This window comes from Amblyomma mixtum, chromosome 9 (assembly GCF_055824585.1).
Source record: "Amblyomma mixtum isolate Tamu chromosome 9, ASM5582458v1, whole genome shotgun sequence".
NCBI lineage: Eukaryota > Metazoa > Arthropoda > Arachnida > Ixodida > Ixodidae > Amblyomma > Amblyomma mixtum.
The window spans coordinates 55,887,535-55,948,482 of NC_143020.1; the positions used below are offsets into that span (position 1 = coordinate 55,887,535).

General features: G+C 48.6%; 3 protein-coding genes across 3 annotated transcripts; all 3 read left to right on the top strand.

Moving 5' to 3' along the window:
* Nucleotides 1–9,193: 9,193 nt before the first annotated feature.
* LOC149329116 (uncharacterized) lies at nucleotides 9,194–10,679 on the top strand. Its single transcript, XM_089560113.1, has 2 exons — nucleotides 9,194–9,205; nucleotides 10,341–10,679. Exons 1-2 carry the CDS (start codon nucleotides 9,194–9,196, stop codon nucleotides 10,677–10,679), a joined length of 351 nt encoding a protein of 116 aa, XP_089416239.1.
* A 25,018-nt stretch (nucleotides 10,680–35,697) lies between these two features.
* Nucleotides 35,698–37,675, top strand: LOC149329117 (uncharacterized). The gene is made up of 2 exons (XM_089559179.1): nucleotides 35,698–35,898; nucleotides 37,154–37,675. Exons 1-2 carry the CDS (start codon nucleotides 35,698–35,700, stop codon nucleotides 37,673–37,675), a joined length of 723 nt encoding a protein of 240 aa, XP_089415305.1.
* A 14,011-nt stretch (nucleotides 37,676–51,686) lies between these two features.
* LOC149329118 (uncharacterized) lies at nucleotides 51,687–57,066 on the top strand. Its single transcript, XM_089559180.1, has 3 exons — nucleotides 51,687–51,698; nucleotides 53,683–54,032; nucleotides 56,841–57,066. The coding sequence occupies exons 1-3, from the start codon at nucleotides 51,687–51,689 to the stop codon at nucleotides 57,064–57,066; spliced, it is 588 nt and encodes a 195-aa protein (XP_089415306.1).
* The last annotated feature ends 3,882 nt before the right edge of the window (nucleotides 57,067–60,948 follow it).

Below are 60,948 nucleotides of genomic sequence, written 5' to 3' on the forward strand. Positions count from 1 at the left end.
CCTCTCCTCCCGCCATCGACTGCGCCTCTTTGTCATTGGACGATATGCTCAACGAGCAGTCTAAAGACCCTTGGATCACTTCTCTTGTACGCTATCTTTCAGACCGTTCTGCCGTGTCGGTACCGCGCGCAATCCGCCGTCAGGCTGCCCACTTCACTGTTCATGATGGGATTTTGTACCGCCGAATTTATCTCTCTGATGGCCGCAAGTGGCTCCTAGTGATCCCTGGACATTTACGCTCAGAAATATGCGCAGCCTTTCATAGCGACCCGCAAGCTGGTCACGGCGGTGCTTTCAAGACCTACAACCGGCTTCGCCTCCGCTATTACTGGCGCGGCATGTATAACTACGTTCGAAAATTCGTCCGGTCCTGCCCCGATTGCCAGCGCCGCAAGCCTGGTCATCACCATTCGACCGGCGCTATGCAGCCTTTGCCTTGCCCATCCAGGCCATTTGAAAGAGTTGGCATTGACCTGTATGGCCCACTTCCCTACACTGCTGCAGGAAACCGCTGGGTCATCGTCGCTGTAGACCACCTGACCCGGTACGACGAAACAGCTGCCCTCCCAGCTGCTACGGCGCGGGATGTTGCAGCCTTCCTTTTGCACCATTTCATCCTTCGGCACGGAGCCCCGCGTGAACTGTTGAGCGACCGTGGGCGGGTGTTTCTGTCAGACGTCGTTTCATCTCTTCTGCAGCAATGCAACATTACTCGCCGCACCACTACTGCCTATCATCCCCAGACGAACGGCTTGACAGAACGTTTCAATCGAACATTAGGTGACATGTTGTCAATGTACGTGGCGGCAGACCATTCTAACTGGGACGTCATCCTCCCCTTCGTCACATATGCCTACAACACCGCTACGCAGAGCACTACTGGTTTCTCACCATTCTTCCTTCTATACGGCCGTGAACCATCCTCGCCGCTCGACACTATTCTTCCGTGCCATCCTGATTCGTCGGAAACCACAACCGTATCTGAAGCCTCCCGACACGCTGAAGAGTGCCGCCAGCTCGCCCGGTCATTCACGTCCGACGACCAAGGGCGCCAAAAATACCGCTTCGACCACTCCCATGGCACAGACACTTTTCAGCCGCAATCTCTTGTTTGGCTCCGTGTGCCTTCTGCTGCACCAGGTCTCTCTACCAAATTGCTGCCCAACTACCACGGACCCTACCGTGTCCTTGAGCGCACTTCTCCCGTCAATTACGTCGTTGAGCCCGTGACGCCATCATCCGATCTCCGACGACGTGGGCGTGAGACCGTCCACATTTCGCGTTTGAAGCCATACTACGACCCCTGCGTCCTGTTGACCCCCTAAATCGCCAGGATGGCTCTTTTTCCCCCGGGGCCAAATGTAAAGAGGAAGACGCTTAGCAGACGGAGCAACAGAACCGATGCGCGGGGCGAGGCGAGAAGACGACGATCGGCAGCTGAGGCAGCAGAACCGACGCGCGGCGCGTGGTGGGAGCATCAACTGTTCTGCGACCGGACCTGTCAGGCGCCCGTTTCTGCGTTTCGCGGCATCGCCGCGAAACGTTCTCCAATTGACTAGTTAAAGTGGTTCACATTTTAGTGATTGCTCTGCCGCTAAAGCTACTTTTATGCCTCAAAAACGTAGTTTTGAAACTAAAGCTTCACTATGGGAGCTCGTGCTTCGATCGCAGTGCGCTCAGTTTTCACCTCAATATGACCTTGAGCTTTGAAAGAAAAGACGTACCGCTGACCCCCTGGGACAGTGGACGCCTTAGTCGCACTTTTAGCTGTGGAACCAGTGGAGGAGTAGCATGGAAAACAAAGTAAAGGTGCACGGCTGGTGGTGGTGGTATGTAAATAGTTCAGGAGGTTGTAGCGGCGGTTGGAGCTCTCAGTCCGGAACCCAATTTGCGTAGGCTGCTGTCTGGGTTCTTTCGATGAGTTGCTTTTGACTCGTTTCATCCCAGCTGGTCAGAGCTGCCTTCCACCCCTCCTGCGTTGGCTGATAAGTAAGAGTAAGTAAGTTACGTGATAAGTAAGTATCACTGAGTTTCGGCGGCGCGCCACGCCGCCGAAACTAAGTGGCGGAGGAGTGGAGAGGGTTAAAGAGTGAATCCACGTCCAGGGACGAAGATGAAGAAGGAACATCCTGCGGAACGGAGCGACGAAAGACTGACTCTGCAATTCAACTGAGCGAGTTCGACTCGGCCAGCTGAAGCTATCGCGTCACTCCAGGTTTAAGCAGAGCTAAACCACAGCCATTTTTTTTGTCCTAGAAACTCTTTGTCTTTAGTGAGGATGAGTGGTGGTATTGCCTAAAAAAATTATACAGCAGCATTGTGGTCGGCCTTCTGGGTGCCGGTTGTGGCGTCCATGCCGTGCCTAGTCGCGACGTCTTCTGCCCAGGCCACCATCGAAGTTGGAGATTCGGCTCGGCGCTGGACAAAGCAGCCTCCCACTGCCACGGACTGTTTAGTGCCAAGAGGGAGGGGGCAAGTGTGCTGGGCAGGAGAATAGGATATGAGCATAGTCGGCTCTTGGGCTGACACATTAATCGGCAGGCCGGCGAGTGCACTCCGAGCTGGAGGAGGGCAAGACGTGCGGGGTGAGAAAGGTGTGGGCCTGAAGGTGGCTCCACATACGTTGGTGGTGTTGGGAAAGGGATTTGTGCGGAGGGGCAAAGTGAGACGAGAGAGGCGGTAGTGCATAGTAATATTGTTACGTGGCAGCCAGCTGAAGAATGAGGAGTGGTGAACGATGGCTATGAGATTATTTAATGGCCGCTGGCCTAGCGCGGGCGCTCCGTCCCGCGCCACTGCCAGCTTCGTCTTCGTCACACTACCCGAGGCCTCCGAGCGATCGTCCCGATCGGCGACGAACAGACGGCGAAATGGCGAAGGTCTTGAGTGAAGGATCGAACAATATGTAGAAGATGGTGCAGTGCTAGCCGCCACGACGAGAAAGATGAGAGAATGAGTCCGGGTCCACGAAGCATCCGGGCCGTAGGGTGCCAGGAGCTGACGGCCGAGAGGCCCTTGGACGCACCGAACGGCAGGGGCAGGGGGGCGGTGTCCTCATATGTGGGCAGGGTCTTGGGTCGGTCGGGTCTTGGGTCGTTCGGGTCTTGGGTCGCTCGGGTCTTGGGTCGTTGTGTCTTGTGGTCCGGGCAGGGGACGGGGCAGGGGTGAGCGGCGAGGTCGGTTCAGGTCAGGCGGGCTGGGGCACGGCCGTGCGGGGCGGACCAGGTACTCACGGCCGCCGTCCACGGCAGGCGCAGGACGCCGAAGCTCCGTGACCAGGATGGCGATGAAGGGGCCCCAGCACCTCCACCAAATGTTACGTGGCGGCCAGCTGAAGAATGAGGCGTGGTGAACGATGGCTATGAGATGATTTAATGGCCGCTGGCCTAGCGCGGGCGCTCCGTACCGCGCCACTGCCAGCTTCGTCTTCGTCACAATATCATGGTACGTGAGGAGCGCGTCGTGCGCGTCCATTCCCGACGGAGGCGGGCTTGCTCGGAGGGTCAAATCGCGGGCGATATAGTCAGCCGCCTCGTTGCTAAGATCTGCCGCGGGAGCGGGCGCCCAGATGATTTGGATGGGGCGCGAAGGAATGGTGTCTGAATGCAAGATGCCGATGGCCGGGGATGCCACCCGTCCAACCGCGTAGTTGTAGACCGCAGACTTTGAGTCACTGAAAATGCATTCCGCGGAGGTCTGCGTGACGGCAAGGGCAATAGCTGCCTCCTCGGCGTCTACAGAGGTCGCAGTGTAGACTGAAGCAGTAAGAATGGGTCGGAGAGTTGTCAGTGACTGCAAGCGTGTAGGCTGGGTAGCAGCTGTACGAGGCTGCATGCACATAAGCCAGAGCAAGTTTTCGTCTGTACTCACGCAAGTGCGCGAAGGCTCGCGCTGCTCTGCTTGAGGGGTGGGTGGTGTTCAGGATGCGCCTTCTTAGGGAGGGGATGAACGGTTAGGAGGGAGGAGACATTGGAAGGGATGGACAGTGAGGTGGGAAAGGGGATAAGAAAGGAGAGATTTGCGGTGGACAGAAGTGCGCGACCCGGACGGGTCCGGCAGAGACGGAGAAGCTGTGCCGTACGGTGGACAATGTACGGTGTACGCTTATGGACAATAGCCGAGCTTCCGAGGCAGATATGGGAAGGGATAGGGCCGACTTATATGCCAGGTGAATGAGAGTGTTGTCTTTGTCCTCGGTGCGAGAAAGGAAGAGATAAGGAAGTGAATAGATGAAGCGGCTTATAAGAAAGGCTAGGACCGAGCGGCGGAGGTCATGTTCGCGCATGCCGTGGTGGCGGTGGGCAATGCGGCGTATGAGGCGGATGGTCTGGTGTACAGTGTTTGTGAGTCTAGTGATGAGGGTGGTGGGCTTGCCATTAGACTGATGAAACAGTTCTAGGATGCTGAGGGTAGAGGCAAGAAGAATGGGTGTCGTCCTAGTTGACGTTGAGAGGAGAAGGCGACATGCGGGCCACCTCCCGACGCAGAAGGAGCAAAAGCTCCGATTTGGACGGGGGGCAGCTCAACCCGATAGTCCGCGCGTGAGTCACCATCGCGTCCACGCCCGCCTGGAGAGCGTCCTCCATATCGCCAAGACTGCCGGTGGTCACCCAGAGGGCGATGTCGTCTGCATAGAAAGCATGAGATAGAGCTGGAATAGTGCGCACAACACGTGGCAGCGGAAAGAGGGTTGTGTTGAAAAGAAGCGCGGACACGACGGAACCTTGGAGGGTGCCCTTGTCGCCAAGGGAGAAACGAGAAGAAAGTGGGCCGTATGAGATTTCGGCTGTGCGTTGGGCGAGAAAAGCGGTGATGTAAGCATGGACACGGGGTCCGACATGGAGGGAGGAGAGAGCGACCAGAATGGCAGATGATGATGAAAACTTTATTTGGAAGTGGGGAGTTGTACATTTTCGAATGCTTTGAAAGGACCAGCGCCAGGATAGCTCGAGTGCGATAGTGGTCAGAGGGGTGTAGGGCATCCTCAGAAAACTGGAGCATGTCATCTTGGGTGCACATCTGGGGACGAAAGCCGACCCTGGAGCCCAGATACATGTCGTGGTCATCCAGATAAGTCTACAGGCGGGCCAGGATGACGTGCTCTAACAGCTTGCCGAGAAAGGAGGTGAGAGAGATGGGGCGGAGGTGTTCTAGGGCAATAGGTTTGCCGGGTTTCGGGATGAAAGAGGCACGTACATGAGTCCAGAAGGAGGGAAGAGTGCCAGCCTGCCCATGCGTATTGATAAGATTAGTAAGGGCTTCGAGGGAGGGGGTATCTAGGTTTCGGAGTGCTTTGTTAATGATGTGGTCAGCCCCCGGGGCCGCGGTGGTGCGGAGCTTGAGTAGCGCCGCACGAACCTCGCCCAGTGAGATGTCCGCACCAAGATCGGGGTTGGCGGAGCCGGAGTAGGTGGGAAGAGGAATAGGGGATCGGTGCAGAAGTAGCGGTGGGCCGCCAGGAAGTCAGAATGGGAGAGTGGGGAGGAGTGAAGGAGTTGGGAGATATCCTTGCGCTGGGAGGCCTTGGTGTGCATAGGGTCAAGAAGCACCCTGAGAATCGACCACGTGTCACGGAAGCCCAGGTTGCGGGCCATACGATCATGGCCGAAGAAGAGAGGAGCCGAAGAAGAGAGGAGCAGTGTTGCTCCATGTCCTACGCCAGCTGAGTCAAACGAAGGCGCAGGCGGCGATTGTGTTTCTGAGCCTGCCAGCGGCGGTGGACAGCATGATAAGCCTCCCACAGGTGCAGCAAACGGCTCTCTGCCGTAGTTTAGTGTGGTGCTGCAGGGAGTGTGGATGTGGCAGTGCAGACGTCCGCCAACAGGGTCTCAGTCCAGGCCGAGAGATCGGTGATAGGAGCGGAAGAGGAAGTAGAGAGACGAGTGGAGTATAAGTGGTCCCAGTCATCTATCTGGGAAAGACGAGCAGAGGTGCGAGCAAGAAAGGGGAGAGGGAAAGTTGTGCAGAGGATGTAGTGATCGCTGCCGAGGGAGACCCCTGTATTAATCCATGTCGGATTAGTAACATTTTTGGTGAGGGAAGGTCTGGATTGGGGTCTCGGTGGAGACTGGATCCGATACTGGTGGTGCAAGCGAAGTCATTGAGCACAGAAAGGGATTCCTTCTCTAGGAAAGTAAAAAGTGAGTAGCCCTTGCGGGTGTTCTCGGTGTAGCCCCAGCTGTATGGGGTGCATTGAAGTCTCCCAGAATGACCAGAGCGTTGCGGCCAGCGCAGGCGAGCGCTTTGCGGAGGACGAGGAAGAGAGGAGTTGAAGGGGCTTTGGGAGGGCTGTGCACATTGAGAACGAAGAGGCTGGCCTCAGTGCGACGGCGGGGAAGGATTTAAAGGAGGATGTAGGCACATTCCGAAACGTACAGCTGGTGCAGCATGGCAGTAAGGTTGCGGCGCACCAGTGTTGTAACGCTTGTCTGGGTTTCCGAAGGAGGACGGAATGAGGCGTAGTCGCGCTGCTTCACGGGAGCTAGAGGTTCCTGGAGTGCTAGGACACTGGGGAGAGTGTCAGGAGGGATGTTCTGGAGTGGGAGCTGCAGGGTGCTCCGCTTGCCGCGGAACCTCGACAGTTCCACTGCCAGAGATTAAGGTGCGGGGGACGGCTCGGATTTTGGTAGAGGCGGGAAGGCGACGGAGCGGTGGCGGCTGCCAAACCGGGCACCACGGGAGGCAGAGCGCCGGAGGGGGCGGCAAGGCCGGAAGCTCTTGGGAATAGGCCCGGTTGGAGTCGTTGTTGGGGGAGCTTGGGGCTTGGAGGTGGCTGGGGTGACGACGGGCCGTTGTGGTCGAATCGGTGCCTGCACGAGCGCGAGCCCGTGATGTGGGCCCCCTTGCACAAGATCCAGCAGGGGACGGAAGTCGGGGGTTCGACTGCACTTGTGGGCCTGGCCGCAGCGGTGGCAGAGGGCATACTTGGGCTTCGTGCAGACGTCCGCGCGGTGGCGTTTAGCCCAGTAGTTCGTGCAGGTCTCAGCTTTAGGGCGGAACAGGTGGCATCGGTAGATCCCTCAGTTGAAGACGATGATGGTGGGGAGGTGGTAGTGCCGACGAACGTGATGAGGATGGATTTGGAGTGCCCCATCTGACGCCCCATCGACGATGGCGTAGGGGGTGTCGACATGCATGGCATGGAGGTCATGGGCTATTTCTTCCTGTGTTTGGGAGTCCACGGCGTTGTCGGGTGCGGCTATGTTTCTCCGGCAGTGGTCATGCCCATTCATTTCTGTAAGCAACGATCATCTTGCTCTGGTTTTTAGGCCAAACTGGCGCTATGGTATTGTCTTTTTCAGTGTCAAATTCTTGCCATTTCACTGTTCTGTCAATAGGTATACTATCCTGTTTACATAGCCCACAGGGACGCCGTATTAAAACACTCCGGAAATTTCGACCGCCTGGGGTTCCTTAATATGCACTGACATCACGGGCCTCTGAAATTTTGCCTTCATCTGTAAAGCCCTGTACTTCGCAAACTGCAGACGAATTCCATTCTCAGTTATTAATGCGAACTGATGGCTCAATTTTAATGTAACGTCCGCAAGAAAGGCACTATGTGACGTCACGTGCCGACGAGTCACATGATGAAGATAATGATGAGACATCAATAACTACTTAACTCTAATTACATGCATGCATAATGGTAATTAGGGCTAATTGGGGTAATGTAAACTTTCATGTTTACATCAAGTTGACAGCTTACATGTTTTAGTCAAGTTGGAGGCTAGCTTGCGACAAGGGTTCTGACTGACGACATATGCACGTTCAGTTGCATCCTTTAAGGCGCGATTGCAGTGTTTACCGAGATGTCGAGATGTGAGCGCTACTTCGCCCTTTGCTTTCCTCAAAAACCATCCCTTTCCTCAAAACACGTGTATTCGCATTCTTCCACTTCAGAAGACTTAATTGCCGTCAGAATATTCTGGATTGTCTCATGCCTGGCGGGGAGTACGACCCCGTCTGTCCTAATTGGAGTCCGGAGTGGTCACCGCTCAGGCACACGTTCTCTGGGGATGCGAGCCTGCATAAGAAAGAGCCATATATCCCCCCCCCCCAACGACCCAACGAAGCGACCACTGTTCGAATACCGGTCGTGAGCTAGCCTCAAATCTGACTTAGAGACGTATGCACTATTGAACGAGAAGCCCTACGACACCGTCCGCAACGGTGTGCGATGGACGGTCGCGTCACAGTTTTAATCCGAGAAATTAGCTCAATTTTACTCCATAAACCGATATGTGACGTACAAAAGCGCGGTGACCTATTAGATGAACTAACCTCACCCCTGCGATGGTGCAAAATGTGATTCCAGCAAATTAATTATTCACACGGGTGTATGTTCGAATCGGCTCGGTGCCCTTTAAATATTTTTTTCATATCCTCTGGTTGTCTAGTGAATAATCTGGCGCAGCTTTCAACTAGACAAATATAATTTAGATCTTTTTGTCAACGCAGGAGTTGATTACTCAAAGAAATCTTTCAGTAGCCTAGTGCCGTACATGTGAGGTGCTGCGTTTCACCTCCCACAGGATCTGGCCCATTCGACAACGACCATGCTTTTCTTCTACTACTAGGAACTCTGTCCTCTTTATTCTGCTTACTTCAACCGTTTAGCTTTGGCCAAATATTCTTCATGAGCACGGTGGCCTATGCGACGCACATAATATATGGCCATGCATACGTTGTAGCCTCGTCAAAACATGGGTTCGGTTTATTGTTGGCCAAGCGAGGTGCCTGTAAGCGAACGTTTAGAGGAAGGCACTGACGGAGGGGACAACATTTGCAGACACGGGAAATTAATAATTTTGACTTGTGTGCTCCAGCATTGAAGAAGCGATAGTTTTAGACATTTGCGGCTTCGCACGAAACAAGTTTCAGTGACAGCCGAACGCATCAACTGAAATCCGGCGAGCGCTGACCCGAATTTGGTTCTTGTACGTTTTATTGTGACTGCGCTACGCCAGACGTATGTCAAGCGAAGTGTGTCGGCCACCCCAGCGACGCGTGGTCCTTTGATTCTCGAAAAACTGGTAAGCGGCCGCATTCTTTCAATGCCCAACCATACTCCCCACTGTGACCTTTCATTCTCGCTGAAATCGCTCGCTTATAGGGGCGACGGTATATAAAACGCCGTGGCTGGCTTCGGAGGGCCAGTCACACAACTTGACCAACTCGGCAGCAGTTCGCCATGAAGACTTTCGTGAGTATTGCCACTCTGATCTGCGCCTGTCTGGATATCGACGCTGGATTAAGACCACAGCATCCGCTGAGATGTGTCTTCTGCTGCTGTGTGGCTAACGGCCCTGGATTTCGCGTTTAGTGTGCAAGTGTTAAGTTGGCTGGAGATAGGAACAACGATGGATTGGTCGGGTCTCCCGCAGAAAACGCGCCAGCACGTTTACAGACAGCAGTTCCTGGTACAGTGCCGTGGATCAGCCGTTCCGCCCTTAGGAATCTGGTTGAATTGTGCTGCCAGGAGAAAGATCTAAGCATGCTAGGAAGTATCAAGCTATACTTGCTGCAGCAGCTGCAGGTGATGTTCGATGAACTTCTGAGAGCTTAGCGACCCCAGCGTCTAAAACAAGGTGACTTGTAAAACAGCATTTGTTTGTTCGCGATAATGCAGTTGTTTGCGGAGGAATTGAAATGTAAAACCATGCCCCTGAGTGGTGCTAGGTGTTCACTGTCCCAATCTACCGAGTTCACTTTACTGCAACATTGCTGCTGATGTTTTCGTTCAGAACAGGAAAGCGTACAGCGACTTTTTTAGCTAGTATGAGATCTAAAATATAGGTATAACGCTGTCCTGAAGAAGATGAAAAGCGGTGTATTCTTGAAGGCTGATAAATTTGGCGTATTTTGTTAGGCACTGTAGCTAATACTTCATTAGCAGCATTTTGAAGCAATTCGTATTGGTTTGTAACAAACACAAAACTATCAGTCTGGCTACGGGTGGCTGTGTATACCGAGGTACCGCTATTTCGAAGAGCTAAGCTCTGAGCTACTATCATTGCTCAGAAAGCAAAATTTCTCGGCTGCTAGACTGCGATCTCGTTGCAGATTTACCGAAAGGTTATTTTTTTAGGCTTTAAAGTTATCCCTTCCCTTCCCATGTCAACAGATAATGACTGCATTGACGTATGCTGTCTTGATAAGCTCTTCCGAAGCCAATAATGTTATATGCTCACTCCGACGATGGCACACATGATCTAACTGGTAAATTTAGTACCTTTTATACGACGTTTACGGCGCGTTTTATAGTGTGAGCAATTACGTTGGCTTAACGTTAGCAAGCGTGTCCCAGACATGAGATGATTATGTCACCTTGCGTGCAGTTCTGCATCCTGGTCGCCCTGACAGTGTTGGCCGCTGCCAACGCTGGCTACTACGGGTACGGCCACGGCTATGGTCACGGCGGCTACAGCCATGCCATCACGCACCACTACGATAACCAGAGGGCGCATTATGGATACGGCGGCTATGGAGGATATGGTGGCTACGGAGGCTATGGAGGCTACGGTCACGGATACGGCGGCTATGGAGGATACGGAGGCTATGGAGGCTACGGCGGCTACGGGGGCTACGGCGGTTACGGCGGCTACGGTGGATACGGAGGATATGGTGGATATGGTGGTTACGGTGGATATGGCTACGGCCATGGCTTCTATGGCTAGTGCTTTGATGCCTGTCATAGTTTCAGTGTACAGTCGACAGGATCATGCAGAATAAAGAGCTAGTCTTCAGCCTGGTTTTTTCATTCTTTCTTGGTGGTTGTGTTCTCACATCTTAGTAGCTGGCTTTTGCTGTAGTTAAGGTACCACAATTAAAGCAACAGACTGCGGAGTCGTAGTAGGAACGCTACAGGGGCAAAAGTTACAGCGAGGTTCTTCCTTTTGTATGATGAAAATGAAGCCTCCGGATATGACCGAAGTCCAACTGCACAATGTGTGATTGTTAACTAAAGCAGGAGTGTGGAAATCTGAAGAATGCCCAACAAAAATACGGGGACATTTAGACTCCGCCTTAAAGGTATAACACGATAGCAAATCGGCTAATGCCCATATGTGCTGAACTTCGCATCCTCTACATAACATTCATAGATCCCATGGGAATCCTCATACTACTCCTGGCTGTGTGGTGCAGCGGGTAGGCGACGCGCCACTGGCCTGCGATGGCTGGTGCTGCCATTAATGGGACTTGGGCGATTCAGGTTTCTCCTTCCAGCAACATCTCGCGATCAATCATTATTTAACTGCCACCTGCCACGGAGAGCAGTTTCCTCACAGCCCGGTGCGCAGGTTCTGATGACGTCACAGGGTCACGTGACCTAGTTTGCCCACCTGTCTCCTAGGTTGCGTGTGTGGGGATTTTTCGGGGATTTTTCCGCTCACAGTAAACGACGCCGACGACGACGCCAGAGTTTCTGCGGCACGAGCTCCCTAACGCTATCAGTTTAAAAGCGGGCCGGGTGTTTTCACGATGCTTAATATAAGGTGATCGCGTTGGCTCTCCAAGCATCTTCTGCCCACTTCGATTCCTCGCCCTGTTTGAAATATCTTGTGGCTACACATCTGGGTGCGTAGGACACTCAGGAGTTTCGGTCGTTGGCTAACAAAACTAACCTGACGCTCCTCTGTAGTGCTCTCGTGAATGTTTTTTATGGGAACCACCGCTCTTTTTGCGTAACTGCCCGTATAAAAATGGTCTATAGATAGTCTATAGACTTCTCATTGACTCTATTGACTTCCTATAGATATTGCTTTTTGTCTATTCATAGGCTATAGACTGTCTATTGACAAAAGTCTACAAAAAGTGTAAGGCCATAAATCTATAGATTGTCTATAGACTATTTATGGCATTTGTATTTCCTATACACTGTTCTCTAGGATTTGTCTATAGACAGTCTATTGACTTTATAGACAGAAGTCTATAGATACTCTATAGACTGTCTACATATATTTATAAGGGCGCACAAAATGTCCAGACAGAAGCTCGTTTTTTAGTTCTTATTTTGCGTACTATTCGTGGATTTATGAGCACAACATATTGAAGCATTCAGCTTGGGCAGAATTGTGGGCAGTGGTGTCGCAGAGCTAAGATGAACAAAGGAAGGAGGAAAAACTATAAACGACGAACAAAAAATGGAACACTATGCTTTTCCTTTTCGCATGAGCAGTGTAGTACAACATGGCGTGATCTAGAAGCTACTCACTGACCCTGAACAGAGCCCTCCTCAAGACATGGATCGATTTAGGCACTACGGGAAAGGTGCCATACGGGGACAGTAGGGTGGAACAACATTCATTTTTGTTTTCGTTTTTGGTTCAAGGCTTCATCGTACTTTTAGCAACCTATCAGTCCCCGGTAAATTCCAATGAGGTTAGGGAAACGCTCCGGAGCACTATACTAGGCCCGTCTTGTTGTCTGGATCAATAAGCTCTATCGCTGCAGTTAAGCATAATTTTTTTTATGTGCTTCGTCCATATGTTCATAAAAACTGTGCAAAATGAGGCATTTGCTTAAAGATGCACTCAAGAGGATTCTGAAGTTGTCTTTTTGCCACGGGAACTCGATCTACACGTTCCTAGCATTCTTAGAAACTGCGACTTATTGCCCTGTGTGGCAGATTTCCCTAACTAAATTGAATTAACGTCCGGCTCCCGCCTTTATTTTTTGAATTCTCCTCGTACGGTGGGCGGAGTCGACCAATGCGTGAAGTGCCTTTAAGCCAGCTCCGTGGAGGCTTTGCTTTCGCTTTATTTTGTTTTTTAGGCTTCCATGAATAAATAGTTTCATTCGCAGATAATATAGCCTCAAAATAAGCTCGCAGAAATAAAAATACGCGCGGACTATTTGCTACTACGGACTACTATGTATTACTCCGCCGATGGCACAGAGGCAAGCCGCCACGGGACTGGGTGAAAGGCACTCCACGCGTTGGTCGACTCCGCCCACCGTACGAGGGGGAATTTATTTATTTATTTATTTATTTATTTATTTATTTATTTATTTATTTATTTATTTATTTATTTATTTATTAGTTACCTGCATCGCCCCGCACGGCATTACAGCAGGGGGGTACAGACTTCATTATAGGTATAAAACAATTATTGCAGTGCATGGAAAAATGCTTCATTAGATGTAATACATATAATGCTCGATGGCAAACTGTTCCAGTCCCGAACAGTTCTAACAAAAAAAGAATAACGCAAGACGTCACCCTTGCAAGAAAATTCTCTGACCTTCAAGCAGTGGTCCAGTCGCTTTGGTATATGATGAGGTGCCTGGATATATTGTTCGCGGTTTATGCCAGTTTTTGAATAATAAATCTCATGGAAAAATTTCAATCTGATGTACCTTCTACGGTCCTTCAACTCTTGCCAGTTAAGTTTTCGTTTGCTTTCCGTCATACTAACTTGCCGATTGTAATTCCCAAGAACAAATCTAACTGCCCTATTCTGAATTCAAAAAAGGCGGGAGCTGGACGTTAATTCGATTTAATTAGGAAATTTTTTTTTGGACAGTTTCTAAGAAAGCTCGGAACGTGTAGATCGAGTTCCCGCGGCAAAAGGACAAGTTCAGATTCCTCTTCAGTGCACCTTTAAGCATGATCACTCGAGAAGACCCACTCTTCAAGCCGGCTTGCTAGAAGAGGCGGCGTGTATTTAACTGTGGTCCTAGAACTGCAGTGGTATGTACTTCAGAAAGGAATTTTCTAGCGCGCTGTAAGCCGTCAAGATTAATTTGAAAACTTACGGTGCACAAAACTAAATTGCTGGTGCCTTAGCGATGAATAGCGTAATAAAAAGAACTGAGTCAGTTTTGCTTCGTCACGCAGAGCGAAGGGGCAAAAGAGCTAGATTACAGCCCACATGCTGACTAGCTTCCCATTCTTCTAACTGGACCGAATCCAAGTCTCTCTGGAGTGAGGCCAACAACAGTTGCCACATCCTCAAAAGCGGCAACTGAAAGATTAGTGTGGATCTTTCTTTTAGCTGATGGTGATCTGGCTACTATTCTTATTAGTGTATGAACTCCAAACACGCGCTGAAGGGGGGAAAACAAATGGTGCAAAGGGGACACCACAGCAGTGTGTTAACCTGGAAAAAATCACCGAGAACGTCTACTACGTTGGAATCAGTGAGAAAGCGCAAATTTTTGATGCATTGAAGGCGACGATGAGCCGGCGGTGCCGCGCGAATTTAGAACTCTTGATCATACCGTTGTACATGCACAGGACTTAAGTCTCATCTAAAGAAGCCATCAGGCAGTGAACTATTGAGTTGCAACCCACTTAATGTCCGCACTCTTTTCTACCATCCTTCTTCCATCTTCACTCCTCTATTCCCTCCACTCTTCAGTGCAGCAAGTCGGCGAATATTCACGCCGGCTAAAATCTTTGCTTTTCATTCACGAGCTCTCTCTCTCTCGGTGCAGCGGGACGGAGCGCTCGCGCTAGGCCAGCTGCGGGCACGCAAGAGACGATTTTGCTCGGGTCTATTCCTGCAGTGGCAGTCATTACCGATTCTTTATCTTTGTGCTCGTCCCTCGCATCGCATGTTGACTGTCTCACTTTAAGCACTTTTTTATCGCTCCTTCCTTCGCATTTCAGTCTTGTTCACTTGATATGGGTACCCGGTCACAGCAGCGTGACAGTAAATGAGATCGCGGATAACCTCGCAAAGGCTTCCCTAGGCGGCCCTGTGTTGCCCATCATCCCGCCTACAGCGTATATCACAGCATCTAGGTTCCGGCGACGAGCGTTATTAAGCGCGCAAGACAGTGCACTTTTAACATCGGCGGAATATTAGTATCTGAAATATTCATGGAGCAGGAAAATTTGTCAATCTCGGCAGCTAGAAGTATCGCTGACGAGGTTGCACTGCCGTATCCCCCCTCTAACGCTCGTTGCTGTTGAAAATTTCTTGCTGGAATTTCATCGACTGGCTTGCTAAAGCTTACAGTATTTTCTTTTTTATGTTTTATTATATTTCGAATTAATCTCTCTTTCTCTCTCTTTCCCTCTCTCTCCAATCCGAACTCCTACCTTTTTTCACTCCCTGCCCTCCTTGTGGTAGACTCCCCCAGTGTTGCCCTCCCGCGTGCTTTTCTTCTGCCGTTATTATGTTCGGGTGAATACCAACCTTTACCTCCCGATTCTTAGCCGATCCCCCAGTGTTAGTATGTGCCATCCTTTCAAAGGCTAACAACAACAACAAGAGTGCCACGCAGAAGACGACAGGACGGGCAGTGCCGCCGAATTGAGCGCTAAATTTTTTGATACATTCTCGTCGACTCCATTGCTAATTGTTCCAATATTTTCTTTTCTAAGCCTTATTACTCTTTAACTTAAACAATTGTTCCCTTTTTTTCCTCTTTTTCGTCAAACTCTAATCCCTTTTCAGTCCATGCTCTTCGTACTTGAGGTAGATTCCACCGGTGTTGCACTCCCGTGTGCTTTTCTTCTGCCGTTATTATGTTCGGGTGGATAGCAACCTTTGCCTCCAGATTCTTGGCATATCCCCCAGTGTGGGTATGTGCCATATTTTGAAGGGCTAACAACAACACGCGAACAGCCAACGGACAATTTGCTCGGGGTTGGTGCCCATCGGGTTAGTGCTTCCGCCCTAAAAGAGGGAGAAGCCAACACCCGTTCGAGCTCCCACGCGGTGGCTGCGGCCGTGGCTGTGCATTTTGCCGTGAGCCTGAATCTATAGATGATTTTTGGCTCCATTGTCGTCGTTTCACCTCTTTGAGAAGAAGACTGCTGGAGTTGCCCTTACAGCATCTTGGCCTTAGTTTGAGCAGCCCACTCTTGCTATCATTTCTCGCCACCACGCTTGTGTTCATGCCATAGGTCTGTTTGTGACGCAGTTCACAATTGCTTCCTGGAATATCATCGACTGCCTTGCTAAGGCATTACAGTATTTACTTTTCTATGCTTTATTTCATTTTGAATTAATCACTTCTATTTTTTCTCTTTTTCTCTATCTTCAATCCAAACTCTTATCACTTTTCAATCCCTGCCCTCCTTGTGGTAGAATCCCCCGGTGTTGCTCTCCCGTGTGTTTTTCTTTTGCCTTTAGTATGTAGAGGTGAATAGCAACCTTTGCCTCCCAATTCTTGGCCGATACCCCAGTGTGGGTATGTGCCATCTTTTTAAAGGCTAACACAACAGGCGAACAGCCAACGGACGATTTTGCTCGGGGTTGGTACCCATCGGGTTAGTGCTTGCGCCCTGAAAGAGGAAGAAGCCAACACCAGTTCAAGCTCATTCAGCCCGAGGACATCATCATCATCTCTCACCCCGTGCCTCAGGAATCCTAGAAGAAGAAGAAGAGGTGAACCTACGCCATGGCGGACGCCGACAAGTCCGCCCCGTACCCACCGGCGCTGACCAGTGCGGCCGTCATGACATTCGCCGTCGTCCTGGTGCTGGTCGCTCCGCTGGTGCTCTGGCTGGTGGCCGCGCTGCTGACGCCCACGCCGCCCATCCGGTCCAACCGTAGCGACCAGGCCAACTGCGCAGGGACCATGGTGCGCGAGCTGGCCGCCTACGGCAACTTCTCGCTGGACCCGTGCCGCGACTTCGGCCACTTCGCCTGCTACGACCGGGCCGCCATGGGCAGCCGCGACGTTCAGCGGGACCAGTACATCAAAGCCGTCGTCAACCCCACCTTACAGGCACGCTGGTCTTCTAGCCCTATTGCAAACCTCGCTCCTCTGGGTTCACGTCCTGGTCGTAGTAGGCGTCGTTTGGTCAGGAAATATGTGAGCATGTAGAAAGCTGGAGGCTCGCGTACGGGCACCCTGACGAATATATCCGCCGATCACCCGATGGCACTCTTGTATTTTTTGCTATTAACGTTTTTGCAATCGTCAAAAGCGTTTCTCAATATTTTTCTATGACAGTCTTAAGTGCTGGATGCGATCGATGGAAACACTTTCAAAGAAGGCGTTTGCACTCTGGCCGCCACGGTGGCTCAGTGGTTATGGTGCTCGGCTTCTGACCCGAAAGACGCGGGTTCGATCCCGGCCGCAGTGGTTGAATTTCTTTGGAGGAGAAATTCTAGAGGCCCGTGTACTGTGCGATGTCAGTGCACGTTAAAGAACCCCGGGTGGTCGAAATTTCCGGAGCCCCCCACTACGGCGTCTCTCACAGCCTTAGTCGCTTTGGGACGTTAAACCTCATAAACCAAACCTAAACCAAACCGTTTGCTCTATATCAGAGGAATGGATCAATACCTTCAATATTTGCATAACAGTATCGTACAATTTTCCAATTTTCAAAATGATTGTCCGAGAGGGAACGAGATGAGTGGCGGTCGTGCGTGAAGCCATCACTGAGATAATAATTTCTAGCGGTCGTCACTTCTTTGCAGCTTGTGGGTAAGCGGTGGAAATTTTTGAAACGTGCTATGCTATGTGAACTGAGCGAATGAAATAACGAAGATGCCGAATGTCATCAGCATCATAACCAGCAGTAGACTGGTTATGTCCAGTGAGCCACAAAGGCCTCCGCCACTGATCTCTGATCAGCCGGGCCGTGCGGAAGCGACGGCCACCCTTTCCGCAAGAATTTCCCAAACCGATATGCGCACCTCGCGGACGCTGAAGGAAGAACAATGATGTGTATCGACCGTTTTTTGCTTTGTGTGGCGTCTACTTTCCTCTGGTCCAGCAGTTCTCTTCATTCGACTGACTTCTTGCGGTATTTGGTGCGCTTTTGTCCCGGAATCCTCTGCGCCACCCTTCAGGTCCTATGGTTGTTTAGACCGCATTGTATGTCCCGTCGTTGTCAATTTCTTCTTCCTGACCTCCACTACGATTCCTTTCTTTCATGTTTGTTTTCTCATACGCATGCTTCAATCGTACTACCTTCAAACGATATTCAAACGATTTAAACTAAATATCTTTCTTCCCTTACCTCGATACCTAGTCCTGAATTCAATATCGAGCCTTTTCCTTATCCCTCATGTTTATGCGCAGTATCTACGGCTTCCATGTGGTTTTATTGTTCGTTCCGCATGGTGTCCTCAATATTTATTTATGACGTGCACCTTTTGGTGAGAATATTGAAAGCCAGGCGGGTAAGCATCTGGGCCGCGCCATATGTCCCGTTATGCAACCCCAGTGTTCCAAACTTCTTGAACGTAAATGGGACTGCAGTCAGCCTCTCCCCCTCCCCGCTTCCAAAAAAATTAAAAACATGACCGTTGGTTTTGAGGAGTGCAAATGACGCAGTAAATGCCTCACGTATCGCGATGAATACCCGAACCACGCCGTAAGGGAAGAGATAAAGGAGGGAGTGAAAGAAGAAAGACATGCCGTAATGGAGGTCTCCGAAATAATTTCGACCACCTGGGGACCCTCCAAGTGCACTGACATCGCACAGCACAGGGGCGCCTTTTGCCTTTCGCCTCCATCGAAACGCGGCCGCCACGATCGTGTTCGAAATTCGAAACCAGGGACTACGGCTCAGTAGACGAGCTCCCTTAACCACCGAGCCACCGCGGCGGGTGCAAAAAGGAAAGAAAAAGTTGGAGGCTTATCAAGGTTAAGCCCAGTGGATGCGAAGCAGCCTTCGTTTTGCATTCTTATTATTAACGTCCTTAGCGTTTGGAGGCATCTTGACCGCATACACGCCCGGCGCAAAGACGCTGGCGCGGTTGCGGGCACAGAGACTGACGCGGCGGCGGGCGCGCGCCGCTTCATCCCTGGCGTGACGTCACATATCACGTGATGCAGCGATGGTGGCGCCGCCGCCGCGTCGCGTGCGACGGCGCGAACCGAAGCGTGGAGGCCTCCGCCGGGCGACGTCCGACGGCGCGATATGAGGCCCCATCTGCAGCCGGTGTGACGTCATCACGTGACGTCACATCGTGTGATCTCACTTCAAGGTCAATGGTGGCCACCGCCGGGCGTCGCGCGAAGGTCCGAAACCTACGTTAATATGCTTCGCATAAAAATACGGCTTCCGCGTATCCTGTAACATTCTTACTGTACAGGTTCGAAGCCGGCCCCAGTAGCTCTAAACTTTCAGTTCGTACGTGCGGTCACTTTTTGACTCATCTTGTCCTTATACTTATGTATGTTTTGCTTTGATCATATAGACAACACTCAGAGTGCATGTGGTACCTCATGTAAGTCAAAGAAAACATACAGCATAATTGGAATAATCATGAGCGTTCCACTATGGGTGGCTATGTTTCCAATTGAAAAATCAAACGTTAATAATATTGTCATTTGAAGGGGCTTAAGTCGGAAGGAGCGCTACGTACTCAAGCACCAGCATCAAAGGCATATATGATGATAAGATTAATACACAACTCCTGTCCTGCGTATCTTAATCTTTGTCTACGTCTTTCGAGTGGTATTTTGAGCAGGTGGAACTAACTCTGCAGTCACGTCTCTCTTCATAGCTGAAGCAAATACGGCCACATTAGCTGCCTGATCATTATGATCATCTTCATCAGACTGGCTACGTACAATACAGGACAAACGCCCCTCCCAAAGTTATTCAATTAGTCCTCACTTTCTGCTACTCTGTGTTCTAATAAATGAAATGAAATGAAATTCCTTCGCTTGGAATCGCCATTGTCACCACGCACGCTTTCTTTCAGAAACCAAACGTGATACCAAACCAATCAGAAACCAAACGTGAACGTTTGGTTTCTGATCGGTTATCGCTAGGGAGCTGTACCTAGTAAAATTTTACTATCTGCTGCAGCACTGCTCTTTGTGATCGGCAGAGGGTCTGGAGTATGCACGGACAGAATGGATTCTTGCCACTCGCAGGGCACGCTGAAAAGTAACGCGAGCATACTCCTTGGTTCGCTGTACACTAGGTGCATGAAACGGATGGCCAACAACCCCATCACCCCCGAAGAGGTGTCGAACGCTACGTTCGAGGCTCTGCGCTCGTGGGGAATCCTCGAGGGCGGCGCCAGCGGCAGTCTCAGTGTGGTCAGCATAGTTGCCACCATGGATATCAGGTAATACGCGTGCGCGCTGGTTTATGCACAGTACAAAAACTAATCATGTCTAATAATAACGTTGCTAACATATTGTTGAATGCAAGACATCGTAGACGTAATATCTTTGAACAGCTGCTGAACAGCTGTAGGACGAAGAGCTGGGCGAGTTCGTTTTCAACTGTACTAGCCATACTGGCACCGCGCGAAAGACAGACACAAGGGAAGGCGGCACAACACGGCGCTTTGTTGTCTCGCCGTGTTTGTCCCGCCTTCCCTTGTGTCTGTCTTTCGCGCTGTGCCAGTATGGCTAGTACAACTGCTGAACAACTTTGAGATCAGGCAATAGCTGTTGATTCGGCAGTACTGCATATTGGGCGAGTTGGTTCACATATATCTTGCAAAATTTTAGCCCGAAAAACACGGACAGAAAGAGTAGACGACACGAGCGCTGACTAACAATTGGAAGTTTATTCGAAAACACGTAGAAATATAAAGAAAGAAGGTGCGATAAAATCATTGCTCAAAAACCAAAAGAAGATAACTAAACACAACAATCACCGCCAGCCCCTGCTATCAAGGCGCAAAGCACTTGTCCAGATATGCTGTCTCCTTCTCGCGTATAGCAACAGACGGTTTGAACACGCACGAGTTTCGATCCTTGGCGATATTGTATGCCTCATAAATTTCCCTGCACAACACGTTGTCATGCTTGTACACAATCGTAGTGTTGTTTTACTACACAAAAATACTACAAAAAATATAGCTTTTGTTTTCAATGCAAAAGGCTGAGCCTTACGCCGTAGTCACGTACAAAATTCGATATATTTGTGAATGGAGGTAGCCATGATCCCGGTTGCGAAAATAGAAAATGCATAAAAGTCATTCGTTCTCGCCTGTTTTTTACGCTGGAAATGCTTTTTATTTGTTTCTTCATGCTCTACAATTTCGTCGCTATTCGTTTGGACGTTGCATAAATATCGAAAATACGTTTATATTCGTACAAAAATGTTTTTCAATGCAATTGCATCTGCAAATACACTAATTTCTGAACCTCTTCTAAAACAGCGCCAACATAATTTCACGCAGGAATAAATCACTAATGAATTCTTAATTATTCTATCACCTGCTAGTGTAGCAGTACGTCTATTTAAGGTTCGTGCTGTTTCGGCAGGATGCGTCGCATTTTACTCGAGTGACATAGCAACAAATCTTCGACTCTGGCAAGTGACCATTTCCTCCGCTTTGAGAAATGGTTTCGGAAATACGGTTTAGGGGAAATAATTCAACCCCAGTCGGGAAATGCGACAGAAATATTTGTGGCGTCACAAACAATTTTTTCAGTGCATTTGGCCATGATATTTAAGTGAATTCCAAAATTTTTGTAGTAACAGCAAAATTTTCTGTAGTACTGTGCCGTCGCTTGTCGGAACGACAAAGTGCAGGGAAATACCGCAGAAAAAAATAGGCACTACAGAACAATACTAGAATACTGGAGAGCAATCTGTCATTAAGACAAAACGAGAAATATTTTGTTGTATTTGGGGTACAATTCTGTCGTTATTGTCAACTGGGGTACTAGTGACATGGTGCTACTTTCCGAGCAGGAACTCGGACTATTGAGAACTGCGCAGCGCGTGTCTCGCGTGATACTCCGGGAATTGCAGCGTTAATTAAAGGGGAAAAAATGAGTGCTAAGTGGGACAAACCGGCGAAGCTTGATAGTTCTTCGTGCGACGTCAACCATTCCTTAGTGGTGCACTGACAAAACGGAACAACGTCGCACATGTGCTGAAATAAATTAAGCTTGTTCGTAAGTTCGATATGTACACTGAAAATCAATACGGAAGAAATAGCAATTAAGTTTCTTTCTTTTACCGTTAACCGTTCTGGCTTTTTTTCATTAAGCCCTCTCACCGTTGATACCGAAGCCAGCGACACATGTTGGAGAGGAGGAATAACCGCGAACTTGGACGAGACTTAAGAACGAGAAGAAGACAGGACGAGCGGTAAATAGCAACTGACTTCCTGTCTTCCTCTCCTGTCTTCCTCCCTGTCTTCTTCCTGTCCTCTTCTCGTTCTTGAGTCTAGTCCAAGTTCGCGGTTATTCCTCCTCCCCAACATGTCATACCATCTGGTCCAAAGCTTCTCCTTGTTGAACCAGCGACACATGCTCGTTGTTTAGCAACCAGTCTTGACGTCAGAACCTGCGGCAATGAATGGTTATGGGTCCAGTGCACGAATCGGCCAAACAATTGTTTAAAAAAGCGCATGGTTGCTTTGAGATGCACGTAACATTGCTCGCGGCAGTATTCGCCCCTTCAGCCGCAGTGATACATGCTCAGTCTGGCCTCGATTTCAGTTAGTACTGGGCTGTGACATGCTGCGATTGGCAAGAGAATATATTTGGAACCATGTGAGACTGGCCACATACTATCAGATGGAGCCAAGCAAGCGAATATGTCACAGAAATCACTTTTTTGTTTCTCAGTACTGCATTTTATGCTACATCTGGTGCAACCGTGTTGACTTGGCATTTCCGTTTGTTTTGCGACCACCAACACACTGATCTGATTGTGTAACCACTTCTTACCGCAGAAATGAGTTAAAGTATAATTTAAGTCTAAATAGCCGGAAAAGCAGTGCTGAATGTGGTCATCGTACGACCTACCAGAAATTCCGCTAGTAATCACCTTATACGGGCGCCAATTTTTTTTGTGCATTTTGCTCAAGATCTGTAACAATTTCTTGCAACATGTAAGGTTTTGACCCTAAGGTTTGTATTTAGTGACACCTCTAAAGTTAAACTTCGTTTTAAAGCCGTGATACACGTGTCGCGCAGCTCCTTCTGTATTCCAGCTAAAGTGTGGTAAAACTGAAATGAAGGACATCTAGCACAAGAAAGTCAAGGGAATTGCTCCCAGGATGTCACACTCAGGAACGCATCGTTTCCTGCTGATGCCCATAACTTGGACACAGTCCATAGTCTTCAGGGTCCAGACGCGCCTGGGTAAAATCTTCTACACTGATCAGCAAACGAACACGGAAGGTTTAGGTCGCAACATAATACACCAATGAAAAGTATAGGCAATGTGTCACAACAGACGCTATAAACAACGAGACGACGTACCATATGCAGGTTGCGATGTTGAAGCTGCTTTAAAGTACAAATCAAATGCACTGTCTTTGTGGCTGCCACATCTCAGCTTTCTTTGCCACCACCTCACAGTGGAATGCGTGGGAAACAGAGTCAGGCACAACCAATCGCACACCTCATGCGCGACTCGATCGCTCAGGGCCCAGACACAGACTGCGCCGGCGCGGCCGCTTACGTAACACGAGCCCGTCACGGCAGCGGCCGCCATCGAAGCCTCGTATATGCCCGATGAGCGGCGGTGCGCAGACGGTGTGCATACGGCACACCCTCTGGAGCCGTCGGGAGCCGAGCTGTTCGTAGCTCAGTACGGCGGGGACCGCGTATGGGAAAGGCGAATTGATTGATCGGTGCATTTTCTCCGTCCTTCTAGGCGAACCACTGTGAAGTGCGTGGGAATAATTTCGACCTCCTGGAGGTCTCTAAGGTGCACCGCAGATGCTGGTTTTGCATTTCGGCTCCATTAAAATGCAGCCCCTGGTTCTGGATCGAACCGACGACCTAGGCACTGAACTGAGCAGCCCAAAGCTTGAACGGGTCAAATGTGGAAAGCACGAGCGCACAGTGTGGTTTGGGAAATGCTTATGAGTTTCTGGAATATTATCGCTCGAACTCTGCTGAAAGCATTCTGATGATCGGCAAGTATTTTTTGCAAGTCGTTAGCATGATCTTCGATTTATCGGAAGTTGTGCGCTTCAAACTGTAATCGATGCCGTTCGCGAGACTGTTGCGAAGTGAGCCGCATATCTTCACCTCAGCTTTGAAATGGCATGTGCGTTACACAGTAGTCGGATCCGTTAAGAAATGACAAGGAGGATTCTCAGAACTATGCAATTACTGGTGTTAGGCATCCCGCCTTGTTTCACATCCATGTAGTGCAAAAAATTCTGGATCGTACTTAGGACTACTTGCGTGCTTCGAATTTGAAAGCATTTTGTTTATTTCTGTTTCTTTTTGTTCTTTTAAATCAAATTTTATTTTGTCTTGCTTTATAATGACACGGCTGGTCATTACATGCATCTGTAAGGCAGCGCACAAACTATGTTCTTTTGAGCCGCCGATAACGGGTTGTGTGCTTGCTTCGCAATCTGAAAGTTCTGGGTTCAATTCCCACCACCTGCTGAAGAACTTTTCTTTTATACAACGGTGACGTTATCTGAAAATTTTGTGATCACTGTTGCTGGTCAACGTCGACGCTGGGTTTCGTTGCCGATGAGCTTACAATTCTTCTGCATTAAGAAATGCTACCCACCGCACTAATGTAAGCCACAGTTAATCATTTCCTATATGCGGTAAAATTAAACGAGGGGAAATGGCAGGACTACAATGACTGCCAAACGCAGGCAAACAATTTCGTTCGGGTTAGCTGGGTATTCTGCAGTGTCATTGGTGTAAGGTCTAAACTCCTACCAGCACGACGGCCTAGCCGCTGGTCGTGCAGCACCTTTTGTAAGTGTCGCTGAGCAGCAGCCTCGATGACATCACCTGCGCCCCGCCGCGGTGGCTCAGTGGTTACGGCGCTCGGCTGCTGACCCGAAAGGCGCGGGTTCGATCCCTGCCGCGGCGGCCGAATTTCGATGAAGGCGAAATTCTAGAGGCCCGTGTGCTGTGCGAAGTCAGTGCACGTTAAAGAACCCCAGGTGGTCGAAATTTCCGGAGCCCTTCACTACGGCGTCCCTCATAGCCTGAGTTGCTTCGGGATGTTAAACCCTAATAAACCAACCAAACATCACCTGCAGGTACGCAATGGCGCTGGGCATGGCCCACAGAATCACCATAAACCCAGCTGCCAAGCGGGCCCTGATGGTTGTTAAAGCCCTCGATCCTCGCGAGGTCAACATTCCGGGGGTGGACAACGACATCTTCCTGAGGAGAAGTCTGCTTGCTCTCAGCGGCTTCATTGGCCACAGTGTCACCACAGCGGACATCCAGGCACTGGTTGCCGAGGTGAGTTCTTTGTCTTAACGCCAGTGGGTCGAGGAAACTATGGTACACGCTATTGTTACTGCCACGCCCCTGCCGTGGCCAGTCCCCGAGGCTTGGTAGCCAACAGTAGACAAAGATCAGAGAAGTAGCCAGAAGAGTAGACAAAGAACAATACCGCTTCACCCTAGTATAATTGTCCTCCAGCGACATGTTACATGGGGAGCTACCGGGGCCATGGCAACAGTGACACATATTATCATTAAGCCTACGACGCGTCGTTACATTCAGTCGGCTTGGAACCTTTTCTCACGCCCAGGTTTCGTCATTATGCAGCGTCTCCTTTCAGCCGGCCGTTCTATCGTTCTGACTTTCAGCGCTTTATCTTTATGAAGGGCTCATCGAGCCCGCGCTAATTTGTTAGAAAGTACAGGACGTCGCGCAAAAGAGGGACGCGTCACTCAGTTTCACTATAATCATAAAAACTGAGCTGGAAAGTTGAGCTGGAGTGGAAAGTTGAAAATATCAAAATTGAAAATATCAAAATTTCAAAATATCAAAATATCAAAATATCAAAATTTCAGAGTGGCCCATCTACAGGCGTATGCGATATATGGGGAAAGCGGTCTCGAAACACGTTTCTGTAAAAGTAACGTTTTTATGTGGACGCTGTTGCTAAAGTTTTCAATGCTTAAGCAAATAATTCAGTGCTGCAGCGGTAGTACTTAACTAGTACGTAACTCTAATACTCGTGCACATTACTGCCGACGAACAGCATTATCACCTGGAGAGCAACATGACCACCTTCTCGAATCTGCCGCCTCGAACAGAATGAAAATAACGCGATTTATTTGAGCACGCATGATAATCATGTAATACCGCTCTCTGTATTCTCTATTTACGCAGTAGTGTAGGCCTCTTGACCCCTGCAAACTACAATAACAGTCAGCTGAGAAGGTCTACGGCAGGGAGAAAGCGTCCCCATTGACTCTACCTAAGAAATCGTTATGTAAGTCACTGGAAAAACGATGCACCAGAGATACTTGCGTGAGTTTCACTTGAAAGCAGAACAACCACATATATGGCTCTCCAGATGTAGCATCGGCAAAGACCATGGCCTCTTTACAGACCTTCGGCCGCGTATTTATGAGGTTGCAGGTTCGACACCTACTGCCACCTATTCGTCACCACTTGTGCGAAATGGGTATGCATATCCCGTTTAGTGGTGCCGGACACACTCGAAGCTTGCAGCGAAATGAGTGTGACACTTGTTTGACTTCGCTGCAGGGCAGCGAGAACACACTGGGGACATTTCATTTTGAAGACAACGTTTTCTCAGACGCACTGCTCACTTCGTATTTGTAATAGTCGTGCGCCTGTTTTCTTCGTGTCAGGTCAAGAAGCAGCAAATAGGAAAGAATGCCACGAGGCACGGAAACTACTCGCTGTTAGCCGAGATCTATCCGACTCCGCGGCTGGACGCCATGATCAGGAAGCTCTGCGACTGCAACGAGTTCCTAACCGTCGAAGTGCGGAGGGCTGATGCTATAGGTATGTACAGGTCAACGCCAGAGAGTTTGCTTCGTGTTGAAGGAATTTACTAAGCTAATTTGATTAGTCACTGATAACTGTTCCCGATAATTACAGCCCATATGAGCGTGCTTGTTGGCGAGCACTTGGTGGCGGCTTTTTGAAACACACTATAGTCTGATACAATTCAAGAAAAAAGCGGCTTTTGCCCTTCAAGGGACCGCATTACAGCCAATTGCTCGGTCGATTCTCATAAACCTGCTGCCGCTAAAATGCCGGGAGGGGCAATTGAAAAAGATGGTATCCTTCGTGCATTGTTGGGAATAGCCCCCTCTCTGCACTGCAGTGCCGCTCCATGCATCGTGACATTACACACACTAGTAGGTTCATAAGAATCGGCTGACGCCCTTAGCTGGAAGCGGTGTTTTGACGGGAAAAGCCGCTTCCTTCTTTACTTGTACCCGACTATATACCAGCTGTGCTGTGCATGGGTTAGGCATTATTTCAGGAAGTAGACATATGTGTGTGACGTCATAGAATACCGAAGTGACGAATGATAATGGTCCTGCTGATAAACCAGCCGTAAATATTGAAGAAAACCATGCACTTTTAAGTGTTGCGTAGCATGCATAAAAAGTCATTTTATTTATTCATTTTTATTTATTCATTTTTTTAGGCAATACAAGTATTGGTTTGGTTTGGTTTATGGGGTTTAACGTCCCAAAGCGACTAAGGCTATGAGAGACGCCGTAGTGGAGGGCTCCGGAAATTTCGACCACCTGGGGTTCTTTAACGTGCACTGACATCGCACAGTACACAGGCCTCTAGAATTTCTCCTCCAAAGAAATTCTAGCCGCCGCGGCCGGGATCGAACCCGCGTCTTTTGGGTCAGCAGCCGAGCACCATAACCGCTCAGCCACCGCGGCGGCCCAATACAAGTATTGCCCACGAGGCAAGACAAAAGGAGACTATTGGTCTCCTGACTAGGTCTTGGCCTCGCCGGGCGCAGCAGAGGCAGTACTACATAACATATCACCTTAAGCATACATCCTAATCACGATCAGATCAGATGATTATATAATTCTACATGCAATATACATATGCACAAGCTGCGAGAAATAAATGGCACTTTGCTTAATAGCGACATGAAGAAACATAGGAATATTTAACAAAAAAAAACAAAAACAAACAAACAAGAACATCAATGACACAATAGGGCACGTGCTCTTTGCCTAATCTGATGTACAGATGTAACATTTTTTGCAGTAGCTATTATATCTGGATAGGAATTGCAAAACTTTGAAATTTGATATTCGATAGTTTGTGTACCATAATTTGTTCTTGGCTTTTCTGTCAGTAAGGTAGTACGGCGCAATGAATAACCGGTATCTCTATCAAGGTACATTTTGGAAAACGCCGCAGAATTTGTTGTCATCTCTTTATATATATACAGACTCAGTTTCAGGTGATATGAAAACATGGAAGACGGTAGATTGTGGCGGATCATAAGCTCAGAAGCACTAACTTGTCCATTTGCTGGCTGAAATAAACGTGCAGCTTTCCGAATGAGCACACATAGTCTTTCGCGATCAGTTTTTGTGGTAGTTCTCCATACCAACAGACAATAATTTATATGAGATTGAACAAGAGAAAAATACAGTCGCTTCTTGAGTTAAACGGGCAACAGATTACGAAGCTTGTATAGCATGCCAACTGATTTTGCAACCTTGATGCGGACATTATTAACATGATATGACCAACTAAGTTTCCTGTCAAAAGTAACTCCTAAAAACGAAAGATTTTCAACCTGTTCAATCTGAGAAGTTCGAAACGACAGTCGCAAAACATGAGATATGGGCTTACTTTTTGCACAAAACAACATAAACTTCGTTTTGTTTGCATTTAATTCAAGTTCATTTAGGAAAAGCCATGTGCTAAGTTCCAGTAGCCAAGTATTAGAAATAATTTCAAGTTGTTTAAGATTTTCACCATGAAAGAAAACGTTAGTATCATCGGCATATAAAATTATATCATTGGCTAAAGGAATGTTTACTATATCATTAATGTAAATAATGAAAAGTAAAGGCCCTAGTATAGATTCCTGTGGAACTCCATATTTTATAACACTCATTGCGGATGAAACACCGTGCACTGATGTATACTGCAGTCTCGACTGAAGATAACTACGCATTAGTTGGTGTGCAATACCCCTTATTCCATATAACTCAAGTTTTCGTAATAAAATGTTGTGTTTAATAGAATCAAATGCTTTTCGAAAGTCTAAAAAAATTCCTACAGTAAAAAGCTTGCTCTCTATATTGCTAAGAATTCTATGTTTAACTCGTAGTAATGCGGATTCAGTCGACTTGGCTTTTTGGAACCCATATTCACAGTTCGTAATTACATGCAGTGACGAAAGAAAGCTAGTCAAACGGACATATGTAACTTGTTCTGCTGGAAAACAACCGGTCTCGAACATACGATTGCAGATGTGTGTTAAAGGTCCTGCTATAAATTCAGCAACTGCTTTGATTGGTATCACACTTATTTCATCTTTGCGGTGTTATTCCGATTATGGTCATAAGAACATTTACAGGTATTCCACATGGAGTCGAGCAATTGAGACTCACGAATCAGAGGCCACACCACTGCTGGAACCTGGAATAGGCGTGTCAAAATTACAGGAGCGATCGGTAGCGATTTTAATCGCACACAACAGGCCCACGCCCTTCCTTATTATCGCGATAGCGTTAGATTTTCCGTTATTCACCAAACCAGGTGTATAAGGGGCGATAATCCTTCATTGGTCGAGAGCTTAATGACGTAGCAACCATGTGACCTTGCGCGGTTAGTTCAAACACCCCCACAACGCTCACATAGCGCAACACTTATGACGTCACTGGACAATTCGTCATTGGCCTACAGGGTCGTCACGTCACTCCACCATCTTTACGTAGTGCCTCTGAAGGAAGTCAAGCAATTGCGCTGAAAAGAAAAAATTGGCAATGGCTTAGCTTGGCTATGCCATTATATACGTAGCGAAAGCAGGCATGCGACACAGCTGGCGAAGCGAGCGGAGGCGAGCGCAACGACAAGGCAAGCGGTGCGACGTCATACCAAACGGCGGCGGCAGCTACGCAGCGAGGCGCGCGGTGTGACGTCATGCCAGATGGCGCGGCGTCCGCCAGCTGCGGTGGTTGCTAGGCAACGGCTCAAGGTCGGTCTCTGTGCCTCCTCGGAGCACGGCCACAGCGAAATCGCAAGTTCGTGGCCAGTGTAGCTTTCGCTACAAAAGGTCTAGCCGGGACTCGAACCTCTACCATTTGGATCGAGAGCCGGGCCTGCTATCCCTTAACCACTGAGGAAAGCTCGTTCCACTTGATTAAAGGGGTGTTTTGCGTGTCTTGTGGTAAATAAAAAAAAATAGAGAATAGTGTCTATATCTTCGAAGTGACATACAAAGAGAGCCCCAGGCCGGTGAGGGGAGTAATTAGAGCATTCGCGTTATGTCCTTAGGGAAGAGCCCATGTGTCCCCTGAAAGTTATCGTTATAACTACAATGAACGAGTGTCCGCTTGAACGTCTGACGTGCACTACCCCTTCGCGAGCGCTATTTGTTTCTAGGCTCTCAAGTTATTTGAACAGCGCTTTCTAGATTTGAGATGACATTACAGAAAGTGGAAAGACAACCACCTGTAAACCATGAGGTCCGAGCCCACTTCCTCTGTATCCACGTGCATTCCAATACCAACAAAACAGCCGTGGTGACTGTCCTCATCTCTCACTTTCCAGTCTGCTCGGCTTCCGGTGGTGGTGGACTCGGATCCCATGGATGGATAGGTCCTTGCTATTATTTTCTGTCAGCAGCAAAAATTGATGTATACGATGCGAACTTCGGCTAAACCATGTACAACATTTTCGGACCAAAATTTTGGAAATTAGAAAATATAAGATACTGTTCCTTCAAAGTATACGGCGCACACAAAACAAGGACGTGAAGGTACATACAAGCGCAGACACTGTTATCGAGGTACTGAAGGTAATGGTCCAATCTTCTGATCTCTTTCTTTCTTTCTTTCTTTCTTTCTTTCTTTCTTTCTTTCTTTCTTTCTTTCTTTCTTTCTTTCTTTCTTCTTTCTTTCTTTCTTTCTTTCTTTCTTTCTTTCTTTCCTTCTTTCTTTCTTTCTTTCTTCCTTTCTCTCTTTCTTTTCTTTCTTTCTTTCTTTCTTCCTTCCTTTCTTTCTTTCTTTCTTCCTTTCTTTCTTTCCTTCTTTCTTTCTTTCTTTCCATCCTTTCTTTCTTTCTTTCTTTCTTCCTTTTTTTCTTTCTATCTTTCTTACTTCCTTTCTTTTTCTTTCCTTTTTTCTTCCTTTTTCCTTTCCTTCATTCTTTCTTCCCTCCTTTCTTCCTTTCTCTCTTTCTTTCTTTCTTGCTTTTAAAGCGTTTTCATAGGTTGCATCGAACAGTTAACAGTGCCATAAAAAACGAATGGCGAACGTTTTTGACGATAGCAAAAACCTTAATGGAAAAAAGTTGCAGGACTATCGTCGAGTGATCCTCTGGTATATATTGACTGTTATAGTAAAATCTAGCATTAAATGAAAAACTCGCGTTTATCAACGGTTTGTTGATGAAAATATTTCTGCTCAGTATTATTGGGGATCATAAACGCAGCCACCACGTTTTCGTCGTTTTTATCGCAAACCAGTCATGGATTGAAGTGAGGAAACTGATGTCTGTAGATAACCGCTCCCCCTTTGGCTGTATCGGCACCGTAACGACACCGTAAAACCGTAACGAATAACCCACTTGCAGTTGCTCAGCTCGAGGTGTTAGGCCGCGGAGAGCTTCGGCCCACGGTTCTCGCCTACCTATCCCTGTGGACCGCGACATCTCTGCTGGCGCGCGAGATCAATGCCACGTACGCCGGCGGCCATGGCGCACAGCCCAGCATCGCCCAGCGGCTGCGGTACTGCGTGGAGAATATCATGCGCTACTACCACATCTGGGACATCATCGCCGTCGAACAGCTGCGCACGGCCGACAAGGACGTCGCTCTGAGGCGAGTTCCGCAGCCGCCTAAGCAGGCAGAAGGGCAACGGAAACGTAATGTCGTACTGTCCTGGCAAAGCTCGCTTTGCTTCAGTAAAGTTTTTGCAGCTCACCGAGGCACGCACCACAGAAAGAAAAAAAATGGGGCAGGGTTTAAACGCAGCTAAACCGAGCAGGTGTCCGAAAGCATGTGTTTAGCCTGACGGGCTCATGATTTTTGCTTTGCTAGGTCGTTGGCACATCTGGCGACGATATTAGACCCAGGTTAAGCTCTCATCGCCGTTAAGCTCATCTGATCTGCTTCCGCCGCAGATGGGAGTTGTTCAAGACAACCATGGGCGACGCACAACGCAAGAGTGTGTTACAGTTTAATACGAGGCGTGATCGGCTGCGGTGATAGCATAGTGCTTTCGTGCAGTAGCCAGTGAAGCTGATCTGTTTGCGCCACTGTGCGATGTCAGTGGACTTAAAGAACCCCAGGTGGCCGAAATTTCCGGAGCCCTCCACTACGGCGTCCCTCACAGCCTTAGTCGCTTTGGGACGTTAAACCCCATAAACCAAAACGAACCCAAACCACTGTGTGTTCGAAACCGAGTCACGGCAATATTTATTTCTGCTTGGGCTCTTGCTTTGCTAGCATTTTCCAAGGTCACCTTCATGGTCAAGCTTAACACCGACTCGGTCAGCCGGTTAGACCTCGTGAAGTAGTACTTCCGCACAAATTTTCAGGCACGCTTAGGTACCCAGAAGAGTGTAAGCCGATAGCGTTGTTAACTATGTGGTATAATGTGGGCCCATAAAGCCCCTAAACTATCCACTCATCAAATGTTGCTTAGTGGTCGAGTAGTAGCGTGCCCAAGGCAGGACCCAAGGAGCAGCGGTTCGGATCCCGGCTCGATCATTTTCCTTTTCCAGCGCAACTACTTTCCTTTCTTGGGAGGCACTTGGTAATTGTGGTCGAACGACGTCACGACCTTGTAAACCAAAGAGAAATTGGGTAGTGACGTCATCACTGTTTCACTTTGTGATCGTAGTGGGATGTTTGAATTACCCGCGCAGGATCATGTGGTTTTGACGCCACATCCTCACCGCCCAATGAGGAATTTCTTTGTGACCCCGGGGTCTTCGCCGAACGACCACACTCTTACGCTCTCGCGTTAAAGTAAAACGAACATTGCAATGTGTTCGCTGCCTGTGCCTGTCTTGATGCGCTGCGAGAACTAAGAAAACGTTTCCTTGTTCAGTAAAGGTAAGCGAGCAGCAGGTTTTTGCTTCTCAGCCGTATAAAGGAGCCTTCACGGCACCCATAAACACCGAAAAGTGTCAAAACCTGAGGTCAAAGGTTCACCTTACTTTACACAGATTCAGAACTTAAGGGCTGCGGTAAGTCCTTCGTTCCGCGGCTAAGAAAGGAACTACAGTTGCGCGGTTACTTTTGGCAAATAATGCACATGGTGATGTCGGCCTTCAGCTGCAGTCGTTTGCTCCCAGGTTGCCAGGGTAACTAGTAGGATGTGCGACTAGCCGTTTCTGGTCTTCGGAGTGAAAACAACTTTGCTAACCTCTCATCCGAACCTTTGGTCCTCCGGATGAGCCGATCTAGCCTTACTGAGCTACTCAACAGCAGACAGAGTGGTATGAAAACGTCTAAGTGAGAAATGTATTCACGGGCAGGAATGAATTGACGATGATGCAATGCATTTTAACGCGATAGTGCTAAATCTCCCGTTCTGCATGGAATACGGTGTCTTCGGCGTTGTGATTGAAAAATTCCTGGAGAAGCAACCTACTTGCGCTATCTAGGTGACGTGACCTTGTGGCGCCATCACAAACTTCCCACCGGTTAGTGAGCAAACTAACCACCGTGGCAGCTGGCAGTTAGTGATTAGTAGCGAAAGGTTGCTCGGGAAGGGCAACCTGGATCGCACAAGCGCCACCGTTGGCAGCACCGGCCATCGCAGGGCATTGGCGCATCCCTTAACCGATTCACCACTAAGCCAGGAGTGGTATCAGGACTACCAGCGATTTATGAATGTAGAGGATGACTAATTCCACATTTACGGGCATTAACCCATTAAAGCTATCGTTTCATACCCTTAAGGCAGAGCTAAAGTGTCCCCTTCATTTTAATATGGCAAAAAGGTAACTGTGGCCAAAGAGCGCCGTGGGAAAAAGTTCTTCGTCTACTCAAAGATCGGTCAAAGACCCGCTTTCAAAGTATTTCATCCGAAAGAAGCCAACACCAGACCATGCTTGGCGGATGCTCAAACAAAGGGACGAATTGATAGGATGTCGCATGGTATGGGATGAGGTGTCAAAATGTCCGCTTGAAGAACTGCCAGAAATAAATCCTAGACAATTAAGTACGTTGCGTGCACCGTGCTCGTCTCCGTTCTTGCTTTTGCAGCGCACCAAGTCGCCTGAGTTTTCTGTTCCTCATTTGCATCATGGGAGTGCGACATTGCATGTTTTTGGTACAGACATGTGCCAGCCACATGGTTAACTGCTGAATTTGAATATCAGGGCTTATTTTTCTTCTCCACAAACCTTCTTTGGGACCACGTGATCTGTTCGGTGAGAGACGGGAGTATAGCTGTGCTGTTTCCGTCGCCTTGGCTACAGCGATTTCGTATAACCTATCAAGCATCTTACATTCTGCAGCTCTGATGTAATCAACGGTAAAAGGAGCTTGATGTGCATTAGTAACAATCCAAGTTGGGCCACACCTAATGAAGTAAGTTTGATTCGACCAGATATCGGCTTGTAACTGCGGCGCAGGTTTAATCACGCATTATTATGTTAATTCTTGACTAATAGGTATACATAAATGGGCGTGAAATTAGAGGAATGAACAGCCACTCCAGTATTGAACTTTTATTAAGCCCGCAGCTGTCATCGGCTCTGTGCGGACTGCACCCCCGGCTGCGACCGGTTAGAAGCAGCAGCACACAAACGACGTAATGAAAGACTTCCCGAGGTACGGCCTATGCTCTACGCACAATGGGAAAAGTATCCTTTCGAGCAAGGCGATGAGTTTACAGTGCGACTGGAAATTCTCTATTAACGGTCCTTTCCCATCGCATACGCTTCCAGTTTTCAACACAGAAGGATCGTAAATGGAAGTTTTGCGCGGGAAATCAAAAGCATTATAAAAGTGCACATTTACTCGGACTGTAGTTTGTAACGGTCCGAGCCATAGCTATCTTTTTGTCTGTGCGCCAAAAACACTCACTGGAGCCAAGAAAACGCTACGGCGGAACTGAAAAGACTCTGAAAGGTGCAGTGAAGAGGAATCTGAACTCGTCTTTTTGCCGCGAGAACTCGATCTGCACGTTCCGAGCATTCTTAGAAACTTCGACTAGTTGCCCTGTGTGACCGATTTCCCTAATTAAATCGAATTAACGTCCGGCTCCCGCCTTTATTTTTTGAATTCTCCCCGTAAGGTGGGCGGAGTCGATCAACGCATGGAGTGCCTTTCAGCCAGCTGTGTGGAGGCTTTGCTTTCACTTTATTTTCTTTTTGAGGTTTCCGTGAATATATAGGTTCATTCGAAGATAACATAGCCGCAAAATAAGCCCGCAGAAATTAAAATGCACTCTATTTGCTACTACGGATTACTACGTATTACTCCGCCAATGGCAGAGCGACAAGCCGCCACGGAACTGGGTGAAAGGCACTCCACGCATTGGTCGACTCCGCCCACCGTACGGGGAGAACTTAAAAAAAAAAAGGCGGCAGCCGGACGTTAATGCGATTTAATTCGAGAAATCATCCACACATGGCAACTAGTCGAAGTTTCTAAGAGTGCTCGGAACGTGTAGATCGAATTCCCGCGGCAAAAAGACGAGTTCAGATTCCTCTTCACTGCACCTTTAAAACATTAGCGTGACCGCAGGTGAGCGGTGATCGCCCCCCCCCCCCCCCCCCCCCCCGATGTGCCCCAGACATTTCCTTGCATCTCGCAGTTAGCAATGACACTGGTGTGTTCGCGTCGACTGTGTTTTGTCCAGGTCCCTGTTCAAAGTCGTGTCTGCGGCCGGCCTGTCCGAGATCCGTGACATGTTCGCTGACCACGAGGACGTGGCGGTGCTGCTCGTCGGCGCTATGCAGAAACTCAAGCACCTGCTGCCGCCGGAAGTGGTCGAGCCATACCACCGCATCTTGCCCACGCACAGCGAGAACCTCATCGCCAACGCCCTGGTGCTGAGAGGATTCCGCGTCCACGCCAGGGTCCTGGACAGCTCACGAGACCTCCTCGAGGTGCTGCCACCATCTTCGTTCTGTCATAATCATCACCATTAGCATCATTATCAGCGTAACCGCGACCATCGCGCAGTAAAGGCTTTGCCTAATGATCGCCAATTGATCTTGGAATTGGAATAATACCCGCCCACTCAACTTCCAACCTATAATTAAGCCTTAAATGCATGCTTTGGCCATGGCCGGGCTCTAATCTCATCCATCGAACTTGGTTCTCACTTTGCTGAGCAATTATGCCATCTTTCTTTGTCATTTATTTATTGCGGACCATCCGATGTTAAGGTGTATATTGTAGTGCCACTAACGGGGTGTCATGTGCATTGGACATAACCGTTAAAATAACAATGAACTGCACTGCAACAGAAGTAAGAGCATGGCATGAAGGCAGGTAATGAGAACGAAGATAACTTTCGACATGATGGTCACTGAGATAGTCAAAAAAGGCATGCAAAAACTGCTAACCCTTCTAACATTACTCTTTACTCTGATAACCTATTTAATTGCTTCTTTGACCACCGGCAAGACAACGTTCGAGAGAATTAGTTGTGGCGTGCACATTTTGTGCGGTCATACTATTGTAGAGTAAAGAATTCACTGCTTGTTATTCTTACTAGAGACAGTTGCGTAAGAGACGCGCATTCACGAAGGTAAAGTTTGAGAAACATGTCGAGCGGAATATTTTGTAGTGCTATTAGAGAACAAAATAAGTTGAAGCTAACAACTAAAGCGGGCAGCCGATTCGAGATTTTACACGAAGTTTATATTTGTCTGTCCGATTTAAACCTGCTAGTAGTGGCGACAGGGCCGACAATGAAATAGTCGAAGATAAAAAGACGAAAAAATTGGCAGTGGCTTAGCTCGGCTATGCCAGGATATGCGTAGCGAAAGCTAAGACATAGGCGACATGTTATCAGGCATTTGACACAGCTGCCGAAGCGAGCGGAGGCGAGCGCAACGTCGAGGAAAGAGGTGACGTCATACCAAACGGCGGCGGCGGCTCCGCGCCGAGGCGCACGTGTGACGTCATGTGAGATTGCGCGGCGCCCGCCAGCTGCGGCGGTTGCTAGGCAACGGCCCAAGGTCGGTCTCTGTGGCTCCTCGGAGTACCGCCACAGCGAAATTGCAAGTTCGTGGCCAACGTAGCTTTCGCTACAAAAACGCTACCCTCAAAAATAGCAGACTGTACGGTCGTTCTCGTCGATTACTTTCGCTTTAAGCGCAAGAAAAGCCCGAAATAATGTCTTCTTGTACGCAGGCATGGTCCCAGCGGGAAGAGGCCTTCGACAAGCACATCCGAGTCACCTCCCGCTTTGTCGTCTTCACTCCGGCCGTGTACTCTGAGCTGCGACTCGAGTGCGGCCCCGAAGCCTGGTTCCTCAACGCCCATCTGGTTGGAGTGCACATCGTCGACAGCCTGATCCGACGGCTGTGCATCGAGGGCAAAGAAGAAGAGGGCATCGTCAGTGCCGCCATACCCCAGGTGGCCCGAGATCGCCTCTGCGTCGAAGACCCCTACCAGCTGGAGGACGTCTCCACGCCACAGCTGGCGCTTCGAATCGTCAAGCGAGCCCTCGGAAAGGTGGAAGACTGGCACCAGCACTACTACAGCTGGAGCTCGAGGAAGTTGAGCGAGAGCCAGATGTTCTACGAGCGCTTCTACATGCGGGAGGCGTGCGCCTACGCCGCACGCCTTCCGGCGACGTATTTGCAGAAGAGCGCCGAATTGTTGATGTCCTTCGAGGACTTCAGGAAGGCGTTCGGCTGCTCCGCTAGATAGCGGGTCCTATATGAACTGGAAAGTGGCCTTCTTAGTTCTTCGTTACGACTTTGACAAAATGCATGACGACAGGTATTCGACGAACGCCTGACTTGTGCTTTTTATTGAAATACTTAAACGATGACTTGCGTTGTAAAAGACACGCGATGGTGGGCTCCTAGGTGGACGCAAGTAATGTGTCGAAGACATGAAAACAAAAGGGATATTGCAAGCATTCTGTAACTAAAAGACGCGCTAACTGTCGAAGTTGCAATTGAAGAATGCCGCACAGGAACGCCGTCGGTACTGAGCAGTGCCTAGGTTTGATGTTCGGCACAATCGTTATGGCCTCTTAATAAATTTTAAGATACACAGATTTCTTTAGCATACGAAACACTGACAGTGTCGCCTTATTTGTGAGGTATACCTGCAAGCGAGTCACTTCTTAGGTACGTAAGCGAAAATATCTGCCAGATAAGACACTAAGACACTAATTTTACTTTTGAATTAATGACGGAACGGCGGTTAGTTCACATTTAGTACGAGCCCGTATTTAGCCAGCCGAAGCAGCGCAAGTAATTGGTCCAATATTGCAAACGGGTGGCTTCACCCTGGTCCTTTGTAGGACCGGAATTTGTCAATACATTTCCGATATTGGACCGATTGCCTGTACTGCTTTGGAAAAGTCATGGCGCGAAGAAAAAAGGGTCGAGGTATTTGCTCAATGCGTAGCCTCTGCAAGATGCGTTGATACACTATGCGGCACTGTCATGGTTTACCTTAATTTGACGTGAAATAAGTTTTGACTGGCTTGCTGGATTATGCTCGAGTGGGAAGAGCTAAAAGCGCTCACGCGGGAGAAGACACGACGATAAAAGCACTTACTAGCAACCCAGGCTTATTGGCAAAGACGAGACTAATATAGGTGGAACAGAACCGCAAACGTTAGGCCAAAAAGTCAACGATCGTTATGGACACACTTTGCGCGGTCATTTTGTGCGTAGTGCACCAGTGCGTGCTTGTATGCGTGTGCGGGCGTGCTTGTGCGCGTGCTCGTAACCAGAAAACTGATTTTTTAACGTACTATTTCCAACAATGTCGGACAAAAAATTTGAATATTGGAAAATTGTAAGTGACTGTTATGAAGATATTGAAGATAACAGTCCAATCTTACGACGTGTAGCAAAATCTTTTACCGCATTTGCACCGCTCGCATCTATCAGATAAGACTGCCATAGAAAACCAATGGGAAACGCTTTTCACGATAGCAAAAATATTAATAGGAAAACAAATTGAAGCCTGCCGACGGGAGATCTGTGGATATGTTGATTGTTATCGGTGAGCCTTACGATGTATAAAAAAGTGAATTTATAAACTGGTTCCCGTTCAAAAATGCTTTTCAGAGTACTGTTCTTTCAAACAGTCCCGGCAGGTGTCTCCACCGGTGCGACTTATGAGACCGAGGTTGTGGAGTCACTAAACTACCAGGTTGCTCTTCCCGCGCTTCCGCAGGGCTCATGCGCAGCGTCTAGGTGACCAAGTGGCAACTTAGTTGAATTTGGCAACGATGGGCAGGCTGGCACCTGCCGCGATGGGCAATTGTGATGACGTCATAAGGTCACGTAATCTCTCTTGACCAATCAGGGAATCAGATTACAACCTAAATACTAGTTGAAAATGCTACTTTTCTAAATGCTATTCGCTAAATGCTTGTTGAAGCGCCCGTTGGTATTTTTTTTCCTTCACCGTTTGCTGGGCAGCTGGAGGTACCCTTCTTTGGACATAATTTTGGATTGATTGCCGCCGCGGTGGATCAGCGGTTATGGTGCTCGGCGGCTCACCCGAAAGACCCGGGTTCGATCCCGGCCGCAGCGGTTGAATTTCTTTGGAGGAGAAATTCTAGAGGCCCGTGTACTGTGCGATGTCAGTGCACGTTAAAGAACCCCAGGTGGTCGAAATTTCCGGAGCCCTTCACTACGGCGTCTCTCATAGCCTGAGTCGCTTTGGGACGTTAAACCCCAATGAACCAAACCAAACCAAACCATAATTTTGGATTGCTGTCTTGAATTGCTTAACATTGTCTAGGAGTTTGGGGTGGCTACAGCGAGTTCTATAACCATTTCTCCCGCTTCCGCGATGTTTCATGCCTTCAGAGAGGCGCTTGTGAGTAAGTTTCCTCCCCTCATCAACCACCGCGATGCGATAGGCTGTAGCCCCTGTGGCAGGTGTGCTCCACGAATGCGACTGCTTTCCTGCCAGAGAGTCTTTGTTGTGCTTTAGCCCGTTCTTCGCGCACCTGTTTGTGACGCGTGGAATCCATGTTTTGGGGCAACGGTTTCGTGCATGTTATCTTTCTGATGTTTCTTGGAATGAAAACTTTTTGTCCTTGTATGAAGCTGTAGTTCATCCCGATCGGTTTTAATATTTGCCTGCCCGAAGGGATCATTTTAAATCTCTGATATTGTGCTATTGCGTCGGCCTCTATCAAGTCATCTATCGTACTGTTTACTCCCATAAAACTGCGTCAAAAATTTCCTCTTTAATTCAACAGCGGAAATACAGGTACAATACCCCTGCTCCTAATGAATGACACTCGGTAACCTAAGTACACCGCAAGGGCGGGTACTACCCTCCTCCTTTTGGAGCGAAAGCTCTACTCCTCCCGTACGCAGCTGAAGGTAATGTGGCTACGCAATTTGACCTTCAAACCAGGAGGAGCGGAGGGTTGGCTCTGACGTCATGCCATTGTCTCGCCACGCCTCGCCAACAGCTACGCGCGGTGAGCCGACGGCACTCGCTCGCCTCGCAACGATCGAATCACGTTACTCGCCGCGCCTTGCCGCAGCGGAGCCGACGGCACCGTCGCAACTGCCGGGAGACACGCCGTTCGCTATATAAACGCATGTGTCATGTGCTTACCTTCACACAAAGCCATGAATGGGCAACGTGCCGGGACTATAGTGCTTCGACGATGTATCGTCGCCGTCAAGCGGAATCAGATGATCTTTACGACATAGAAAGGCGCCATTTAGACAAGCACACTTAAAAGAGCTTTCACTCGTCTTACGAGATTCAGCCGGATGGAACCTTTGTGACGGAACAGCGCAAAACACCGGGACAAGAGACAAGCGCTGTCTCTTGGCGGATTTAAGCACAGCTAATTTTTCAACGTCACTATGATGTGGTTACCAGAAAAACCGGATGATCAAACGGTTGACCTAAAATACGCGCTTTATGCCCATGACATTACGTTCTGGACCAGCAAAGGGTGACTAGCGTAGATATTATACAGGCTTCAAGCAGCCGCCCGCATCATACAACAGTACGAGTAGGACTACGGGCTCCATTGCTCCCCGCAAACAGAACTCTTGGTCCACCGATGAAAAGGGAACCAGGAGACTCAGCCATTTCGGTGAGCAAATATCTACACTCAGGCATCCGACCACGGTGTAAGAAATATTTCAGGTGTAGTAACCGCGGCCGCGGAAATCTCGTACCAACTTCGACGCTTCACCGTGAGATGGCGCTACTGTACAGGAGGCTTTCAAATGTGCGCCGTGACGCGTGCCACGGTGTAAGAAATATTGACGCATGCTATCAGCAATTCTAGCGTTGTCGGTGATGCGTCACCTGTGCGAAATGAACTTACTTGATTTTAATAGTACTTTTCAGCGAAACTGGTCAGCTAGATTTCCAGGTTATGACCTGATGTTACTTTAAAGATGCGATGGCATCTGAAACCGCGATAATTTTTGGCATGTGGTCCGCTTTTCCTCAGGCAACGAACGCCTAACATGGCCTGTTATTGTGTAGATAAAAAAGCACAATCGAGCTGCAACAATTATATCACAGCTAGCCATGTCTACTAACGTCCGTTATTTAGATCGCCACTTTTGCTTTCCATGTGTGTGTAGAACAGCTAGACACTGGTGTACATAGCTCGGTAGCAGGTCATCATTCCTACGGAATTTAAAACCAGAGGTATTGGATGCAATACTGACGCCCACAAATGTACTGACAAGTAGTATGTGTGTATATTTTTTTCTCGTGGCACACAAACGGCTTTTCACTACAGGTAGGTGTTTGTAGAGCTCGGGTTAAAAAGAGGGAAGTAGCTGCAAGGATTTAAAAGGCATATAGAACGCACCTCAATATATTCTCTGAAAACACAAGCCATGAAATGCACCAATTCATTACGCAGTTATGACAACAAACAGGCCCCGTGGGCGATACTTTACTCTGTGACAATGCAACGAAAAGAGAGTACTTCAAAATTTCAACGAGGATAAAACAGTTTTAAACTAGCTTCGATAGCTTGCGCAGCTTTTGTGTTTTGTTTTCAGCATTCTATTTCAGCTGCTTGCAATACTAACGCATGAGTAGTGCTACGTAATAATGCACGACTTGTGCCATTATGTCGACTTTATGCTCACCGCATGGAAATGACATCTTATCATTGTCTAGAATGTAGTCGACAGTTATGTCGTAGACATTCTTATCAGAAGTATGCTCCTGAAACTGGTTTTCCATTTAGTTTAAGAGAGAAAATAAGGCAACATTTGCATGTAGCAGCCCGCCTCGTGTTTTCTGCAAAACTAAGGCTGCTTCAGGCCTGGTCACGTTTGCAGAAGCCGTTAGCCCAGTTTTGCACGCTGAGCAATCGGTGCATTTCAGCAGTTTCCTGCATAGAACCCCGGTCACATAATAAATTATACAATCGGTTACACTACCTGAGTCGGGTTCGTTGTGAATAAAGTCCTCACATTCATTCTCTCTCTACAAGGCCATCAAGTTTGGCCTCGTAAGGTTCTTTGAAGGCTAGAATCATGTCGGACAGGTTTATCAGACGCGAGTCTTCATTGTCATGAACCGTCTTTGTCAAAAGTAACCAGGCTTCCTGGTTTTCTTCTAGCTTGTATAGTTGAGCCCTTGTGGCTTTCCTAAAGACCAATAGTTGTTGGAAGGTAAGAAGACCCCCAGTCCTTTCCTTTAACTGCCATTTGAGCTCCAGGGAAGCTGTAAGGGTTCCACTGTATGAGCTAGAAGCAAACCATGCAGCCTGGTTAATTTTGACAAAGACGGTACCTGGCAGTTACCATATTTCGGAGATTTCAATAAGCTGTACACAGAAAGCATGCTGTACAGCTGCAAGAAAGTTGGTAGACACGGGTGCTCATTTTGCCCACCTGCTTGGCGGATAATACCGAATAATATTTCGAGCACATCTTTGTTAAACTTCGCAGTTAAAACATACTTGAAATTGCATTTCTCCAACAGGTACTCCAACAGCCAATTCAGAAAAGATTCCTGAACACCAAAATCTTGACTGTGCAGTTTTAACCCTTCCTTTTGATGTTTCCGATTCAATGCATCCAATAAATTGCTCATTTTCACAGTGAGTGAGTGAAGAAACTTTATTTCCGCCAGAACAAGACCCGTGCCCCTCCGGGTCCGCACGCAGGCGTCCGGGGAGGGGCAGCGTCGCAGCTGGAAGACTAGCAACGGTATAGTCGCGCAGCTTCTGCTGCCAGGCGGGTAGCGTATCGTTGTATGCTAAGGTCGGCACTTCTGAGTATGGTCTCCCATTCCTCTGCATTTTCACAGTAAAATCAACAGTGCCCTTGACATTATCTAGACATGGCGTACCTCTTTTGGAATAGAACTCTAGCCCATTGGCAACGCTGAGGCTGAACAGCAGTGTTGCTAGTTTCACCCGCGTCTTTTCAGTATTTGTTGGGTTTAGATGTGAGCATGAGAGTTTAGGACAAACCCTCAATTTGCCTTCATGCTTAGTGTCTGCAACGAATAGCGTGTCATAGTGTGACCAAACACGGGCTAACACAAAGCACTTTTTCCCCATTTCTCTCGCTTTCAAAGAGCCGACTTGACTGCACGCATGAAGGAGATAATCCTTGGCAACCAAACAACACCACATAAGTGAAATGATCACGAACAAAGCAAGACACAAACGAGAAAAGCAAGCGCTAAAGCAGCACGCTACGAACACAGCGTAAGGCGCCAAGCCCCCTCGGCCCTAACGCCATCTGGTGGCGTGGGAGGGAAATGGGTACTGAATTTCCTCTCCGGCCGCCGTGTGGACGGCGCGCTGAGCTGTATCACCTGAAATATTTCTTACACCGTGCATCCGACTATCCTGCAAGCCCATACCGGAGGTAAACACTATCCGAATACGGGGTCTTGGGACTCAATCCAACAGAAAGAACATTGAAAGCAACAACAAACTGGCGGGCGAAACGTGTTCCCTCAAAGGGAACACGATTCGCCTAAGATGCTCGTTTCACTGATAAAGGGAGTTTTTGTAATGTAAGTAGTAGCAAGGGAAATACGGGCGGTACGATCACCGGCCGATTGCGCAAATAAACTGCACTGCGTCGACACAATTTTCTTCGCGCTGATAGTACAAGCTGTAAAACACCGCGGGTCACTCAAAACGATGTCTACAGATTTATTTTCAGAGTAGGCGTCACAAGTTAGAATGGAGTGGCGCGAGAAGTTTTGTCATAAAATTGTCGCGAAAATAAACTCGTATTTTGTTGTTGGTGGAAAAACTTACGTAGAAACACCCGTGTAAATTATTTCCAATATGAACGAAAAATTGATGCACTTATCGCTAGTGTCCGTTTGAGCTTAATTGCAAACTGGCCAACGTCCCGTAGCGGCGCCTTGCGAAGTATGGATATCAGAACAAGGAGGCTGCAGCGTGAATGACGGATTCCTTAGCCAATCGTCACATGCGTGAGGCTCGTGCACATCAAGAACTTGAAGTGGAGGCAAAACGACGTTAGCCGAAAGACAGAGCCCATCGAGACCACAAGGCGGCGGCCGTACAAGTGAGAGACGTGAAATCCCCCACGTGAGAGAACCCGGAGCCGAAGCCATGAAATGACCGGAAGATCCAGATGTGTGAGAACCGAAGCGACACCGTGATGTCAGTGCGAAAGAACCAATAAGGAAATGGTATCCGTCGTCAACTGATAGCTCCCAAATACACATGCCTCCTACAAAGCAATAGAGAGTCACAACTGGCCTCTAAAATGTTCTCCCACTAAAGGACGCCCCACACATACGCACTGTCAAAAAAAGTCTCATAAGCATCATGTATAAACATGTTTAAGCTAGCTGCCGCCTGTACAGGTTCATACGCAAGACCAGGGAATCGTCACTGTTTTTAGGGCCTAGTATTTATTTCCGCTTTATTGGCCGGAATTTGTGACATTAGAATTATTCAATTCTTCTTGAAGTTTTAATTCTTGGTTCTGTGCTAAAGGAGTCTTGCTTTTATATCTTTTTTTCTTTTTCTGTCCTGCGATTTGCCAGCCAATTTTGCGTTCTTCGAGGTTGGCATATTAAGTTCAAAATTTTATCTTCCCTTTTAAGCTCTTCTCCATCCTTCCGCTTTCATTGCCGTGCAGGCTATGCGTCGTGACCTCGGTAGTTTATAGAATTAAGATTTACTGAATGCTAGGTTGCGCTGAAATTTCTGCAATAGCCGTAATCTCGTCATAGGATCACATGCGTTGCATGGTCGTGTTTAAGAAAAGTCATGAATGAAAGGTCATAACTTCAGTAACGTTCCCCAAACACAGGCGAAAATACTGTCACGTTGTAGTGACGGCAGTCCAGCGGTCAGGAAAACACCAGAAAGACTTGCAAATGAAGCTCTTCATTTGGGCTGACTTGTGCCCTCAAAAGAACTGAATCACTCGGCGGCGGCGTAAGCAACAAGCGTGCTCGGCGGTCGTCGAACTACGAATTTCCGCCGCTCGCGGCATCGCTCAATTTAAAGCCGGCAAGGAAACTTCCAGATAACAGGTGAAGATCATCTACGGTAATCTGGAAAAACCTAGATGCAGCCTTTCATGGCTGCGAACAATCGAGATTAGTCTGGTCGCTTCTCGCGCCACGAACAAAAGTGATAACGACCCTTTCCTGCTGCCTTGAGCGTGAACGAACACACACTGCAATGATACGTGGCATTACCCCCCTTCCAAAGAAGCATCGTCTCGATGCTTTAAAATGAAAATAAACACGGACAATGAAAACTTCCAGTCCTTTAGCGTTCATAATATGGCTTCAGGCGTACGACATGTACGACTTCCGGGCGTGTGCGGCGTCGCTGAGATGGTGTCGTGCCGTCGGGGATGACTTCGTAGTCGAGGTCACCGATGCGACGGAGAACCTTGTACGGGCCAAAGTAGCGTCGCAGCAACTTTTCACTCAATCCACGGCGGCGAACTGGCGTCCATATCCAAACACGATCACCTGGCTTGTAATGCGTGTCTCGTCGGCGCAGATTGTAGCGTCGGGCGTCGGTGTGCTGCTGGTCTTGAATGCGAAGCCGCGCAAGTCTTCGGGCTTCCTCGGCGCGATGAAGGTAGGCGGCGACGTCGAGGTTGTCTTCGTCAGAAACGTGCGGGAGCATTGCGTCGAGTGTTGTCGTGGGCTTCCTGCCGTATACCAGCTGGAATGGGGTAAACCTGGTTGTCTCCTGGGCGGCAGTATTGTACGCGAAGATCACGTAGGGCAGAATGGAGTCCCACGTCTTGTGTTCGGCGTCGATGTACATGGAGAGCATGTCTGCGATGGTCTTGTTCAGACGCTCTGTGAGTCCGTTGGTCCGTTGATGATAGGCAGTTGTCCTCCGATGGCTTGTCTGGCTGTAGTTTAAGATGGCTTGCGTCAGCTCCGCTGTAAATGCCGTCCCTCTGTCTGTGATGAGCACTTCGGGGGCGCCGTGTCGCAGGAGAATTTGCTCGACAAAAAATTTTGCGACTTCTGTTGCGGTACCATTTGGCAACGCTTTTGCTTCGGCGTATCGGGTCATGTAGTCGATGGCCACGATGATCCACTTGTTACCTGATGATGAAGTCGGAAAGGGGCCGAGGAGGTCCATTCCTATTTGCTGAAAGGGCTTAGTTGCAGGTGGTATGGGGTTCAGGAGTCCGGCTGGTCTAGTCGGAGGCGTTTTGCGTCGCTGACACTCACGGCACGTTTTCACGTAATGGGAAACGTCGGTAGCTAGCCGCGGCCAATAGTACTTCTCCTGGATGCGGTGCAACGTGCGAGCAATCCCGAGATGCCCTGCAGTCGGCTCATCATGACATGCCTGCATAATTTCTTGCCTAAGATTCTTGGGCACGACAAGAAGATGTACTGTCCTGTTGGGCGCGAAGTTCTTCTTCAGGAGGACATTATTGTGAAGGACGAAGGACGACAGTTGGCGCTTGAACCCCCGGGGAGGCGATGCGGTCTTGCCTTTCAAATAATCAACTAGGCTTTGCAACTCAGGATCCGAGCGCTGCTGCTGCGCGAAACTGCTGGCGCTTACCGGTCCTAGGAAAGCATCGTCGTCTTCTTCTTCCGGTGCTGCGTCTACGGGGGCTCGCGATAGGCAGTCTGCATCGGAATGTTTGCGGCCAGATTTGTAGACTACAGTTATGTCGAATTCTTGAAGACGCAGGCTCCAACGAGCAAGGCGGCCGGAGGGATCTTTCAAATTGGCCAGCCAGCAGAGACCATGGTGATCGCTCACAACCTTGAATGGTCGTCCGTATAGGTAGGGGCGAAATTTCGACGTCGCCCAAATAATGGCGAGACATTCTTTCTCTGTCGTCGAATAGTTGGCTTCGGCTCTCGACAGTGAACGGCTAGCGTACGCGATAACTTTCTCCTCTCTGCCATTTTTCTGAACGAGGACCACTCCTAAACCCACACTGCTCCTAAACCCACAATGCCACGTATCATTGCAGTGTGTGTTCGTTCACGCTCAAGGCAGCAGGAAAGGGTCGTTATCACTTGTTCGTGGCGCGAGAAGCGACCAGACTAATCTCGATTGTTCGCAGCCATGAAAGGCTGCATCTAGGTTTTTCCAGATTACCGTAGATGATCTTGACCTGTTATCTGGAAGTTTCCTTGCCGGCTTTAAATTGAGCGATGCCGCGAGCGGCGGAAATTCGTAGTTCGACGACCGCCGAGCACGCTTGTTGCTTACGCCACCGCCGAGTGATTCAGTTCTTTTGAGGGCACAAGTAAGCCCAAATAAAGAGCTTCATTTGCAAGTCTTTCTGGTGTTTTCCTGACCGCTGGACTGCCGTCACTACAACGTGACATCTGGTGGAGGTGCTGGGTAGCCTTCCATGTACCGGACACCCCCAGCAAGTCGGGACGCCAGCCCTTCGAGTCATTCACCGCAGGACCTGAGTCCAGTCCACCGCGCAAGCCGACGTCTGCTAGGAGACGCACCCGGAAACGAAAGCCAGCAGGAACGTCCACCATGAGCTTGCCCCAGCCGACGGCTCCAATCATTCTTCACCAGCCCCGGGTGCCACCAACCTTCGACGCTTCGCCTGGCGCCGACCCCGAAGAATGGCTGGAACAGTTCGACCGTGTGGCTGCCTTCAACAACTGGGATGATGCTACGAAACTTAGGTACGTCTTCTTCGCCTTGGAGGGACCAGCAAAAGTCTGGTTTGAGAATGAGGAAGCTAACCTCACGAACTGGGAAACCTTCAAGGAGCAGCTTCTAAAGACTTTCACGAACGTTGTGCGAAAGGAGAGAGCCCAGCAGCTGCTACAGTCTCGCATACAACACCCAAACGAGACCGTTGCAGTGTACACTGAGGAAATGAAGCGTCTCTTCCGGCGTGCCGACGCGAGCACGAAGGAAGAGAAGGTGAAGTTGCTTATGCGAGGAGTTAAAGAGCAACTATTTGCCGGCCTCGTTCGCAACCCACCTAAAACCGTCGCGGAATTCGTAGAAGAGGCATCCACAATGGAGAAAACACTTGACGCCCGAGCCCGCCAGTATGATTGCCAGCAGCGCTTTTTGTCAGCAAGCTGCATGGACACCGGTAACAACGATAACCTGCGGGAGGTTATACGTGAAGTTGTGCGAGAGGAGCTCCGACGACTGCTGCCAACGGAAGCGCAGCCGCAACTTTCATCGCTCACTGACGTCATCCGGGACGAGGTTCAACAGGCCTTGGGTGTGACGCCGACACCCACGCAGCCTCTCCAGCCCCCAGCCATGACTTACGCCGCACATGTGCGCCGTCCTGCACCTCGACGACGGGACCCAAGCCCCTATCGCCCTCAGCCAGCTGCGTTTGACCGCCGCCCACTCGCCCCAACCCGCCCGTCCTACGAGCGACGCGCGCAGCCGAGGAAATGCGACGAGTGGAGAACTCCCGACCAGCGCCGCCCACTATGCTTCCACTGTGGCGAAGCCGGTCACGTCCTCCGGCACAGCCCATACAGAAGACTAGGCATCCGAGGATTCTCTTACGACGCTCCACGACCCCGACCAGGCCAGCGACCAGCCGAAATCGAGGAGTTTTTGCGTCGGGAAGAATACTCATCGCCGAGCCGCCTATCACGTTCCCCGTCGCCATCGTCCCCGCGCTTTGTATCTCCTAGCCGAGGTTACGCCGTGCGTGGACGCTCCCCCAGCCCCCGAAGGTTAAACTAAGTAAAGCAGCCTCTGGAGGTGAGGTTGCTTCTAAGCGCAATGATAAAGATCCTCCATCGACGAGTACTCAAGACCATGCCTCAACTACGACGACAACACCGACGACGACAACACCGACGACGACAACACCGACGACGACAGCTCCGACGACGATGACACCGACGACGACGACGCGGCTAGACTTGAAGCTTTTACCGTTGCCCAGTGAAGTAACGTCGCAGTACGCCCACCGCAGCCTCACAACTCGACGAAGCCGAGATCGTACACCGAAGACAACGTGCAATGCGAAAACGCGAACAAGTGACCTTGAAGTTATGATCGACGATCACGCGCTTACTGCCTTGGTGGACACCGGAGCTGACTACTCCGTCATGAGTGGGCCACTCGCTGTCCGACTCAGGAAGGTAACAACAACTTGGGATGGCCCGCTGATCCGCACCGCAGGTGGTAACCTGATTACGCCGTTAGGACGCTGCACCGCGAGAGTTACTGTAAATGGGAGAACCTACGCGACAACCTTCCTGATCCTACAGCAATGCTCGCGAGACGTGATTTTAGGAATGGACTTCCTGAATGAACATCGGGCGATCATCGACCTTCGATCCAAGTCGATCAAGCTTTCCACGAACAAAAGTGATAACGACCCTTTCCTGCTGCCTTGAGCGTGAACGAACACACACTGCAATGATACGTGGCAATACCATTCAGTGTATAGTACTCTTTTAATGCAGGGTGATTTAAAAGAAACTTAAGCAGGCACAGCGACTGACAAGCCTTGTCGTAGGGGGTGGCTGATCTTGTCAGCGGTACATAACTCAGGCAGAGGATGCATTTCATATCGATACACATATGAGCTTAGCTACTTAATTTGCACACCTGAGCTTCTCTAGCAGCATCAGCATCTGTGATGATTTAAAATTCTCCAGGTTCCCGAAAGAACAGATCCGAATGGAGTACAGAAACAATTTCGAATACCAACAAATGATATGATTCGTTTCTTGGGTGCAATGAGATGCCTTCTAGCAAGTTTCAGTAGTAGGAATTGTGTGGATCGTAATTAAAAAAAGTCGCCAGGGACACTTAATACTGCTTACACGTGAGAAGGCGTAAGCCCGCCCGCTCACTTTGTGAACGCAGTGGCCGCATGCTACCGCGTGATGTAACCCGACGTCAGGCAGCTAGCAATTCTACCTCTGCATGGCTGTACGTAGCCGCTGCCGCTGCGACACCGCCGTACCCCTCCTGGTTTGCACGCTGACCTCAGTATGACCCGATATCTAATGGTGTAATGCCCATTTACTCCGAATTGGTCTCTTGCTTAACATTCATAGATCTCTGGGAGTCCTCATACCACTCCTGTTGCAGTGGTGCAGCAGTAAAGGCGGGCGCCACTGCCCTAGGATAGTAGGTGCTGTCACCGGTGGAATTTCTGCGATTTAGGTTGCTCTTCCCGAGGACCCTTGTGCGACCAATCATTAATTTAACCGCGACCTGCCGGTTCCATGCGGACGCCATCTTTTAAGGGTACCATCGGGTGTCACCACACACACACGGATGGTAGCTTAATGGGGCAAACAATGCCTTAATATGATTTCGAAACTTGTCCGAGAAGCAGCTTGGCATTTCCACTTTCGTCGAGTGACGGCAAGGCGCACTTTCCCCAATTATTATGGCATAACCGAACGCAGTGGTTGTTCGCAGGAAGAACCAGTGTTTGCCGGCGACGCCGACGTCATCGGGACTGTGGTAGTCATCTTAAAGCAGCGCGATACACAGGACGAGAGAAAGAAACAAGAGACGACTCTCGTCCTGTGTATCACGCTGCTTTAAGATGAATCCGTTTCAACTTGCCCAGTTTTCTGTTCTAGTTAACTGTGGTAGTCCAGGCTGGCTGGTCGTTCTTGACGTCAAGGTGCATTCCAGACCTGGTGCTTTCCGAGGCCGGAACTGCCGGCGCAAAATCGTTTGTAATCAATAATACATGCTGGGAACGGGTGTTTCCAGCTCATTTTCATGACTACTAGGCACGTAGGGTTCTTTCAAGAGTCAAAAGCAGACACTTAGAAAATTTCTACATGTACCGCTTTAAAAATGCACCAAAGCAAAGACAAAAGAGGAAACTTACGGACGTGCTTCTTGGAGGTAACTTTAGAGTGACTCAGAGGAAAAACTTTCCAGCTGCAGAGTACCAATGTGTATACGGTTGGACCCACGAAACGTGGCCAATGTAACAAAAAGACTCTCGTCTCCTTCTCCTCACTTTCTTTTTCTTTCGTCCTCGTCGAAGCAGAACGAAGCGTTTCTGCCTCTTCTTTTTGGCGCGCTTGCGCTTCGGGTCAGCTGTAGCCGGTCGACTGCAACAAAACGCTTTTAGTCGAACACGAACAAAAACCGAACATGCTGCTCTTGTCCCCAGAACAGCGAATCACATGTGATTGATCCTGCTCTCGGTAACGGCCCAGCTCCTGGTATATAAACTCCCAACCACCCCTGGACACAGCACAGACTCTCGGAGAGCGGACCAAGAACAGCACAGGACCTACCATGAAGATCTTCGTGAGTAAAGGTGTCCCTCCTAGGCGCTCGCAGGGGATTTCTTTTCAGAGTAGTGTCTCCGGTAGTGCTGAGTGAGTTTAACTCAGTCCGGCAGAGCTGTGGGTGGTGGCGGTAGCAACTACGGCTTTAAGCTTTGCAGAAGGATGTACAGTCTCTGTCATAAGTATACAGCCCAAGAGGCTTCCTTCTGAGCCGTAGACCATAGCTCGCTTTGCATCCTCAGCAACTTTATTCCCACAAAGGCGGTGGCAACTCGCGTCCTCGACCCTGCCAAGCCTAGGACTGGCAAATGTGCTTCAGAGCTCCTCTGCTTGGCTTGAAAGCAAACCTTTTGGGCAGCATATTTTCGACAAAGGCTATGCGTGCCGGTTGTTCTAGCTTCCATTGGGGTTCTGGAAGTAGAGTAACAATGTCCTGGAGCGCCGCTGGCAACAGATCACGACCGTGAACGGAATTTCGATATTTATAATGTTTTCACTCCTAAACGAAGTAGGTCAGTCGAAGCCTGTCAGCGGAAAGTCGGTGCTATGCAATATTGATCTGTGTATGGTCGTCGCAGACGCCGGCCCTAAGAAAATGCCCTGTCGTGAGCGTCATCGTTACTGAAATGAGACGCAACAAACGACCTTTTTGAAAATGGTAGTGACAGAACGGGCAAAACGCATTAGGAGTATTTACTCCAAGGAAATGTTTGATTCAAGTAGTCGCGGCCAGTGGAGGTGTCAGTTTCTACACAATAACTTATATGAGAAATCGTACCGAGTATCACATATTTTGCTGTTTTTTGCAAGCACAATGCACTGCGAAACATAAACTGAGAGCAGTTAGTCTTTCAGTGCGGTTTCATTTACCAGCGAAAACGATCTCTGATTCTCGAATTAAGACATAGCAATAAAACATCGCTAGCGTACTACTTCTTACTCTTTTGTGATCAATGTCTGTTACTGCAAGGCGATTATTATGGCATAGACTTCAGCATAGACTTCAGTCACTTTTATGGGTCTGGTCCTCAGTTTAGTGCATGGCTTATAGTACATCCGCTTAGGAGAGTGTTACCTAAGCCACACTTCCTGTATGTGCACTTAACTGCTCGGTTCGCGAAACTTGACGCCAGCAGCGCGGAAAAATGAAGGTAGTCGGATTTTACTTTCAGAAAAAAAAAACAGCTAAGTGCAGCGTGTAGAAAATGCGCGTCTGTGTGTGTATGTCTAGACGGCGCCGGAACAGCAGAGTCCATTATCGACCTCTTCGCTACCTTCGAACCCGAGAGATCCATGGCTGCGCGTAGAGGGTCGGAGCTGCTGGCGTTGGTTCTGAACAAACAGAAGCCGTCAAACTCTTCTCGGCACCCACACTCGAGCTCGGGAGGCTTTCCAACGACAGGAACCCTGAGAGGGTGCTAAACGAGGCGCTCCCTTGAAAGCGTACACAGTTTCTTCGTTATTTTTCTTCTCATTTTGCTTTTCCTTGAACATCGTTTTTCGCCTACCGTCTTGAAATCGATCTTCCGGACCGTGAATTGCGTCACGCTTGTTTGCTTCCTGAGAAAGTGCTTTAAGACAAGGCCTCACTGCGGCTGTTAGGTTATGCAAGGGCGCCAGTCTTTTCCACCACATCCTTTCTTCAGGCTGGCGTCATCCCACTAATGTAAAAGGAAAAATTTTAAGAAAATAATTAAACACATTTTGGCAAAAAGACGATACACATGTACATGCATCGTTACGGAATTTCCTTTACACAGATTAAGTAACGTGTATTTTGGTATGCTTCATGTTTGGAAGACGAGATTAGCCCGCCTGCTTAAAGGCTGTCCCAAGATGATACCGCCTAGCTAAGCGCGTGTTTCCGTCATCATCTTACATTTCAAAACAAATGACTTGAAGAAACTTAAAATTAACTTCTCAGCTTCTCAAAACGCTGATGACAGTCAGGAAAATAGTGTTTGTTAACATGCCACTCATTGTTTCTGTTATAACACCAACAGGTCTACATCGCTGCCATCCTTGCTCTGGCCGTCGTCGTGGTGAACGCCGGCTACGGGCACGGCGGATACGGTGGACACGGTGGATATGGTGGGCACGGAGGCTACGGAGGCTACGGAGGTCGTGGTGGTTACGGTGGCTACGGCGGGCATGGCGGTCACGGCGGTCACGGCCATGGAGGGTACAGCCATGCCATCACGCACTTCTTCGACAACCAGCGCGCTCACCACGGACATGGCGGATATGGACATGGTCACGGTGGATACGGTCACGGAGGACACGGAGGCTACGGTCACGGCGGACACGGCGGTTACGGCCATGGTGGTTATGGCGGTCATGGTGGATACGGTGGCCATGGCTACCATGGCTAAGGTCAAGGAGGCATCTCACTTTCTGAAAAGCTCAAAAAATCTTTGAAGTTCAAAATGTGTGAATGTCTTCGCGTAGGAAAATAAAAAAAAAACGTTTTTAAGCCCTGCATAAGGACATTTTTTTCGGCGATCTATTCAGAGGTTGATGCAGATATCAGCTTCACTTGGGAATAGCAGAACAATTATTGTAGCAGTCGCGCTGGTGGCTGAAAATAAGCTGCTTGGCTCTGAAAGGATCCGCTACAGCTGCATTTGTTTTAAAGTCAACTATGTATTGAACAAAGCTTTGTGGCCATCTTCGCCATGTGTTAGGGCGTGGCTCCTACTTTTGCTGCTACAACTGCGCCGTCAATACACATTTACAGCAATGCTTCTAGCTTGATTGTGCGTTGAAAGCATGGTCTTTTTTAAATAAAAAAGTTTCATGCTATTAAATGTTCTGAAATCATGCGCATGAAAGCTCAACCGGGCAATATTAGACATCGGAAAGACGAGAACACCATGTATGTTTTTACGGCGTCAGTAAGTTTAACCAGCCGCAAATGGGGAGTGTTATTTGGCCCACGTCTGAATACTGAGTAGAATTCGCTGAAAATTGCGACTAAATCCACATTTCCTAGGTAAGACGAAAAAAATATGGCACTTTATTTCAGGAGGTCTTCAGACAGCAGGAATATTTTCTGCCGCGTTACATTGGACACAGTGAACAGTGTCAAGTCCTCTCCTGAAGACTGAGTTCAAAGTCACCCTCTTTTTCCTGCTCAGGGCCTGGAAGGTATCCATAACTATCCTGTTTAGTATTTTTAAAGCACGCATAGTTATCACCCTCTTGTGCGACTCATACCCTGGAAGGTATGTATAACTATCCTGTTTAGCTTTTTAGAAGCACACATAGTTAGCGTGTCTGGGAGAATGAAATTAAAACTCTAGGAAATAGTTCACATTTCTCTAGAACAAGAACCTCGCCGTCTTGTCTTTTTTATTAAAGTTATTTTTTACGTCTCTCATAATGAAAGTTGAAGTCGAAGTGTTAGGTAGGAGATTTCAGTGTCTTACACGCGAGCACAGCTCTGCTCTACCTCGTCTCCCTCCTTCGGGGCTTTTGCTAACATGTAACAAGTGTGTCCCTTTTCGCGCCAATGGGGCCTTGACCATAATGCCAACCGTACGTCACGCCGTTCTCCTGCAGAACTGCCGCAGGTTCAGCTCTCCGAAATCGCCGTGGCCCAACCCTGCCGCTCAAGCAAATCGCCGGCTCGTTAACAGGACAAGCGTGCGACAAGAAAAACAAATCATAAAAAAGAAATAAAAGAGACAGAAACAAGCCTAGTTGCAAGCGTGTAAGTGCAACAAAGTACGTTGCTCTTGTAAATGGACACGGCCGGCAAGAGCAATCAAGGCAGCGCTAACAGTGGGGGCGGAGGGTACGAAATCGCCCCCTTACACGAGAATGCGCGTCGCGCAGTTGTTTCCGCCGTTGAACTTTGTATTTTGTAGTTCCATAAGTTTTTCCCCTCTCGGACTCGCAAAAGTAGTGCCACGAGTCCAAGCTTGGGCCATGCTTCTGGCAACGTGGAATTGCCTCAAGAACCGTTTGAAATGAATGCAAAAAAGGCGGTGGACTCGAAGGCGGGTGGGAATGTTCATGGCCTGCTTGACCCTTAAACAAGAACAAATAAAATAAATGAGAAATTCGGAGCTACGTGGAGAGGGCAAGGCGCTTCTTATTTGATTCTTGTTGTTTCTAACATCGAGAACACGTGGGCAAGTATGCTGGCGTTGCTTGGGTATATAAGGAGGCCTCAGGTCCTTACGTGGACAGAGACGTACAGTCCTCAAGACAAGAAGGATATCAATATGAAAGTAACCGTAAGTGGCATTGGTTTTTTGATCGATTTGGCATGGCTGAAAGTCAGGGCTGATCCACGGCGGCTGTCAGACGTGTGCATGTGCTTAGACCTCACATTGCGCAATCCGTAAAACAGAGCAGCTTTTGGGCACCTTGAAAGTAATTTGACCGGCTAAATTTCAGTGGCGCCTTCAAGAAAGCAATTAGAGTACATAGACTAGTACAATTTTCCTGTCTTGTTTTCAATTGACCGAAACATTTATCATTTTCTGTTGTGTGCATACGGATATACTCCATTTTCTTCACAACTTCCCTACAAACGTTTTACCTTGCCGCCGAAAGGAACAGGCAATTAAAGGCACTACAGGTGATTAGTGTGCTAGATGCTTTTCTTGTTTCGTTCGCCTATTTAAACGAATGCTTTGCGCAGCGCGTGCGTAAATTTTGAGTGGACGATTCAAAAGAGTAATGCGTTTGTGCAACCCTGCTTTTCCAATTTTTCGTCCTCATCACTGTGTCGACGCGAAGATTCAAGCGTTGAAATGAAACTGAAATAAGATTAATGTGTCAGCTGAAGTACCTTACACCTTAAACCTACAAGCAACGAATAAGTATCACAACGGGGTATTTTTTTTTTCTTGAGTATATAACTCGCGTGGCGCTGGAGCTCATCGTGACTTTGCTTGCGTTTTACATGATTGTAGTACTTGACGAAACTTGTTTCAAACATGTATTGACTGTAGCCTGGTCAGCCACTGAACTTTACCCAAATGATACTTCAGTGCCGAACTTTTACTCCTAAGCCATGTGCTTCCAGGCAAGCGGATGCTCGTTAATGTATCTGTTTAGCGAGGTTTCAGGTTAAACTACTCGTTACTGTACTTTCCAAAACGCAGGTGTGCCTTCTCGTCGCTTTCGCCCTCGTGGCTGTCACCTCTGCTGGCTACGGCGGTTACGGCCTGGGCTACGGCGGCTATGGTCGAGGATTTGGCATCGGACATACCTACTACTTCGACAACCAGAGGGCCGCGCCTTACTTCTATGGGGGCTATGGGAAATTCGGTGGATACGGTGGATACGGTGGATACGGTGGATTCGGTGGATACGGTGGATACGGGCTCGGATACGGCGGCTATGGTCTCGGCTTGAAGGGCTTCTACGGGTGATCGTTTTATGCAGACTGGTAAGTGTTTTTGGGAAGTGATCCTTAGGAATTCCAAATTTCCTCCCAGCTTTCTCTGCGCCTAGGTTAACGTTTCCAGCATTGCGCTGTACGCAACAACAGTAAATTCAGACCGTGATGACCACACGAGCTCCTGAGCCATTTGCCTATTTGTGAGGACTGCATCGGGAGATATCCATAAGGCGGCACTATGCAAATGCTATAGTGGAAACTTTCGCTCTTTCGTACAGGGAGCACATTGGAGAAACAAGAAACTATCTTTAAAGTCAGTGTTAAAGAAGCTTCCATGTGAGTAAACACAGCAAGAAAAGCTTTCGCAGAGCTCCTAGACAGTTTGAAGATTGGGAACTATATCCAGCGTTTAGAGAGTATCCAGCGAGTACTGTATCAAGCATGTACAGTTGCGCAGTCACAGTGGGCATCAATTTGCCCACGCTTAGGGCTCACTGTTTGAGTCCGCATACTAATAATCCAATGAATACGTCCCAATTTCTTGAATTGAAAGCTTATATCATACGTATCTTCACCGCTGTTGCTCTCTGGCATGGCATTGTAGGGGTTACGCACTGATATATTATCACTCTTTCTTTTCTTAAGAAACACTTTGAGCATAACCACGGTGCCACAATTTCAGGCATAATGTTTTTGAGGGCAAAGGTGGTGCTAACAAACTTAGCCAACTAGATGAATCGGTATTGTTTCATAGCGGCAAGGCCCTAGCGAAAGACGGAAGAACCGCGAAGGAAAACAAACACCTGACAACTCAGCCTGTAAGGTCTCCAGTTAGGCAGGCTCGATGTGTTCTTGCTGAGTACCCAACTATACGCGATTGAATACTTGCGCGTTTTTTGCCTACGCTGCTACAACCTATTTTAATCGTTCAGCATTCGATTTGGCGGGAAATACTGTCATCGGGACAAGCGTAGCAGTGTCGAAGTAATCACTCATTCGGAGTTGGAGGGCAGTGTGCTATCTATGAAAGAAAGTTTTTTTTGCTGAGAACAAGATATATTGTTTGAACGTCAGCTCTGCTTCCATTGCTCATGATAGGTCTAACCAGTATTAGATACCACTGTCCATTTCTGTGAATTCTACATAGGGGTTCAGAGCAACCAACCGTTAATCACTCTTATAGGCGATGGACTTCATATGCAATAGCGAAATTCTGTGAACCAGGGCCCTAACGTGCGTATATAGCCCCCCCCCCCCCCCCCCCTCCCCCTTGCACAACCGCTGTCTTTCTGTAAAAACACTACCCTACCCCACTCTCTTCTTTTAATGTCCTGTACCAAACCCAACAATTCTGGACAGAAGCATTTTTGAACCGCAAGTTGTTTATTAGGGTAATTTTTTCATAGATTGCAAGATTTCATTATCGCAATCAATATATCCGCAGAACTCCCGTCGGCAGGATTGCATTTTTTTGCTATGACGTTTTCCCTATCGTCCAAAGCGTTCCCCATTGGTTATCTATGGCAGTCTTCAACTGCTCGATGCTAGCGATGGAGTTGTTTCCAAGATTTTTGTGCATATCCGACGAATGGACCGTATCCTTCGATATTTCTAAACCACTACGTTAAAGCTTTTCAGTTTTCAAAAATTTTGCCCTCGAATGTTGGACAAGCATTTTATTCGTGTTATGTTCAAACTGTCGTTGTATGCATGCATGGTGTGTAGGGCACGGTCAGGTCAAATTGTGTGTCACTTATATAACCTTAATCACCAAGACTGCTATATTTTTCTAAGCTTCAGTAAGTTCAAATTCAGCAAACCTGCTACCACCGCCGATTCCGAAGCGTTTGTTTTTTGCGTTGCGTACAAATGAAACATTGTAAATTTTTGATAGGCTCTTTAGGACATGTATGAAAAAGAGTAGCACGTAAGAGCAGCATATGTTCTCTTCATCTCGTAGTCACTAAAGCGCAATTACTTAGTTTTCCCGCAGTCCCGAACACTATATTTCCTGGCTCCTTAATATATTTCTTGAATCTTGGAAGTAACGCTCAAATTCTGTCGCCTAATTTGACATCAGTGCAAGCTTGCATGTTGAAGTTAGCTTTGACCCCACAAAAAACACGCACTAGAGCTACCCGCTCTATTCAGGAGCAACTTGTTTTCCCGTCCAATCTCACGCTACAGCAGCCATCAGACGTCAAGGCGTTCTACTTTGTCTGCAAGGTAGTACAGAGCTCAATACATTTCAAAGTCAGTCGACTGAATTGTTTTGTTCGTTTACATCGCTCGCTACGGCTTCTCGGACTCTTGATTCCATTGAATACAAATGCGCTTACATCCATGCCCCCAACAACACACGACACGGAACCCCTCAAAAAAATCACCGGTGCGTCGTAACAAGGCCGGGCTGGCGGCCTTGAAGCCACCTCGCGTGAAATGTCGGCTGAAAAGAAAAAGAATGACACTAGTACGGCAGAAGTATGTAACACAGTATGACGAAAACGGAGTGTACAAGCTAATAACAAAAGGAAATTCAAATGTGTAGCGTGCACACAGATCGAGTCAAAAATGTGGCGCTGACTCGCACGCTACACGTCATTCTCCATCGCCTCCCTGTGGTCGTTCGTTACCCAACTCGCTGACCTAATTCTCCGACGCGGGCTTTGGCTCAAAAGAGAGTGCAGAGAGAGAAATAAAGGGAAAGGGAGACACGTGTGCGGTGGTGGACGGTGTTAAAATGGTGTACACCAGCTGCTACCGCTCCCCCCCTCCGAACTCCTTCCTCTCCAATATGCCTTCTCCGCCAGTCTCTTTCAGCGCGAAAGCCCAATAATACGCTGGACCACTTTGAGAAGTCGCCGAAGCGAGACGACAGAATGAGGCGCTGTGCCGGTGCCCGGCAGTTTCCTATCCCCCCCCCCCCCCCCGCCTCCTCTCCCCTCATCTTCGCAGCCGTGGACACTATGCCGGAACGGCCTCGAAAGGTGCCGCTCCAATCCATACCCTCCCCCCTTTTCTTCCAGATAGTTGGCGATCGAGTGAGTACTCAGAAGAGGCGTTTCCCGGAAAAGGGGGGTTCCTTGCTTTATGTTCTGTGCGCGCTGCCAGCGAGGTACGCTTTGCCGAGCTTTCCGAGTCTCGCAAACATACAGAGACGCAGGTTTCTTATGTAACCGTCGTTAAGCAAGATTGGCCCGTGGGATATGCGGAATTGTGGACGAGGCGCCTGGGAGAGGAACGCGAAGAGCCATTAGCGCCGTGCAGGCGCCGGAAGTCGGTTACGAGGTGGTGGCTATCGCTAAAGTTTCTGCCTTACGCAGCTCCGAAGTTTCCCTTTTATTTCCCCGGCTCTAACGCTTTCCGTTAAACTACTTATCGCTTCTTGCCCGGTACAGTGTGGCACAACGACCGTTGTTCGGTGTGCACGGTGCTGTTGTCGTTTTGCAGGTTTAACGAATACGCAAAGGAAACGATGTACTTTGATCTGAATCGATCGGCGCGCTATCAGTGCTAATAAGACACTGATCCAGCAAAACAGTGCGGAACACACATACCCAGCAATTGTGAAAAAAAAAAAAACATTTTTCAGGGGGAAAGATTTGGAACGCAACTTTTTTATATATTGTTAGAATTCGCTCTAACAAACAACATATCCGCCGATGGCCCATCGGCAGTCTTGCATTTCTTTTTTTTTTTTGCTATTAACGTGTTTTCTCTCGTCAAAAACGTTGCCCATAGGTTTTCTATAGCAGACGCAACTGCTCGTTGCGAGTGATGGAAAAACTTTAAAAGGAAGATCTGGCTACAGATCGAAAGAATGGACCATTACCTTCAATATTTTAATAATATTACCTTACAATATCTCGATATATAAAAGTTTTGTACAAGAATGTTGTACATGTGCAGTTTT

Bases quoted from the DNA above. Each gene is read 5' to 3' on its own strand.
- LOC149329117 (XM_089559179.1), top strand. From the start codon at position 35,698: ATGTTCGCTGACCACGAGGACGTGGCGGTGCTGCTCGTCGGCGCTATG. The intron at 35,899-37,153 runs GTGCTGCCACCA...TCTTGTACGCAG, and splicing joins GCTCACGAGACCTCCTCGAG to GCATGGTCCCAGCGGGAAGA.
- LOC149329118 (XM_089559180.1), top strand. The intron at 54,033-56,840 runs CCATGGCTACCA...TGTCACCTCTGC, and splicing joins GGTCATGGTGGATACGGTGG to TGGCTACGGCGGTTACGGCC.